Below are 72,089 nucleotides of genomic sequence, written 5' to 3'. Positions count from 1 at the left end.
TAGTAAGGAAATCCCCTTTCATTTGATCCCATGAATTTATAGTACCACCCCCCAATCCCATGACCCATCACAATTCTACTCCCTTTAAGGTAGAAGGAAACATATTTAATTTTTTGGGGTCAGTAGTACAATCATATACTCGACATAAGGCATCAAACTCAAACAAAAATGCATCGTTATTTTCAGAGGCCATCCCATGAAAGTTTGGAAGGTTTTGCAACGAGATAACCTTCATCGGTGCATTAGCTTGTGGATCGAGAATAGGATATTCTATGGTCGAGGTTTTTGTTCCTGTTACTACATTTTCCATTTGGTCAAATATATGTAAGTAACCTTCAGGGATCCCGTAGTCAGGAGGTGCTATCTGAAAAAGAGTAATATGTTGACGGGGTTTTCAACCTTAACCAGGTCTGACAACATTGCTCAGGTCAGGAACTTTAGTTTCTCATCTCACAATGGGTGTCACATGAGATTCATTCTCAGAAGGTTGAGGGTATGACTCGCTTGTCTCACCTCTCCCTTCCCTTAATTTACAAGAGTTCCCCTCACTCTTATCAAAAGGATTGATATGCCTAAAAGGTATGTCTTGAAAGCTCTACTCAGATCCTAAAACTTTATCATGAATCTCAGTGTTAGCTGTAGTATATGACCCAGCTACTCGAGGGGAAATAATAGTAGAAACCTTCCCATACACTGCTCGAGGACCTACTGACACTTGAGATTCTGATTTGCAAATGATTTCATCTATAAAGGTCGTTCTTCCAAGGAAAACTTGACATTCAATTTTGGTGATTTTTGAGGTGGATTTTTTATCTATCTCTATTTGTTTCCTAGTCCTAGGCTTCTTTCTAGGCATACACACTAATTAATGAGATCCTTTCGTTCCTTGAAATCCTCATCACTCGAAATCCTAATGGTTTCATATCTCACCAAGTCTACCATAAAAAAACCCACACAGAGCAGTATCTCCATGCCTCTTCTCACCACCATCCCAACCAAAATTTAGGCATTTTAAACACCCTTGCAACAAGAGTTTTTCAAATCTCTGATGAAGAACACCTAGGTAAAGAGAAATCCCATCTCATAAAAATATTTTTGAAAAATGGATATAGAAAACAGCAAGCAATCAAATCCCTAAATAAAGAAAACAAAGAATCTGGTCTCATAAATAAAAATAAAAAATTAGACAATTTCATCAGCAGAGTTAACCTCCCTTATATTCAGGGTACCACTGATAAAATCTCCCATATCCTAAGAAAACATAAAATCAGGACCACCTGCAAGCCTATTAACACAATCCATAACCGCCTCAATTCGGCCAAAGATCCCATTGACCCTAAAAGCCATAAAGGATTTTATCTAATTCCTTGTTCTTGTGGGATTCCATATGTTGGGGAAACTGGAAAATCCATCAACACTCGCATCCTAGAAAATTTTGTTGACATAAAACATAACCGGTTAAAAACTCAACCCTAGTAGAATATTCTAATAACACTAAACATCTCATATGCATTGAAAACACCTGCATTCTCGCTCAAGTTGACCACTATTTCCACAAAAAATTCAGAGAATCCATTGAAATTAATAAACATCCAAAAAACCTCAACAGAGATGAAGGTTGGGTCATAAGTAAAAATTGGATCCCTACATTAAAATCAAAATCCTGAAATCTTAATACCCCTTAATCTGTATTTCATTTTCTTACTTACCCTCTTGTTTTGTTTTATATATTTTTAGCTATTATTCCTAAGGCTTCTTAACCCTAATCCCTTAGTTATAAATACATCTCTTAAAAAAATAAAATTTATAATATAAAATTAAATACATTAATTATCCTTGAAATCTATAAAATGCATTAATTATCGTTGAAATTTATAAAATACATTATTTATATTACATCAAACTATTAATCATATTATTCATTTTATGAATTTCAACATATAAGTTTATTTATCCTAAGATTATTTAACCCTAATCCATCATTTAGAAATATAATTCTTTATAATATTAATTAATATTAATTAATAAAATAAAAAGAAAAATAATAATAATAATAATAATTATTCTTGAAATTTATAATAATACATTAATTATTTAATAATATATCATAGTATTAATCATATTATTCATTCATTTATGATTCTCAAAAAATAATTTTATTTAATACATTATTTTTAAATAATTACAGATCACATCATGAACATTCCCTTTGTCGGCCTTTCTCCATTGTGACCATTTTCCTAGTTGGCCTCTTTTTTTTTATCCCAATACCTTTTTCCGAATAATATCTAAGTAGGTCAGTTTTCCTCACACACTTTTATCGTGATGATGAACCTTAGTTGCAGGTTCAAAACACTTATTTTCAAGTCAATATGGATGGGATTTATCCAGAAAAGTCATTATAACAACCTAAACGTATCAGCCAAGGGTAGGCACTTGCACAAGATTTTTACTTAGGTGCATGTGTAGGTTATTACCCTCCGTCTTTAATACCCATCCCCCAGGGATACAACTAGCACTCTCTTTGAAAACCTCCCCGACAACGACGCCAAAATTTTGAGCCAATTAATTGTTCCCAAAGGGACCAACTAACTACTACACATTAATTTATCAACCTGAGGTTTCATTTTTCTATTTCAAGGTTATCAACACAATTTATGCAAGATAAATGTTGGTATGACTAGTTACTGTTATCCTATTGAAAATAAAAGTTGCAATATCAAAGAAATCAACTCAGAATGCAATTTCTAATTATAGCAAACCATTCAAAACATTAACTTCTAAATGATTCTAAGGAAACAACAAAAGAAAACCTACTGGACATCAAGTTGTTTCTTAGGGAACAACAACTATAAAATAGAAAAACAATACTACAGAATCATAATATCAAAAGTGATTAAGTAAGAAAGATAACAATTTATGATAATCTACAGGAAATGGTAAGAAATGGAAATGATTTTAACAGATTAACTACAACAAATCTATTATGCAACGATCTCGATAAATCTGATTCAAAACAGAGAATTTGATTTAATAAGTAAACAACGATAAATTATGAACAAGTTCTCAATGATAAATAGTTGAAACAGGAGAATCAAGCACTAATTTAATGATACAAGTGGAGACAGTGTTGCTTCCAAGATCGGGCCCAAATCACCAAAATCTAACTGCCTTATGAAAGTAATTAGCACAACAGATTAACCTTGAGTAATAAAAACTTCCAATCAATTACAAAGAACCAATTATACATAATGTCTTCGCAAGTCTGAGCTTATGTCAAAACAATATTATAACTTGAACAACCCCTTTCGAGGCTTAATACAAGCTTTATATTATGTCGATAAAAGATAAGGAAAATAAATCTATTTCTAATAACGAGTGATCCTAAGAATCTAAAGATTCTCAAGATGCTCATTTAAGCTACAAATATCTCAATACATCTGGAGGATCAGGTCAGAAGCTTTTCTTTAACTAATTTTCTCCAAATAGAGTATAAAAACTTGAGGCTATCTAATCTCCTAGGATCATTCCAGGAAGTAGCATCAAATGCCAATGCATCAACATATTCCTATCCAAAATAAGAATTCATTCATAAGTAAATAGCACTTTATTGGTCAAATTCATTCATGAAAATAATAAAATAATAAATGCATATAAAACATTACTAGAATCCATACTACATAATTTATTATGCCCTATTTACAAAAAAGTCTTAGAAAATAATATGAAAACTAAGAAGTAAGGCAAGGAATTTATGACAATTATGAGCCCCAACATAAGGTAGACCCATGGTAAAAAATACTCGATCGAGAAAGTATGTGAAGTAGTAGAGATTGTTCTTCGGGCAATCACAAATATCCCCATCTGAGAATTTTCTTGAGGTGGGGTTGAAGTCTCTTAGCCGATCCATCGTGGAGGATGAGAAGAAAACTTGTTGCGCTACAGAGGGATCAAACCCCAAAATTATATGAAATGTCGGGAAACCTTATCCTTTCATAGATCAAGCCATAACCATGGATACCTTCCATTGGCACAAATCGGTTTCCTTGTAACGTGATTGGCCATGAGAGTGTTGACGTGGCCGGAGGTGGAACCCGAAAGGAATACCCTGGAAGATTGTTACAAGAGGAAAAAGGGGCTAACCAGGATAGCGACAGTTGGGACACGTTGGTGGCCATGCAATCTCGGTTGTTATATTATTGGTTGGGGATGGACCTACTTTACAGACCATCCCGTTAGGTTTCCCCGAAGCACTCGCATAAGGGCAGGGAGAAGGGAGTGGGGTGAGGTGGCAGTGCCACTACGTGTCCCAATCAGGAGCAAGGGTCATGCAGGGTTGTATCCCACCAAACTTTCATGGTCTAAAGATATAACCCAGAGCCTTACTTCGAAACATTTCTATGGGCACGGGAAAAGAAAATTCATGTGAAAAGAAGCAAGATGATGTGGTACTATGATGCGCACCCAATAAGATTACTATTGGATAGAATGGTAGGCCCATAACCACATAGGCCCAGACGCCTAGCCTAGAAGAATGAGGAGAAGGTAAAAAGACAAAACATTGGGAAAAGCCTGGTAAGATGACGTAAAAGGGATATGTGGTCAGGCTTTCACCATTTTTGTGGTGTTATTGGATCGGGGACTGACCACTTGCTTAGTCAGCCCTACGAAGTTCACTCAAAAGTTTAAAGCAGGAGTCAAATGTAAAGCGTCGGGAGGTAAGCTAGTGGGATGATGTAAACCACTCCATGCAACAATACACGCCATCCTATTGGTGGAGAAGGGTCCCACCAGCCATTTTGGCTTGGCACCATGACCTCGGAAGAGATTAAGACGGTGGGAAATTTGCAAGTGTCAGGATGACGGCAAACAGGATGATTTGGGAGTTGTTGCGTAGGTAGCAGGGAGTTTGTTGTTGTGGACCAATGGGGAAGAGGCCATAGAACCCCACCATCCACGTAAGCCTAGTAAGTGAAACCTAACGAGAAGTAAAAGGGGTGCTTTCGAGAGTGCGCAGGAAGGGACCGAACAAGGTGACGTGGGTCAGTTGCGTGGCCATACATGCAAGCCTGAAAAAGCTCTCATTAGTGGAGGAAGGACCCACAACCAGCTCAACCCGATGTTGTGTTCCTGGCGGAATAAATTGTCACCATAAGATATGGGGTGTCAAGATAATTACAAGCACTGGGAGAGGCTGAACAATGTGACGTGTCCAATAGGACCCACCCGGAAGGAACTGATTTATGTGGAGAGTGGAATCCATTGGATTTTGTTGGGCATAACACATGTGTGTGTGTGTGTGGAACCATTGACTCTACTCAGAATATATATATATATATATATATATATATATATATATATATATGTATGTATGTATGTATGTATGTATGTATGTATGTATGTATGTATACCCCATTGCTCTAATGGTAACCTGAGGGGTTGGGTGACATTACAGACTTCGTGAATCAGTGGATAATTGTATGCATAGAGGTGAGAGTTGGGGAAAGGAGGAGCTCTACCTGAAATTATGGCATAATGGAAAAGGGTAACCAAGAGTCCAACAATAAAATAAAATATTTGGAAAAATGACTCACTCGTTAGACCTCAAGAGTAGCCAAGAGTAAAAAAACCCTTAGCCCCAAGAGGCCAAGCTATTAGAACCAACAAATTTAGAGAAAATTGAAATTTCAGTAGGGCAAGCCTTGAATTTACTTGAATGGAAAAGGGATTGATGCAAAGAATAAGATTGAGGTCATTCAATCCACACATCAGCTAAGAGAAAATTCCCAAATATTGGTGTAAAAACAGAAATGAAATCATAAGGATGCATAGTGAGGATAATCTAAAACAAACCTTGAGAGCCCTATTTTTACAGAGACATTGAATTAATCCCACTGAGAGTAATCATATTGATGAGAAATGGGATAAATGGAGAAGTGATAACTAGGAAGAGGAAAGTATAGAACACATTGCGTCATGGAGGAAGGTCACTATATGAATAAACATATGTCTTGTTGAAACCAAGGGAAGCTAATGATTCAAATGTGCAAGGAGTTAGAATATATAATGATCCAATTTTATGAGTGAAATATATGATTGAGGTTGGTTAAGGAACTTGGAACTCAAGGTTCCCAAAATATGTAGCAAGATTTCCTTGCTGAATGGAAGATGCTTCTTTTGCAAAAGAATCAACACATTCATTGTGTTTCCTAAGAATGTGAAAGAGCTATGTCCCCTCAATATTCATGATTTTTTGTTGAATCCTAGTATAGTTTATGGCTAGCTCTTGTGGATGAATGTTTGATTTGTGGTTTTTCATTGCTTTGATTATAAATTTTTGGGTCTCCTAAAACTACTAATTTCGTAATATGCCTTGTGCTAGCCAATCAAAACTCCGTAAACAGAGAAAAAAATTCCACCTGATTATTGATTATATATCCTAATCCTATAAAAAATAAAAAATATGTGTTCTACCTTAATTTATCAAAGTCCAACCTGTATTTTAATATTTCATTGTTAATAAGTAATAACTTCATATATTTTTTTAAAATTTATTTCATTGTTAATAAATATAATAACTTCATATATTTATAACAAATAAAAAAACTAGAAAATAAATTTTATGAATATATGTGCAATTTTATTATAATTTAACATTGTATTTCAATTTTAGCCATTAATAAATAAGTATTAAAAATATAATTGGTATAAATCAATCATTGCTTAAAAAATTTAGGGTTAATAAATAAAGTGTCATAAAAACTAAATTAAAATAAAATAAAAAACATATAAAAATGTTATAATTAATAGAGGTCTTAAAACTTTAATTGTTAATCAATAAAGTGACCTCAATGTTATAATTAACAGGTTTCTTAATCGTTAGTAGATAAAGTGGCCTCATATAGTTAGAAATTAATTATTATTTTTAGTTTTTGATCCAGTTATTTATGCTTGGTAAGTTGGTAATATGGTTAGAATGACACTTATTTTTTTACCACGAACTTATTTTTGGATTCTTTGAAGGTGTTGCAATCATTCCAAATTGGCCATGTGTTCCCTGACTTTGATCAGAGTTGGGAAAAAGAGGAGCTCTATGCCACATTATGGCACAATGGAAACATGGAACTAAGAGTAAAATATTTTGGAAAGCCACTCTAAAAATCCCTTGAACGTTGAAGGTCGAGCAAACCAAGGTTAAGATCAGACTGTGTGAAGGTTGAGTGATTGAAGACTAAAGTTCGAGTTTTAATATTATTTCAGTGGGATATTCTGTGACAAAGATGAACATATGAGGGCCATTTTCACGGCGTTGTATTTTTGTTTTTACCTTGTTCTTGGAGTAGGCCAAACCAATAACCCATGTTTGATCAAACTTATGAATGGTTGAATAGGTCAATTTTAGCCCGTCTAAACCACATCTGTGATAGATTTTGGAAGGCTGAGTACTGAGGAATGGTGTGAATAGATTTTAGTAGACATCTGTGATAGATTTTGGAATGCTGAGTATTGAGGAGGGTGTGAATAGGTTTTAGTATAGACTTGTTGTATGTAAGGAGGTTAAATTTGTGTGTTTAACATATTTATGTTTGACACTCGATTGTTAGAGTAGGCTAAGTCTGAAGGACTTGTTGGTAATCCCTAAACTGAATTTACGCTGAAAGAGTTGATGTGTAGCAGATCAAGTCTATGGAGCCTAGATAAGAAGCCAAGTCAAATTGCCAAACTAAATTGAACAATATAAAATTAAGGTATACAGGTCAAGTGGCTATGATAAGGTTTGAAGGTGCAAATCTGAGGGTTGCATGGTTAAATGACAACTCTCTGAAGAACCTGATGAAGAATATAATTCTTCGTTGAAATATCCAAGGAACAACTTGAAGGCATAGGTTGGTGCCTACAAATTGTTGAGTTGGTTCTCAACTAAGGGGATTGGAATCTCTTGTAGGTTGGTACCTTCAAAACCGTTGAGTTGGAGCTCAACTAGGGGACTTTTTACTCATATAGGTTGGTGCCTACGAAAGTTGTACGTTGGTTCTTATAGAGGATTAGTGTCCTCATGGGTAGATGATTGTAACATTATAAAATGTTGAAGTTGATAGTAAAGATTTCAAGTGGTTTTCTCCTAGTTTGGATTATCACTTTAAAGTCTTTGTGTTCATGTGTTCCAGTTCTGATTGAGAAGCTAAACCATGTGATGCATTAATGATTTAAAATTGTTAAAGGAAGAAATATTGATTCCCCTACTCTTAGTATTTCCAATAAAAACTGTTGTACTTGAGTATTGGATGGAAAATTCATATATTTTACAAAATTTAAGAGCTATAATATCACTACAAATAAAATATAATACAGTTAATATAAATTACATGTGAAACATTTATTAAAAATGACTCGGATAGAACCATTCAATAAATTCAAAAAAATTTGACATGATATTAATATAATAATGATCACATTTATTAAACTTAAATCATTATAGGTAAAGCCTATTAATGTTCATGACACACAGTTTTGTCATTACCATATAGAATTTGAACTATGACATTTCATTGATTTTCGCAAAACTTTTGGATATATTCACCTTCTCCTTTCACAATTTGTGCTTTCCTATTCATGAAATTCTATGTAAAAGAGAAGGTGATGAGTTATTTAACCATAAATAATGGAAAAAAAATACGATAAGTATGAAAATTGGGCTTTTTTTTTTGGTCCATTCTAACCGTGCATGTTATATAAGATTTGAATGATTTGTTTTATTGAAATGATCAAATTTTTAAAGCATGATACATTTTACTAAAATGATTTGTTTTATTGGATATTTATGGTCTAATTGAATATTTTGTTCTATATAAATGATATTTTATGTTATATGTTGAAATTTCAATGTCTATTTTATGATTTCTTATTTAATTAAATGATCTATTTCATTAGAAGTATCTCTAATTTATTTCATTAAAAGTATTTATAATTTATTAACATTAAGTATTTGTTAAGTTTTAAATTAATACTTATTGTAATATGTTTATTTGAGTACTTTATTTTGTTGAAATTATTTATATTTTAATATGATGTTTAATTGAAAGATTTATTTTATTGTAATGATTTATGTTTTAATTTAAATGATTTATTTTATTCAAATTGTTAGACACCAAATGTATAAAATATTATAAGAGACTAAAGTGTATACCATGTACATTAAATGTGAGCATGGAGTATAACTCCAAGATATATAAGAGAGATGAGTCACATGATAATTCTTTAAAGAATAGAAGAATGCCCTCCAAATATTCCAATAGATTCATACATCCAACTCACATATTCTCAATAATGGCTACATGATCCCTATATATGTGTGTGTGTGTGTTTGTGGCCTTTTTATTAGGCCAACTACTATTATGTATATACTTACCTCGTTAATTATATAGTTAACGACATATATGCCTTTCTTTATTTCATATCATATACATTTAACTCCATTTATGTCCCTCTTGGGATCATATCATAGTACCCTCCATCAAAAACATTTGCCCTAAAAAGTTTTGTAGTTAAAGGATTTACATGGGATGAAACAAAGTAATATGATTTTCCTTGATATCTTTCCTAATAAATGAGGGTGTCGATATGGTTTCACATCTGATGGTTTTCCTTCACTTTGGACACTCATTTCATCTATCTTGTTTTCAAATACAATGGCATCCTCTATCCTCTTTGCTTATTGTTTAATTACTCCTCCCTTGGAGATAATACCATCATATTTGACATGTACATCCTCTAGATGGAGTTCAACTTCAACTTCTAGTGACCTACTTGAATTTTCTCTTCTTTCTCCTTTTGAAATTGTAGTGTGACTCCATCTATCAAATTCTTATGTCCTTCTTAAATCCTCTATTGCATTTTTTATTTTATCTCCTTGATATTTAGGTATTCTTCAACCTTCTTGCAAATTTCCTTTTTAAGTTTCTCATAGTATCCTCTTCAATTTTTTTGGTAATATCTTTACCCCTATTGTTTGATTCAAACTCCTGTAAATGTATTTTCACCTTATTATCATTATTGAGAAGTTCTTGATTATGTTTTGCAACAAGTTCACACAATAGAAGAAAAGATATATCAACGCCTTCAAAATCAGCCTCTTCGACAGGGCAACCTCCTTTACATTACACAAATGAACAATTCTTGGATGATACAAATGACAAAACCCCCTTTCTATATATAGGAGTCTAACGGGTCATAATATAATCAAAGCCGACATAACAATAATAATATAAGGGCATAAAAATAACAATAGCAGGCTTCTATGGTGCACAATAATAACAATATGGGAACAATAGGGGCACAACCATAACAATAAGGATTACAATGACAATAGTAATGGGGGAAGCTAGTATTATAGGGACCTAACATGCCCCTATCCTTCAAAAAAGTGTTTTCCTCGATGCTTGAGTAGTTCTGGATGCTTCTGTATAAAATTCTCACCCTCCCATGTGGAATCTTCACTGGGTAAGTTCTTCCACCTGATGAGATACTCTGAAATTGATCGATTCCGTAGCTATCGAGTTCTTGTTTCTGTGACTGCTTTAGGTTCCAATATGATTTTTCCTTCCTCGTCAAGTTTTGGCAATATTGTTTGAACTTGAAGTTTGTCACCTATAACCTTCTTTAAGCATGAAACATGGAAAACTAGGTGCACTTAGGAAGCTGCAGGAAGCTCCAATTTGTATGCCATAGTATCAATCTTTTGCAACACCTTGTACGGACCATAATACTTTGGTGATAATTTATTATCCTTCTTATCTTGCTTGAGGGACATTTGTTTATATGGTTGTAGTCGTAGGAATACCCAGTCACCTACATCAAAAATTATTTCACTGTGATGTTGATCTGCCAATCGTTTCATTCTATTCTACACCAAAGTGAGGTTATCCTTTAAGAGTTGGAGAACCTGTTGTTGATGCTCGATGTGATATTCCACTGCTTGAACCTTAGAATTTTCTCTTAAATATGATGTTATTGACAGTGGATGATATCCATATATTGGCATAAATGAGGTCATTTGTGCTGCAGTATGGAAGGAAGTGTTATACCACCATTCAACCAGAGGTAACCATTTGACCCATTGTGTTTGTTTATCAAATACAAAGAAATGGAGATATCCTTCCAAACATTTGTTTACTATCTCATTTTTCCAATTATATTGAGGATGATAAGATGAGCAATGAGAAAACTGAGTACCAAGACAAGAAAATAATTTTGTCCAAAAATTTCCAGTGAAAATGGGATCTCTGTCACTTACAATAATCTTTGGGTTTCCATGTAGCTTTTGAATTGTTTCCATAAATGCAGTACAAATTGTACTTGATTTAAATGGATGTGATAATGCACAAAAGTGTGCATACTTGGTAAGTATGTCAACTACCACCATGATGACACTCTTTCCTTCAGACTTGGGTAAACTTATGATAAAATCCATTGAAACCTCCTCCCAATGTTGGCTTGGAATGGATAAAGGTTGTAATAGACTTGGGGTCTTAATTGTTTCAACTTTATTTTGTTGGCAAACCAAAAATTCCGCCACAAACTTTTGAATATCCAATTTAAGGCCATCCCAAAAAAAATCTTTCTTAACCCTGTGGTAAGTTTTTAAAAATCCCGAGTGCCCTCCTAAGGGAGAGGTGTGCAATTCCATAAGAATCTTTTGTTTGAGTTGGGAATTCTTACATAGATATAAGCGATCTTTGTACCATAACGAATCATTTTTCCAGCTAAATGTATCAGATGTACTGGGCTCTCGTTGTAACTTTTGAATAAGTTCCCACACTTCTTCATCATTCTTTCATTCATCCCTTGCTTCATTTATCCAATCTAGTTGGATAATAGAAATGGTGCAAAGCAATGCCTCCACATCCTCATCCTTTCTTGAGAGTGCATCTGCCACAACATTTTGCTTCCCTTTTTTGTAGATGTTTTCAAAGTCATAATCCAACATCTTTGTGACCCATTTTTGCTGCTCTTCTGAAGATAATATTTGTTCTAAAAAGTATTTAAGACTATCATGATCCTTTTTTAACTTGAAGTGTCTTCCCATTAGGTAGGGTTGCCATTTCTTAAGTGCATGTAGTATTGCCAACATTTCCTTCTCATAAATAGCTTTGTGTAAATACTTTCCTTTGATTGGACGACTTTCGAAAGCAATGGGTCTTTCTTCTTGCATTAAAACAGCACCAATTCCATTTCTTGAGGCATCACATTCCACAATAAAGGTTTTTGTGAAGTCTAGTGTAGCTAAGACGGTGCTTGGCACATTGCCTCTTTAAGATGTTCAAAGGATTTCATTGCTTCTGGAGTCCATGAAAATGCATCTTTCTTCAATAATGTTGTTAGAGGTGCTGCTATTCTCCCATAATTCGTAACAAACTTGCAATAATACCCTGTCAACCCGAGAAATCCTCGTAGATGCTTTATGGATGTGGGGATTTTCCATTCCTTAATGGCTTTAATTTTTCTAGGGTCTACCTTAACACCTTCATGAGATAAAATATGACCTAGTTATTCCACCTCTTGTACTCCAAAGAAACATTTGGAGAATTTTGCATATAATTGTTTCTCCTCCAATTGTTTGAGAACCCTATCAACATGTTGAACATGATCCCTCCAAGACTTGTTGTAGATTAGTATATCATCAAAAAATACTAACACAAATTTTCTAAGGAAGGGTTTGAAAATGGAATTCATCAAACCTTGAAATGTAGAAGGTGCATTGGTAAGGCCAAAAGGCATGACCAAAAATTCATAATGACCCTCATGAGTTTTAAATTCTATTTTCATAATGTCTTCAGTCTTCATTATGATTTAATGATATCCTAAACGAAGATCCAACTTGGTGAAGTAAATTGATACATGCAAATCATCCAATAATTCATCAATGACAGGAATGGGAAATTTATCTTTAATAGTGAGCTTGTTAAGCTCCCTATAATGCGGACACAGGCGCCATGACCCATCATTCTTGTGCACAAATACTACTAGAGCAGAGAAAGAACTTTGACTAGGTTGAATTATACCATCCTCTAGCATTTCTACAACCATACATTCAATTTCACTCTTTTGGGCATAGGGATATCTGTAAGGCCTGATGTTTGGAGGAATACTTCCTGGAATCAAATGAATAGCATGATCATGATCACGAATAGGTGGGATGCCTTTGGGAGTCTCAAATACCTTGGAATGATTGTCCAAGGCTTTTTGGAGATCTGGATAAATAGATGATTTCGATGTGGGAACCTCTAGCGAACCTAACTGTGAAATTACGCCTCGTTGTTCTTTACTTAGAAGTTTTGTCATTCGGTTAGAGTTGATTATCTTTCTCAGTTTCCCTGTGATACCCCTTAATTCAACTTCCTTTCCTTCTGAATAAAATTTCATGAAAACTTCTTGAAAATTAAAAGCTATTGTACCCAAGGATTATAGCCATTGGACTCCTAGTACAACATCAGCACCACCCATTGGAATGGAAAGCATTGGGTTATTCAATACATATTCTCCCATGGATAGCTTGATATTATGGCAATTTCTAGAGAAATTTATGGTTCCTCCACTTGCAACCATCACTTGAAACTCTGGTGCTGGATATAGGAAGCAATTCAATTCCTTGGCTACCTTACAATGAATTAAATTATGGGTTATGCCCGAATCAATCAACATTATTACCTTTTTCTTCTTGATATGTCCTTCTATCTTGATATTTTGAAGAGTGGTAATTCCGGCCAATGCATTACAAGATATGGTCGGATTCATTTCTTCTTTCTCTAGGGTTTGTTCTTAGTGTATATCCTCTTCTTTTGACGTTTCCTATTCCTTTTCTTCCTCCTCCTCACAATATATGTAAAATAATTTCTTCTCAGCACACTTATGACCTTTAACATATTTGCTATCACAACTGTAACAAAGCCCTTTTTCTTATTTTTCTTCCCTTGTAGGTTGTGGAAGGCTAGGAGAAACAACACTTCAATCTTTATAGTTGTGAGTGGTAGGCTTCCTTGTTGCCATAATTTTTCGTTCCATTTTTCTTGCCAACCTGAATGCCTTCTCCAATGAATCAGGTTCCCAAAGTCGAACCTCATGTTGGATGTTATCCTTTAAAGTCCCTATGAACACATTAATCATATGCTCCTCTGGAATATCTTTTACCCTTATATTCGATTTTTGGAAGTCCTCAATGTGCTCCATCATTGAACCCTTTTGTTTGAGATTTATCACTTGGCTAAAAAAAAGTGTTGCTTTTTGTATCCTCATAATGTGCTATCATTTCTTCCATAAAAATTTCCCAAGTGACAATTTGTTTATGAGAGCAAAGCCATCAATACCATACAAACTGATTTGGTTCCAAATATAAAGTTGATATGTGTACCTTTTGTGTGTTTTGTACATTATGGAGATCGAAATATTGTTCCATCTGTAGTATCCATGTTATAGGATCCCTGCCATCAAACTTCCTCATATTGATCTTTGGAACGTGGTGGGTCTTTGTTCCAATGTTAGAGTCTCTGAAATCATGATTAAAAATTCTTATGTTCTCATAATGAGTTTCCTCTACTACCTTTTCACCATTAAGAAGCCTTTCTTGTAACAACTTTTTCAAACCTTCCTTCAAAACTTCCACATATTTCTTCAAATCTTCAATTTTCTCATTCTTCCAATATGATTAACATTTCTTTTGTTCTCATTATGAGTTTCCTCTACTACCTTTTCACCATTAGGAAGCCTTTCTTGTAGAAACTTTGCCAAACCTTCCTTCCAACCTTCCATGTCTTTCTTCTAATCTTCAATGTTGTCTTTCATACCATCTATATTATCTTCCATGCCTTTCTTTAAACCATCCATCTTAGCTTCTGTTACTTTTCTTGAGAGTGAAATTTGTTGCACTTGGTCTTGTAATTTTGAGATATCATGTTGCATTTCTTCCTCTTCTTCATGAGTCAAGCTAGAGCTTTCAGGTTTCTTACTAGGTGTTTCCATTTTCTTTCTTCGGGGCATCAATTAATGATAATAATGCTTCACTATTCCCTTTGAATTCCTTCAAACTAATCTTTCAAACCAAACTTATGCAAAATTTAAAAAAAAAACTACACAGTTTTTTTTCATTTTGTAGGAGCTCGATATTGAATTTATTGTATCTATGTAATTTCAGATCTCCAAGGTTTGAAATTGTATCCTGCAGTATCCCTCCGAGTCCTATTTCTAACCTTGCAAGTTTGATCAATATTTGATTCTCCAAGGAAAAGTTATGCCAAATCTCCCATGATGACCTGATTATAGACTAGTTCAGTAGAGCGAACTTGTACGACATTTCACGTGTCACTGTTTTGACCTTAGGACTTGAAGCTGATACATAGAAAACTAAAGGCCATCCTCTTTCTGTAACTTCTTATGAAATTTCAATATGATGCTAAAAAAAAAATTATGACAATTTTCCCCAGGTCACCTGTTTGAGATATAATTTGGGATCCTGCAAAAACCCTAACTTCCTTGGATCATATCTCTGAATATATAGCGAGAAAATATCTTAAATTCGGACTCGAGGTTCAGAGAGATTTCGGCTCAAATAGTTTTTTTTTAACTTCTGAAACGTCGCTGAGAAAAAGTTATAGTGAAAATTCCACGATCACCTATTTGGAGCAGCGAAACCCTAGAATCCAAAGTTATGATACCAAATGTTATGCAACTAGTTCAAAAAATAGAAGAAAAGATAGATCAACACCTTCAAAATCAGCCTCTTTGAGGAGGAAACCTCCTTTACATTACACAAATGAACAATTCTTGGATGATACAAATGACAAAACCTCCTTTCTGTATATAGGAGTCTAACGGGTCACAATATAATCAAAGCCGACATAACAATAATAATATAAAGGCACAACAATAACAATAGTGGGCTCTATGGGGCACAATAATAATAATATGGGTACAATAGGGAACAACAATAACAATAAGAGCTATAATGACAATAGTAATGGGGGAATCACTAGTATTATAGGGACCTAACAAATTATGTTTTCAAGCCTTTTGATTTATTCTTTCTTTTACAATTCTTCCCTTGACTCATCATTTTTAAACTTTCCTTTGCCACTATTTTTTTGTTTTAATTTCTTAACCTCCTTAACAAGTGATGGATTAAGTAGTTGCAATTTACACAATTATTACCATTTTTCTTAATATTTTCTTTTAATTCATCCTTACATTTATGTAATTTTGAAAATTGTTCTATAATTTCATTGAATTCAACTTCAATTGTATGCATAATTTCTATTGTTGAGTTTCAATCCATTTTTTTGGAATAAATTTTCAAGCACTTCCCATCTGATGTTTCATCTATTATCAATACTTTCCCACTACTTCCAAGTATAATGATTATAATATTTTTCATTAAAAGGAGTGATATAATTTTATTTTATCATTTTCAACCATTCCACAAGGTTGATTTCATCTTTTTCTTCCTCTTCATAAAAGATAGATGTTGCAATTAATTAATTAAGGTCTAATCACAACCCTTAAAGTCCCAACCTAAATTTATAGAAATAATAGTCCAATATAATGGTTATCCTTTTTCTAATGTAATCTCATATTTTTTCTCTTTCCATTTCCTTTTGAGTCATCTCAATTAGACATCCCAATCAAAAGTTATGATAATTTTATGTTAACATACATTTCAAAACCATGATTTAGAGATTGTCTTACTGACCAACCTTTCTGTTGTTGTATCTCTAAGATTTTGATATATAGTTTTCTAATATGTCTTCTATGCAATGCCATAGGCTTGATCAAAATTTGATGTGCCAAGTGAAAGTTATGTAACTTCCCAAAACATGCTTATTTTTTCCCCTCTTTAGAGAGAAATCTTGTACAACATGCCATATGTCTACTCTTTGTGATATGATTTGAAAATTTGACCTGAAAAAACTTTGTTCTATTCTCTTTCCAATGAAATTAGTGCCACTAAAACTGTTTTTTTTAGAAACAAATATGATTATTCTATCTTGGAACACATGTTTGAGACTAATTCTACAACTAGTCAAAAACCCTATCTTTCATATCCTTTACCTTTAAGTGAATTTGAATCTCTGGCAATAAAATTGAATATTATTCACCTCAGAATTTATCTATATTTTATTACCTTGAGGGGTTGTTTTATAGATTAATTTTACTACTCATAAATAAAATAGAACAATGTTTATAAATGGATTTTGAGGCTAAAAAATGTGGTTGAGTTGGGAAATCAAAGGCATATGCCCCAAAAATATGGTTTAGAAATTTAGAATAGAAAAAACATTTGTATCATCCCTAATCCATAAAATTGGGATAATCCTTTTCTAGGGAAAATACTCCACCGTTAGGCCATGTTCCACGATCAAGACCGTACAAATAGAATTGAAGCCCCAAAAAATAATACTAGGGGAAATTTCAAGGTTTAGATGTTGAAACCATGGTTTAAGCTACAAGGGGTGTCTATCCTAATTACATTAATTAAAATATGCCACGAACCCTTGGTTCTGTTAGAGATCCTATCTTTATGGAAAGCATTATATTTCATGTCCTCAGTTAATCTAAGAAATTCCCAACCCTAGCCCCCCTTACCAATCCTTTAGAAGCCTATAGATATTTCATTTACATAGTTAGTAGTGTGGTGTAGGTCCCTATAGATGACTTTTAATCCCAATTATTGGTAAAGACCAAGGGTTAGGCCCCAAGAAACTATGGTTTAACCTAGATAAACCATTCATATTACCCTTTATCAATTAAAATGGGCATTTAATCCCTTCATATGACTTATGAGTTCTGAAAATATAGACTAGAGGAAAAATACAAAGGTTAGGCCTGAAAATCATGATTTACATTATGAGAATCATTTATATCTCCCTTGCTACGTAATATTGTATCCCTAACCATTTCATAGGTAGATTATTCTATCTTTAAGGCCTACTATGGTATTGAGTCTCAATAAAGGTTGTAATCTAAAGATTCTACTTTTTTTGCCCTTTCTGGGCATATTTTCCAATTTCGCTTGAATTCCAACAAAGATTTGTTGGAATCACAAGTTGGGTTATGAAATCTGCATAATTTAAGTGCTACATGGGTTTTTCAGGGCATTAGGTCCATTTACATGTTGAAATTGTATCTAGTGTTGGTCTTCATAATGCAATATAATTTTATCATTTATGTATTTATCATATTCATTATTATTATTATTATTTTATTTTGGTGAAATCATGTTCTTCATGCTCAAAGAGTCAAAATTGTTCTTTAGTCATGTCCCATTTGGACATTTGAAAGAAAAGAAAAGAAATTTTATTTTTGAGCCAAGCAATGAACACAAAGACCAAGTCATCCCTCCTTGGACAAGTCAACCCATTGGCACCTATTCAACCCTCCTGGATAGCTATATATAAGAGGCAAGTTTGACCTCTTGGATTAATTCATTCATTCATCACATCTTCTATCTATTTCTAGAACTAGAGAAGAAGAATAAGTCCAAATTCAGAGGAGAGAGAAGGAAGTAAATGGAGAGAGGAAGATTGAAGGTTTTCTGCCCTAATCTAGCTCATAGGTAGGAATTTTATGAGGAAATTTTTGTGCCATTACAGGGCCGAAATTCGACCTTTTTTGCAAGGCCAAAATCTAAAGTTTGACCATATTTGGAGAAGGTTAACCAGCATTGAATTTTACTATTGGAGGGGACTTTGCCCAAGGGTTTGACTTGGAATATTTATGGTTGTTTTTGTTCTTGGTCTTGGGTCTTGATTATCTCATTTTGATCTAATTTTATAAGAGAAGGATTGTTGGGATTTCCCCTTTGTGGGGTTTTGCCCTGTCTTGGAGCCTAATTTTTGGTGTTCTTTGTCTCTTTGTGATCTTTATGCTTTGAACATTTGTATAATTGATTGATAAAGAGAACATAAAAGTAATAATAAGATAGCTAATATTCACAAGTAATTATCAAGAAAGAGGAATCAAGCATTAAACTACATAGCACTTGGTTTCTCAACATGGGATTAAAGATAAGGTAAAGGAAGGAAGCTTGAATATCATAGTTTGTTGGCACTCCTGATTGAAGACATCTTTGCAACAATTATTTTTTCTCCCTCTTACAATGGAAAAGTGCATGAAGGAAGGTCTCAAGGCCCTAAGGAGTCTCTTTGAATCCATCAAAGGATACATCACCAAATTCATCTCTAAACTATCTAAAGAAATCAAGGATGGAAGCCTCTATTCCGCACTTACAGGTTCATTTGAAGATGCCAACACATGGGTAATTAATAGTGGAGCCTCAAGGCATATAACAAGTGAACGTGGACATCTCAATACCCTATCTAAAGGAAGATCTTCCCACAAAGTTGAACTTGGAGACAAAAATAGTTATTTGTTCAAAGGCATTGGATCTACCCCCATGGAGCTGGAATCTAGCAGGAACATTCATCTCAACAACATACTCCATGTTCTAGGTTTGAGAAATAACTTATTTTCTCTTTCTTGTTTAGAATATAAAGGAGATAGAATTTCTTTTATTGATGGCAAGTGGTTGTTTGGGCTAAGGGGTCTAGTATAGAAAACACTAGAACTATTGGTATTCATGAGTAGAGGTTTTATAGGCTTATAACTCCTCCTCCTCAAGCTTTAGTACATATGGATATCAACCCAAGTGAATTGTGGCATAGAATTTATGGCCATTTCCATTACAAGATATTTCCATCCTTAAGTCAAATGGTTACATGTATGCCCCAATTGAAGGAAGAACATGAAGGAGTGTGTAAAGGGCGTGCCCTTGGAAAAAATGTGAAGAATCCATTCCTTAGCAATGGCTCCAAATCCAAGGAAATATTGGACCTAATCCACTCTGATGTTTGTGGGCCCATGTTAGAAAAATCACTTAGCAGTCATCAATATTATGTAACATTTATTGATGATCATTCTAGAAACACTTGGATATATTTTTTTGAAATCTAAAGATGAAGTATTTGAAATTTTATAAGAGTTCAAAGTAGAAATTGAGAATATGAAAAAAAAAAAGATCAAGACCTTGAGATCAGATAATGGAGTTGAATATAAATCTAGAGAACTTGTGGCCTTTTGCAAATAAGCTAGGATTAAGAGGGATTTGATAGTCCCTTATAATACTCAATAGAATGGTGTAGCTAAAAGGAATAATTGGCTTATTGAAGAATGTGTAAGAGCCATGCTACATGACCAAGATATTCCCAAATTCTTATGGAGAGAAGCCTCTATGACAACAATCTACATTCAAAATAAAAGTCGTCACAAAATTATTGACAACATGACTTCAAAAGAAGCATTTATTGGAAAGAAGCCTAATGTTGATCACCTTAGAATTTTTGGATGTGTTGTCTACATTCACATTCCCAAGGACAAGAGGAATAAATTGGACCCTGCAAGTATGAAAAGAATATTCATTGTTTATAGCACCTTATCTAAAGGATATAAAATCTACATGAAGGAACAACGTCGTATTGAAGTAAGCAGAGATGTCACATTTGATGAATTTGTTGCATACAATAAGTCCAAAGATATCCCCATTAACTCCAATGAAGAAGAAGGACTTATCTTTCTCAATGAAGAGATTCCACAGAAAGTCAATTCTCCAGAACCTATAATTCATCGTCATGAAGAACCAGAAGGACCAAGTGAACCTTTACAACTTGTCATCATTCTAGAAACTCGTAAGAGACTTTCTTGGCTTAGAAAAAAACTACAAGAAGCTAAAGGTCATGTAGCTCCAAGAGGAACACTCAGAGAAAGTAAGAGACCCAAAATATATTCTAGTTATGTAGCATATATGACCACACTCATTAAAGTTGAACCTACTACTTACGAAAAGGAAACTGAACATAAAGTATGGAAGAATTCCATGTTAGAAGAATACCAATAAATAATGAAGAATGATGTTTGGTAAATCATTCCTATACTAGAGGATAAATCAATTGTGACTTCCAAGTGGGTGTACAAAATCAAGCATGCAGTTGATGGGAGTTTTGAAAAACACAAGGTAAGATTTGTGGCTAGAGGATTCTCTCAACAAAAAGGAATTGATTATGATGAAACCTTTGCTCCTATAGCCTGGTACACAACAATTAGAACTCTCATCTCTATTGCAATTTCTATGGGATGGAATATGCATCGAATGGACATAAGGACAACTTTTCTAAATGGCACAATTGATGAAGAAGTCTACATTGATAAACCTCAAGGATTTGAAGTGCATGGAAAAGAAACTCATGTTTATAGGTTAAAGAAGGATCTATATGGCTTAAAACAAGACCCTAGAGCATGGTATGATTGAATGGATGCTTATCTAATAAGACTTGGGTTCGACAAAATTATTGTAGATCTGAATATTTACATCAAGGCAGTAAAGAATGAGCCCATGATCATATTGCTATATGTGGATGACTTACTGATAATAGCTTTGGAGAAACTTATTCGTTAATACAATAAGGAACTAGAAATTGAATTTTACATGAAATATATTGGACTAATGCACTATTATTTAGGACTCAAATTTTGGCAGAAACTCGGTGAAATTTATCTTGGTCAAGTAAAACATGTGATCAAGATTCTACATAAATTTGGGATGATGGATAGTAAACCTATGACAACACCTATGATCACCAATTTGAAGAAGCTAAGGAGTTCATATTCAAGTTTTATTGACCCATCATCTTACCTACAGTTGATTGGTTCTCTGATGTCTCATAAACACCTATCCAGATATATGTTTTGTAGTAAATACTCTTAGCTAGTTTCAGATGGAGCCTAGACATGATCGTTGGATAGTAGCAAAACAATATTAAGATATCTTCATGGGACCATACATCATTCTTTGAGATATGTTGTAGGAAATGAGATTCAATTATTGGGTTACACTGATTTGGATTGGGCATGCAGTGTTGAAGATGGAAAAAGTACTACCGGTGGCCATTTTTGTTTGGGATCTGCTATGGTTTCATAGATGAGAATAAAACAAGACTTGGTTGTATTAAGTACTATTGAAGCTCAATTCATGGCATCCAGTGAAGTTAGTAGTGAAGCAGTTTGGCACCATAAATTATTTATTGATTTGTTTGAAGGACCTTTGGATTCAATCATAATATGTTGTGACAATCAAAGTTGCATAAAGTTATCAGAGAACCTAGTTTTTTATGTAAGATTGAAGCATGGTGCAGGATGGAGTTGTGAAGCTACAATATATATACACTAATGAATAGGTAGTAGATGTATTGATGAAGTCCCTTCCTAACAAGAAGCACGAGTATTTTCGAGACAATCTTGGACTTGTGGATATCTCCTCCCAGTTTAAGAGGGAGTGAGGATGGACATCATGTTATCCATTTGTCACATGTTATGGCAAAAACTAACAACTGTAAGCCTAGTGCATGAACACTGGTAGGGAGAATGGTGGATTGGATAAGCATCAAGGATGTACATTCTTGAGTCATGTATTGTGGTTGACTAGGATTAACATCCTAAGTTGGATAGATGGACTTGACAAAGAATGGTCTAGAGGACATACCTTTCCTTGGATTAGGAAATGGTCTTGTGAGGTCATACCTTAGGAACACCCAGGTGGGGTATATTCCTTGAGAGGCAATGGTGTCCAAATATATGCCTCCCAACATTATGCTATGATATAGTGGAGAGATGGAGTGTACTTGTCAAGGCCTTGGTAGTTTAACAATGCTATTTAAGATGTTGTAATCACTATTGATGCTTATCAATATGGTTCCTTTCTTATATAAATATTTCAACTTGAGAATATCATGTTGATTCATTATGAATACCTTCCTAATTAAGAGGGAGCATTGAAATTGTAACTATTGTTAGTATTCATAATGTAATATAATTTTATCATTTTATGTATTTATCATATTCATTATTATTATTATCTTATTTTGGTCAAAGCATGTTCTTCATTGTTAGGTCCCTATAATACTAGTGTATCCCCCTTATTTTTATTGTTAGTGTAGCCCCCTGTTGCTATTGTTGTGCCCTTACATTATTATTGTATGTAGGCTCTGATTATATTGTGAACCCTTACACTCCTATATATATCAAGGAGGTCTTATCATTTGTATCATCCAAGAATTGTTCATTTATGTGATGTAAAGGAGGTTTCTCCCTCGAATAAGATATTTTTCAAGTCGTTGATCTATCTTTGCTTCTATTTTGTGTGCTGGTTGCAAAACATTTGGTATCAAAGCTTTGGATTCTAGGGTTTCGCTGATGCAAACAAGTCATCTTGGTATTTTCGCTATAACTTTCTTTCTATGAAGGTTCAGAACCTCAAATTGAGATCACATGGATTAGAAATATTGATGAACTTCATGTAAAAATTTCATATCATTTTTCACGATATTTGTTTATATATGGTCCGAAGAAGTTAGGGTTTTTGCATTCTCCAGAATTCAGTCTCAAACAGGTGACCTTGGGAAAATCGTCATAACTTCCTCTACGAGCATCAGATTTGAATTTCATAAAAATTGAATGAAATCACATGGAATTTAGTTTTTCATGTATCATTTTCAAGGCCTAAGGTTGAAACCATGACACACGACATTCCTTACACGTTCGCTCTACTGAACTAGTCCATAATCAAGTCATCGTGGGAGATTAGGTATAACATTATCTTGAAGAATCCAATTTATTTTATTTTATTTTATTTTTATTTTTATTTTTTTATTTATTTTTTTCTGACTTATGGTGTTGGAAAGAAGAATCACAGGGATACCACAGGACATAATTTAAGACCTTGGAGATTTGAAATTATAGAGCTACAACAGTTTCAATATAGAGCTCTTAAAAAACAAGAAAAAGGTGTATATTTTTTTTAAATTTGGCATAACTTTTGTTTGAAAAATAAGTTTGAAGTGATTAAAAGGGAATAATGAAGCATAGATATCATTGTTTGATTACAAAATTCCTCGAAACAAAAAAAGAAACACACCTAGTAAGAAACCAAAAATCTCTTCTATGACACATGAAGAAGAGGAAGAAATGCAACATGATATATCAACATTACGGGACCAAGTGTAACAAATTTCACTCTCACAAAGAGCAACCAAAAATGAATTGGATGGTTTAAAAGAAAACATGGAATGTTTAAAGGATGGTTTAAAATCACACATGGGATTTTTTAATGTAGACATGGACGTGATGATTGTCAAGTTGGAAGGGTTGACAAAGTTGTTGCAAGAAAGGCTTCCTAGTGGTGACAAGATAATCCATGAAAATCATGATGAGGACGAAAGGAATATGAATTAATATTTTAGAGACTCCAATGTTGGTTTTAAAACCCACCACATTCCAAAGATTGATATAAGGAAGTTTGATGACAAGGATCCGGTAACATGGATACTACAGATGGATCAATATTTTGATCTACATGATGTGCAACACACACAAAAGGTATAGATTGAATATTTATATTTAGAAAGAAATCAATTTATATGGTATTGATGGATTATTTCTTGTAAACCACTTGTCACTTGGTCAATTTTTTGGAGGAAATGATAGCACATTATGAGGATACAAAGAGCAACACATTTTTTAGCCAATTGATAAATATCAAACAAAAGGTTTCAATGGTGGAGTACATTGAGGAATTCCAAAAGTTGAATATCAGGGTAACTAATATTTGAGAGGAGCATAGGGTTGATGTCGTCATGGGGACTTTAAAGTATAACATCCAACATGAGGTTCATCTTTGGGAAATTGATTCATTGGAAAAGGCATTTAGGGTGGCAAGAAAAGTTGAAAGCAAAATAATGGCAATAAGGAAGTCTACAACTCACAACTATAAAGATGGAAGTGTTGTTTTTCCTAGCCTTCCACAACCTACAAGGTTGACACCACAACAATTGGAGGAAAAAAGGTCAAAGGGACTTTGTTATAGTTGTGATAGAAAGTACACTAAAGGTCATAAGTGTGCTAAGAAGAAATTATTTTACATAGGTTGTGAAGAGGAGGAAAAAAATGAACTAGAAACATCAAAAGAGGAGGATATACACCAGGAACCAACCCCAGAGAAAGAAGAAATGAATATAACCATATCTTGTAATGCATTGGCAGGAATTAGCACTCCTCAAACTCTCTATATAGAAGGATATATCAAGAAGAAAAAGGTAATAATACCCATAATTTTATTCATTGTAAGATAGCAAAGGAATTGAATTTCTTCCTATATCTAGCACAAGAGTGTCAAGTGATGGTTGCAAATGGAGGAACTATAAACTGCTATGGAAAGTGCCATAATATCAAGCTAACCATGGGGGAATATGCATTGAATAGTCCAATTCTTTCCATTCCAATGGGTGGTGTTGATGTTGTACTAGGAATCCAATGGTTACAATCTTTGGGGAAATAACCTTTAATTTTCAAGAACGTTTCTTGAATTTTTTTGGGGAAGGAAAGGAAGTTGAATTAAGGGGTATCGCAGGGAAACTAGGAAATATAATTATTTTTAATGACATGAAAAAACTTATGAAGAAAGAACAATGGGGCATAATTGGACAATTATGCTCACTGGAGGTTCAAATATCAAAATCATATATTTCTCTAGATATCCAAAAGGCCTTGGACAATCATTCCAAGGTATTTGAGACTCCAAAAGGCCTCCCAGCTATTCGTGATCATGATCATGCTATTCATTTGATTTCAGGAATTGTTCCTCCAAATATCAGACCTTACAGATATCCATATGCCTAACAGAGTGAAATTGAATGTATGGTTGCAGAAATGCTAGAGGTCAGTATAATTCAACCTAGTCAAAGTTATTTCTCTGATCCTATAGTATCGGTGCACAATAAGGATTGATCATGGTGTATGTGTCCAAATTACAGGGAGCTCAACAAACTCACTATTAAATATAAATTTCCCATTCTTGTCATTGATGAATTGTTGGATGAATTACATGGAGCAATTTACTTCACCAAGTTGGATCTTCATTCAAGATATCATCAAATTAGAATGAATATTGAAGACATTCTGAAAACAACATTCAAAACTCATGAGGGTCATTATCAATTTTTGGTCATGCCTTTTGGCCTTACTAGTGTAACTTCCACATTTCAAGGTTTGATGAATTCCATTTTCAAATCCTTCCTTAGAAAATTTGTATTAATATTTTTTGATGATATACTAATCTACAACAAGTCTTGGAAGGATCATGTTCAACATGTTGACAGGGTGCTCAAACTATTGAAGGAGAAACAATTATATGCAAAAACCTCCAAATGTTTCTTTGGAGTACAAGAGGTGGAATATTTGGGTCATATTGTATCTCATGAGGGTGTTAAGGTAGACCCTAACAAAATTAAAGCCATTAAGGAATGGAAAATCCCCACAACCATAAAGCATCTTCGAGGATTTCTCAGGTTGACAGGGTATTATCGCAAGTTTGTTAAGAATTATGGGAGAATAGCAACACCTCTAACAACATTACTGAAGAAAGTTACATTTTCTTGGACTCTAGAAGGAACTAATGCCTTTGAACATCTTAAAGAGACAATGTGCCAAGAACCTATCTTAGCTACGCTAGACTTCACAAAAACCTTTATTGTGGAATTTGATGCCTCTGGAAATGGAATTGGTGATGCTTTCATGCAAGAAGTAAGACCCATTGCTTTTGGAAGTTGTCCAATCAATGGAAAGTCTTTACACAAACCTATTTACGAGAAGGAAATGTTGGCAATACTACATGCACTAAAGCAATGGCAACCTTACCTAATTGGAAGACACTTGAAGGTAAAAATAAATCATGATAGTATTAAATACTTTTTGGAATAGATATTATCTTCAGAAGAGAAAAAAAAATGGGTCACAAAGATGTTGGGTTATGACTTTGAAATCATCTACAAAAAAGGGAAGAAAAATGTTGTTGCAGATGCACTCTCAAGAAAGGATGAGGATGTGGAAGCATTGCTTTGTGCCATTTCTATTATCTAACCTGATTGGATAACTGAAGCAAGGGATGAATGGAAGAATGATGAAGAGGTGTGGACACTCATTCAAAAGTTGCAGCAAGATCCCAGTACATATGATACATTTAGCTGGAAAAATGATTCATTATGGTACAAAGATCACTTATATCTTTGTAAGAATTCCCAACTCAAGCAAAATATTCTTTTGGAATTGCACACCTCCCCCTTAGGAGGGCACTCAGGATTTTTAAAATCTTGCCACAAGACCAAGAAGGATGTTTTTTGGAATGGCCTTAAGTCTAATATTCAAAAGTTTGTGGTAGAATGTTTGGTTTTCCAAAAAAAAAAAAAAAGCTGATATAATTAAAACCCTAGGTCTGTTACAACCTTTAGACATTGCAAGTTAGCATTGGGAGGAGGTCTCAGTGGATTTTATCATAGGTTTACCCAAGTCTAAGGTAAAGAGTGTCATCATGGTGGTAGTTGATAGACTTACCAAGTATGCACACTTTTGTGAATTATCTCATCCTTTTAAAACCAATACAGTTGCTACTGCATTTATGGAAACAATTCGAAAGCTACATGGAAACCCAAAGATTATTATAACACAAAGATCCCATTTTCACTAGAATTTTTTAACTGAATTATTTTCTTGTCTTGGTACTCAATTAGTTCATAGCTCATCTTATCATCCTCAATTTGATGGGCAAACTGAGATAGTGAAAAAATGTTTGGAAAGATATATTTGTTTCTTTATATCTGATAAAAAAACACAATGGGTTAATTGGTTACCTGTAGCTAAATGGTGGTATAACACTTACTTCCATACTATAGCAAAAATGACCCCATTTATGGCACTTAATGGATATCATCCACCATGCATCACATCATCATTAAGAGAAACTTATAAGGCTCAAGTAATGGAATATCACATTGAGCATCAACAACAAGTTCTCCAACTCTTAAAGGATAACCTCAGTCTAGCGCAAAATTGAATGAAACAACAGGAAAAACAACATCATAGTGAAACAATTTTTGTTGTACGTGACTAGGTATTTTTACGGCTACAACCATACAAACAAATGTCCCTCAAGCAAGCTAAGAAGGATAATAAACTATCACCCAAGTACTATGGTCCTTACAAGGTGTTGCAAAACATTGGTGCGATGGCATACAAATTGGAGTTTCCTACATCTTCCCTAGTACACCCAATTTTCAATGTTTCATTCTTAAAGAAGGTTATCGGTGATAAGCCCCTAGTTCAAATATTGTTTCCAGAAATTGACGAAGAAGGAAAAATCATATTTGAGCTTGAATCAGTCACAGAAACAAGAACCCAACAACTATGAAATTGATTAATTTCAAAGAATCCATAACTACTCAAGCATTGAGGACAACATTTTTTTGAAGGAAATGGGCATATTAGGTCCCTATAATACTAGTGTATCCCCCTTATTGTTATTATTAGTGTAGCCCCCTATTGTTATTTTTGTGCCCATCTATCCCCATGTTGTTATTGTTGTGCCCCATAGAAGCCCACTATTGTTATTATTGTTCCCTTAAATTATTATGGTTATGGAGGCTCTGATTATATTGTGACCCCTTAGACTCCTATATATACCAAGGAGGTCTTACCATTTGTATCATCCAAGAATTATTCATTATGTGATATAAAAGATGTTTCCCCCTCGAACAGGCTATTTCTCAAGTTGGTTATCTATCTTTTCTTTCTATTGTGTGAGTTGGTTGCATAAAATCCATGCTCAAAAGAGTCAAAAAGAGAAGACAATTTATTATGAGTCAAAGAAATTCTTCTTGAGTCATGTCCCATTTGGACATTTGAAAGAAAAGAAATTAAATTTTATTTTTGAATCAAAGAGTCAAAACAAAGACCAAGTCGGCCAAGTGGCACTTATTCAACCCTCTTGGACAACTATATATAAGAGGTAAGTTCAAACTCTTGGATTCATTCAGTCACTCTTGACATCTTCTATCTATTTTTGCACCTAGACAAGAAGAAGAAGGTTAAATTCAAAGGAGAGAGAAGGAAGTCAAAGGAGAGAGGAAGATCGGAGGTTTTCTACCCTAATCTAGCTCACACATACGAATTTTTTAGGCAATGTATGTGGTATTGCAGGGCCAAAATTTGACCTCTATTGCAGGGGCGAAATATGAAGTTTAACCATATTTGGAGAAGGTTGACCAACGTTGAATTTGACTATTGGAGAGGACTTGGAGGAGGGTTTGACTTGGAATCTTTGTGGTTTTTTTGGTATTGGTATTGGGTCTTGGATATCTCATTTTGATCTAATCCTATAAGAGAAGGATTGTTGGGTTTTCCCCTTTGTGGGGTTTTTCCCTGGCTTGCAACCTAAGTTTGGGTGTTCTTTGTCTCTTTGTGATCTTTATTCTTTGAACATTTGTATAATTGCTTGATGAAGAGAACATAAAATTAATATGAAGATAGCTAATATTCACAAGTAATTGTCAAGAAAGAGGAATCAAGCATTAAACTACATGGCACTTGGTTTCTCAACATTACACATTCAAAGACACAGTTTAAAGAACAAAAGACCATGATTTAAATAAAGAAAAAAAAATCGAATTTCGATGAAAAAAGTAAAAACATAGAAGATTATGATACCCTTGTAAAGGTTTATTGATTCCAAAAATCATAAATTAAGGGGAAATACAAGGGTTAGGCCTAAATATCACAGTTAGGGTCTAATTGTTGATTTTCTAAGTGCAACAAAGACTAACACAATATTTTTGAAAAACAATAATTACTTCTTGTAATGTTGACCTTCTTTCAATTCTTCAATATATAATTAATCAATTATACTTCAGAAATTCAATCATATAATAACAACATAAAAATAGAGATCACAATGCACAAAGAGAACATAAGATTTACCCTGGGAAAACCCACGAAGGGGAAACACCCAATAAACTTTTCAATAGAGAAATTCTTTTGTTTAACAAGAGATGCACCTAGACCTTCTAGTCATCAACTAGGTCAAACATGGTCAAACCCTCCAAATCAAGCCTACCAATATGATCCAACACTTCGCTTTTTTGATTTGCCCCAAAATTTCAGCCCCTGCAATAGAAACTTCCCAAAAAATGTGAACTACAGAGAGAGATTCTATCTACATGTGCAAGCTTGAGAGAGAGATAAAGAGATGTAATTCATCCTTATTTTTAGCCTCCTTGTCCTTCGTGTTCCTCGCTACATTCCCAGAAATTGTCTTGCTTGAGAGAGTTTGAATTAGTGCCTTGAGGAGAAGGTTGATCTACCTTTATATAGTAAACTAGCTTGGTCGAATGGGTGTGACTCTTCTTGGGCCAACTTGACTTGGAGGAAGGTTGGCCTAACAAGATTGGAGCCAAAAACTTCAATTTTAAAAATTCAAATTTTCCTCTTTTAAAAGTCCAAATGGGACTTGACTCAAAATATAATTTTTATTTTGAATCTAACATTTAAAATATGCTTTACAATAATAAATATAAATACATCAAGGCATAATATACATTATGAAGATCGAACATACTTACAAATTTCAATACTCCATTTTAACTAGGGAGGTATTCATAATGATTGTCATAGATGTTCTCAAGTTGAAAATTTTCTCTAAGAAAAGGTTATATCAATTCATTATCAACAACATCATTATTAGCATTATCATCTACCATCATCATTTGCTAGTAACCATATCTTGGTTCGTACCTAACCCATGGCTTATCATCAGCATATCAAGACACACTCCCTCAGAGTGTCCAGTCCTCAAATCACAAGGCCTCTCACTAGGCCAAAATGTTGAGATACTAACTCAACCCTCTTAGGGAGTACTAGAAAGCACTCACTCAACCATCCTAGGGAGAACTCTGGTCCTTGATATTGAAAGACCTCACTCAACCCTTCACGTGGGAGTGATTGGGTCTTGATGTTGAAATACCTCACTCAACCCTTCCTTGGGGAGTGATCGAGTATTGATGCTAAAAGACCTCATACAACCCTTCCTTAGGGAGTGATCGGGTCTCTTTACTAAGAGGAACTAACACAACCCTATTTGGGGAGCACTATGGGCTCTTGGACCATTTTAAAGATAATTTCCATCCATGTTGTTGTTATATCAACACTCCCTCTCAACGAGGGGGGTAATCTCCACAAGCCCCAACTTGTCTATGAAGTACACAACATTCTCAATGGGAAACAAATTCATCAAAATATAAGTGTTTTTCTCATTAGTGGAGATGTACTCGAGCCTTATTTATGTCCTTATTACCATGTCACAGATGTAGTGGTACTTGATCTCAATATGCTTTGACCTGTAATGGAACACAAGATTCTCTTAAAGCTTCACATAGCTTTGATTATCATAGTATATCACATTCGGTTCCAACTCTTGGTTGAATGGTCCTGCAAACCACTTCCAAAGCCACACTGCTTCTGTACATGCTTCATTGGTTGTAATATATTCTACCTTTGTAGTACTGAGTCCAACAAATCTCTGCTTCTTTTCATCCAAGATATCATAGAGGAGCCAAAACTTAAGCATACCCCTGAAGTACGTTTCCTATCATCAACACTTCCTACCTACTCAACATCTATATATCCTAAAAGTTATGCATCCTTATTTGCAACATATCTCAAACCATAATTCATAGTACCACATAGATATCTCAAAATGTGTTTTGCTACAATCACATTGGTCATGTCTTGGTTCAACCTGGAACTAGCTCAATGTGTTTAATACAAAGCAAATGCATGGCTTGTTGTTAACCAAATACATCAATGATCCAATCAATTGTCGGTACATAGATGGATCTATCAATTTGAATTCAGAGCCTCTTAACTTCTTCAGGTTAGTCACCGTGGGAGAAGCCATGGATTTATAGTCCATCATGCCAAATATTTGAAGTATCTCAATAACTTACATTCCTTAACCAAGGAAGACTTCACTAGGTTTTTGTGATACTTCTAATCCGAAGTAATAATGCATCAAACCAATATCCTTCATGACAAATTAAGAGGCCAACTACTTCTTACATTAAAGGATGAGAGGCTTGGCACCTATGATAAACAAATCATCAACATATAGCAATAGGATCACAGGTGCATTCTTTACAACCTTAAAATAAAGGTTTGGATTAGAATAGCTTTCGGTAAATCCCAATCTTGTCAAATAGCTATCAATTTGGGCATACCAAGCTCTTGGACCTTGCTTGAATCCATACAAGGCCTTCTTTAACCTGCAAATATGAGATCCATTTCCATGCACCTCAAAATCTTGAGGCTGATCCATGTACACCTCTTTCTCAATCACACCATTGAGGAAAGTATTCTTCACATCCATTTGATGTAAGTTCCATCCCAATGAAGTAGCAAGAGAAATAACAGATCTAATGGAGGTGTACCTAGCAACTGGATCAAATGTCTCAATCTTCTCCCTCTTTTTGGAAGAACCATCTAGCCACAAATCATGCCTCGTATTTATCAATACTTCAATCTGCAACATTCTTGATCTTGTATATCCACTTGGAAGTCACCACTGATTTCCCTTTCGGCCTCAAGACTATCTCCCATACATAATTCTTCATGATGGATTGGTATTCTTCATTCATAGCCTCCTCCCATACTTGTTGGCTAGTTGCTTCTTCATAATTGGAAGGTTGCGTATCAATAAGTTTAGTTATAAGAGCTGAATAACCAGAAAACCTTTTAGGTTTCCTACTTTCTTTGGATGTACCATCTGGAGCTGCATGTCCTTGTCCTTCTTCTAATGTAGATCTAAGCCATGTTGGCATCTTTCTTATTTCTGGGAAGACAATTGGTTCTACTAGTTCACAAGGCCCTTTTAGCTCTTTAGGACATTCTGAAGGAGTTGAACATTCTTCCTTCGAAGCCTCATGATTTACTTATTGTAGTAGTCCATGGAAACTTCCTTAGAATTCCAATATGCTACCTTATCATCAAAGGTGACATCCCGACTGACTCCAATCCTTCGCTACTCTGAAATGTAGATTTTGTAGGCCTTTGAAAATTCATTGTAACCAACAAATATGCCTTTCTTTCCTGAAGGTTCTAGTTTTTTCCTTTAGGGACATGGATGTAAACAAGGTAGCCAAATATTCTCATATGTCCAACCTCCTTCTTTCAACTAGTGAATGTTTTTTTAGGAGTCATATCTTCCAGATGTCAATGAGGACTTCTATTCTGAATGTATACAATTGTCAATTATGCTTCTCACCATAAGAACATTGAAAAATCTTGATCATACATCATAATGTTGATAGATTCTTTGATAGACCAGTTCTTTATTTCTGCCACATCATTCTATTGTGGATTATAGGGAACAATCAACTCCCTCTTAATCCCAACTTTCTTATAGAAAACAACTTCTTTTGAGATGTACTCTCTTCCATTGTCATATCTCAAAACTTGATCTTCTTACCCGTCAATTTCTCCACTTCAGTTTTGAATTCTTGAAACTTGATGAAGACTTCATCCTTTGTCTTCATGAGATAGATCCATGTTTTATGAGAGAAGTCATTAATGAATGTCATATAGTATAACAAACCTCCAAGTGATCTCACATGCATGCGACCACATACATCATAATGAATCGAATCCAAAAAAAAATTATATTCATTGCCACTACTTGGAAATGGTTTCTTGATATTCTCTACAAGTGCACAACCTTTACATACATCTTCATGATCTATTTGCAAGCCAAGGGCACCTAAGATTATTTGACTCGATTCAGGAAATGCTCTATAATAAAGGTGACCATATCTCCTATGTCATAGTTCACTTGGATTTATTTCATCATGTACTAGGGCTTGAACTGGTTGTCCCATGATCCTATACAATATTCCTTCATAAATTTCGATGATTCTAGCACTATCTATACTAGATCCCTTGGGCCATACAAGTACTTTTCCATCCAAAAAATCTACTCTATCTCCTTTATATTCTAAACATATAAATATAGACTAGATTCTTTTTCAAACCTAGTACATATAGAACATTGTTGAGATGAACATTGTTACCAAATTCCAACTCAATGGATGCCTTTCCAAATCCTTTGGCTGCATAATTGTGGTTATCACCAAGCTCCACCCTTTCATATAGTATTCTTTCCATCATGCTAGTGAGATTTCCACAATCTTATGTCATATGTCTAGAAGCACCACTATCTACTAGCCACATATCATCATCATTTGCAATAAAACATGTTACAACAGAAAAGTAAAAGAAATATATGTCACCTTTAGGCTTCTTTGGATGTTCATCTTCAATGTCGGTTGAGAAGCATGTTGTTTTCCCTTTCTCTTTTTTTTATTAAGCATCTCAAGAAAATAGATTTTATAATGTCCAAATTTCTAACAACCATAACATTAAATTTTTGACATATCCTTCTTCCTTTGGGGAGGAGTTGATCTTCTTCTTGACTTCTTTTTTTGAAAGCCAAAATTGTTTCCTTTATTCTTCTTGAATTGAGTTGCAAGTGCTTGAGAAGCTTCTTCCTTTCTATCTCTTGATATACGCCTTGATTATTCTTGAGCACAAGAGGTCCAAAATTCTTCAAATGGAGGAGTTTCGTTCCCGCTACTTATACATGTTGCAAATGAATCCCATGATCTACGTATACCATTGAGTGTTGTAGTCACAAGTTCCCGTTCATAAAAAAATCTTCAATTTCTTGAGTTTCATCTCTTGTTTTTTAAATCCTTACAAAATATGAAGCCATGGTGTCATCATTCATCATCCTTACATGATGAATCTCATTCTTCAAGCTCATGGCTTGACCAACGCTCTTTATGGTAAATAGATTAGTTAGGGCAGCATACATCTTCTTGGAGATATCAAGCTTTACAATATAGTGGATTAGCTGATCTCTAATGGAATCCACAATAAGAATCATGGTAGTGATGCCACACTCTCTGAACTTTTCGTTTCCTCTAGTATTTGTTGGTTCTACAACCTTCCCTCTCACAATATCCAATACTTTGTTACTTGCAAGAATAAGATCAATTCTAGCCTTCCAAGCTCTGAAGTTTGGGGCTCCTTCTAACTTGTTTTTTGATTTCATAGAAGAATCCATGGATGAAAATGAACAAGAAGGACTTCAACCATAGTGATCTCATTGTAGGGTTTCTTCAAAGGTGATTTTAGTGTTCCTTCCTTCACCAAAGCTCTGATACCATGTTGATTTTCTAAGTGCAACAGAGACTAGCAAAATATTTTTGAAAAATGATAATTACTTCTAATAATGTTTATCTTCTTTTAATTCTTCAATATATCATTAAGAAATTATACTTCATAAATTCAACCTTATAGGGACAGTAGAATAATAGGGGTCACAATAAATAAAGAGAACACAATATTTACCCTGGGAAATCCCACTATGGGGAAAAACCAAACAACCCTTTCAATAAAGAAATCATTTTGTTCAACAAAAGACACACCTAGACCTTGTAGTCATCAACTAGGTCAAACCCTAATTCAACACTTCACTCTACTGATTTGCCCCAAAATTTTGGCCCTCCTACAACTGCCATAATCCAAAAATTTTAGCCCCTTATAATTGCCCAAAAATTTTGGCCCTTGCAACAAAAATTGTCCAGAAAAATGTGAACTGAAAAGAGAGAGTCTATCCACATGTGCAAGCTTGAGAGAGAGAAAGAGATGCAATTCATCCTTCTTTTCATCCTCCTTGTCCTTCTTGTTCTTCACTAGATGCCCGAAAATTACCTTGCTTGAGAGAGTGTGAATTGATGCCTTGAGGAGGAGGAGGAGCTTCCTTTATATAGTGAATTGGCTAGGTCGAATGGGTGTGAATCTACATGGGCCGACTTGACAAACTTGGAGCGAAAATTTTCAATTTTAAAAATTCAATTTTTCCTCTTTTAAAAGTCCAGATGGGACTTGACTCAAAATATATTTTTTCTTTTGACTCTAGCATTTAAAATATGCTTTAGAATAATCAATATAAATACATCAAGGACCAAATATACATCATGAAGACCAACCGTAGTTACAAAATTCAACACTAATAACCCGTATTATTCTAATACATAAATTAGGACCATATGTGTCATGGTATAGGGCCTTATAAACTATTTGTGAGATTAAAAAATATGGATTTGGGCTAAAATTCAATTTTATGCCTCCAAAGCATGGTACAAGGCATAAGAACCATTTCTATTTCCACTATACAATAAAAAATGCCTCATAATCCTTTGATAGGGTAAGAATTTTGTTAATATGCCCTATACCATAATGTAAGGTTTTATAGATCATATATGACCCTAGCAAAATACTAATTACATGAAAAATCCAATATTTAAGGTCGTAAACCATGGTTTAGACCAAAAGAACCATCCATATCATCTATAGTCTAAGCAATTGGGAACTTTAATAAAAAAATAAAATAAAAATAAAAAAGACACTCTATTTATAGGTTGCATGCGATTTTTCATGTCAGCATATATGGTTTTTTAATTCAAAAAAAATATGTATTACGAGAAATCCATGGTTTAGGTCCTAGATATGGTTAGTTGCATAAAAACCACTTACATCACAAATTAGGGTTAAATCCATGTTTACGTCATAAAATCATGGTTTAATCCACATGAACCATCCATGCGATGTGTAATCCCTATATAGGAAAATATTTATTAATTTGGGGATTGTATTATGGTCCAGAGCCCTTGTAAATGGTTTTTCGGCCCAAACAATGTGGATCAAGGAAAAAAAATGTTTAGGCTAAAAAATAATGGTTAGTTACACAATAACTATGATCTCTAATAATCATAATCCTTTCATTTGGTTTATGGAATAAGAAACATATGTATTATCCTACATGGCTTGCCATTGTGGGGCATGTTACCTCAAAATCTAATATCTTAGTGCACAACCTCACTAAGCACTCAATATTAAAGGTAACAAGAGGGTCAGCCACCACTATCACCTTAGTAATTATTCCCTTGATATTGAATGGATGAATATTATCCCCATAAGAGAGTCTTCCCCAGTGGATCTTGAAGATTAGATAACTCAAAACCTCCTAGGCTAAATATAAGGGTTCCATTAAATAAAACAACCAAGGTTAATGTTCAATGAAGAAAGGATTTGAGTGAGATAAGGTAAAAATATCAAATGACCTATGGCTAAATCTAGAGGTTTTGGAAAATCTTGGAGAAGCTCCAGTAGATCCCAAACATATTCTACCGTTAAACATATAATCACTATTATAAATTAGGGTTTTTGAGAAACACAAATTACAACATGCAAAATTTATAACAACAATAACAAAATAGCCTATAAATTATGAATAAACAGAAATAAAAATGGATATCAAATGAGTAAAAAAGGAAATATATTGCAGCAATTTTTCAATGGCTGAAAATGCATAAAACAACTACAAAAACCTAAACATTAGCCCTAAAAATGTCAATGAAAAATTCATAAAAAATTATATTTTTAATTTTCCAAATTAGAATATACAAATCCTAACTCTATGAATATGAAATCCAAGGTATTTTATGCCTTTAAATGTAGATGTTGTTGTAACCTAACCCTAATTTACCCTAAAAAAATAAAAAATAAACAATAAATTTTAGTGTTTAATTTTTTCTGTATAAGGATTGATGTGCACTAAATAGTCTAGTACGTTTTGTAACAACCATTTTGTTTGCCCCCTCATGTAAATGTTATTTTTTTTATCATTTTCAAGGTAAATAATTATAAAAAATTTAAAATGACTAGGTTGAGGAAGAACACAGATTCAGAGCTTGGGGGGAGAAGTAGCTTGGGAATTGCTTGGGGAAATTGCCAAAATCAGAACTTTGCATTTAATTTCCACCCATATCCCTATTGAATTAAAAGTAAGTTGTACATACATTAAAAATGGCATATGGGAGCCAAATCAAGAGGATGAGCCAACCCCGCTCTCATGGGATGTGATGGCTCTTTTCAACATCCAATAGGAAAGCATGTCAAAACAAAAAAATGTGTTACATTGGGAAGATACTAAAAATACAAGAAAACACAAGATAGAAGGAGATACACAATACGTTGGCCTACAAGTAGGCTTGATACAAATCATATGCTCTGGAAAAATGGAAGATACCCAGAAAAAAAAAAAGAGCACACACATGCAAGGAAGAGAAAGAGTTGGGCAAGTGAAGCCATAGTGGGTTCATAAATCCTGCTAGATTGCAAGTGGAAACACTGTGTGTCTTGGATTTTGATTGTTGTTGGAAGCCATGTTGCATGTATCATGGCTATGAATGGTGTTTAGAGTGTTGGGATGAATGAATAATTCATTCTAGAAGAGATCTGTGTTGCAAGTCTAGGCTTCTAATCGAGTCAAATGAACCTTGATAAATTTGTAAAGGAAATTGGAAATTTACAAGGGAAAAATCATTAACATAATCACTAATATTATCATTAATCATAAGAGTGATCACCTAATGATGGTGATTATTGTTAATACCTCATTGTGTCAAGTGCTAAGAGTACCATCCTTGGAGCTGGGGCAGAGATGATAGAAGGTGTGTTCCTTTTGATTGGGCACGAATTAACATGAGGCATAATGTCAAATTTGGCGTCGACAGATGAAGAAGGCTCCATCGTACCTTCCCTCTAGTGCCAAAATTCATTGTCAGATTTTAAGGAATTATGCACACTTGATAAAGAGTGCATACCAGATATATTTCTCTCAACAATGGTACTACAATTGACAAGTGCAGACCACCCCCCCGAGTCATTATCTATCGGAAGGAAAGGGGAGGCCTATAATTTATATAAGTTGTTGGGATAGAATGGTAGCCACATGGTGAAGATTGGGCAGAGAGGGAGATGTGTGGTGTTTAGTCGCATAAGCAACAAAATGCGGACCATCCCCTCATTAACTGCCATAAAGGTAGGGAGGGGAACACACTCAATATGGGTTTTCAATGTGATATGTCTAGGTCGTTTTGGCGGGAAAGTAGTGAGGGGTTTAACCCTAATCGACTTATAAATCGAATATAATGTAAGACGATGAAATAACACACTAAGGTTTAGACTTGTGGGTCCCATGATCTAGGTTATGTGGTAGCTGCTACATGGAGTTAGCCATGGCCATGTTGGCATCCATAGTGATGTGGAATCACCTAGCTGAGGCGAGGTTGTGATGTGGCTATAAACATTATGATATGCACTTTCTAATTCCTGGAATATGTGGCTGACATGAGTTATATATGTGTGAATAGCTAAATATCAACATTCTTCAAGTCAATATGCTTCGTGTTGGCATGGCAAGGTAGAAACTCAATTTTTTAATTGATATAACTAACATCTATGTGTGTGTGACAACACATAAGAAGACACAATTGAAGCAAGAAACAAAAGGATGGACAATGGTGAGGTACAACAAATCATGGACCATGTCCTTCATGAGTAAGAAGGGGAAATTTCCCTTCATAGGGAATAAACCTTCACAAACTTGAAATTTGATCTAAAGAGCTGCAAGGAAGAGAATGAAAGGCTCATCAGGAGGCACAAAGAATAGGAAAAATTGAACACAGTGTTATCACAACACTTGTCATACATTCAAAAGTTGTTGCAATATGCATAAAGCTCTGAAGATATAGAGGAATGTCATGCTGAAAAGCCCAAAGAGGAACATCATAAGGTTGGAGAGAAAATAAAGTCAGTTTCATGATGAAACTGTGGAGAGGCACATATGTATAAGGATTGTCATAGTAGACAACAAAAGAAGAAGAGTAGTTCATGTGAATTCCAAGCACATGAACCAATAACCTATAGTAAAGAAAGATATGAGGGAGCATCCCCTCAAACTCTTTGAAATATAGAGAAAATTCCTTCTTTAACTATTTAGAAGGGCACTAGAATTTTGTGGTTGTTAAAAACATTGGAAAGGCCCATTATGACTAAATTTTTTTGCATATGTTGGTGATGGATATACTGAGCATCAAAAATCAAGAGATTGGGTTTGTTGTGGTCTAATGAATGTTGGGAATGTTTTACATGCCTTTGTTGCTATGGTTAGATTCATATTTTGTTTTTTTGGATTATTGTATTTGAGTATGTCCATGCTACCTTGTGTTGCTATTAAGTATTGTTGTTGTGATATTTTTCATTGTTCTTTGTTTCTTCTTTCTTCTTGCCTTTTTTTTGGTATTGGTTGGTTTGTTGGGTGTGGAAAGGAAAGAAAACGAGCTATGGAGAAGAGCCAAATAAAACCCAACTGGAAGTGCAAGACCTTAATTAACCCTATGCACAAGAAAAATGGCAGTGGAAGGCCAAAGAAGATGACTGAATAGCTAGGTGGACTTGGCTAATTCCACTCAAATAAAGTAGACAACGATGTAACAACCATAAAAATGGAATAAGAAGGGAGTTCCCTTGACCAAAATTGTGCATGGATGATATATATATATATATATATATATATATGCTATTTTATGAACAAGAGAAAATGAAATGAAGGTATAAGAATGTTGTTTGGTCCAAAAGGTCATTAGTTGAGAACCATCATAGTAGGAAGATAAGTGATCAATCTTTAAAATTATGATCATGGTGTGAATGGTAGGAAAACAAAATTTGTGCTTACCATGTTTTAAAATGACATTGTGAATCTATTTGAGGGATTTCATGCCACATGGAACACCCATTGGCAAGTATGCAAGAATGACCTATTGCTAATAGTTAATATTTTTAATACATTATCCTCATGTTCCTAACATTGTTGCGAGCACAAATGAAAATAATAAATGTTGAGAACCTATGAATATCATATATGAAGGCATGTTGGAATTGGATGAAAATGAAAATGCCATTATGAAGTTTTCATTGAAAATGTGTAAATAATTGAGTTGATCAATTTACAACTAATGTATGAGGTTGAGATCATTTCAAGAACTCCCGAGTATTGCAACAACAAGAGTGTCATCAACCAACTGGACCCTTTTGAAAATGCTTTAGTTGAAAGTGATGGTAATGATAGCCAAGGAAATAAGGTAGTAGTAAACCACGGTAAAAAGGGGTAAAGGAAATGAATTAGGTAACAATTCCTTAGTTGAATTTGAATACTAGTTCAAATTAATGCATGCTTTGCATGATGCCAATAAATGGTATGGTGAAGGCAGGAGCCTTCAACAAAGAATATTGCAATACATTTTGTAATGCAAGCCAAGTGGAATGAATGCAAGGTGTATTTATCATTTCTAATTCATTGGTCTACTGGAATAAATGTATGATTGCATTTGGAAATGCATGGAGTAAATGTGATGCACATGTATAGTGCAATAATAGTATCATTTCAATTTATTTAAATCAAAGTGATATAATTTTTATGGGTGTAACAATTATGAAGTCACTTTAGGCTATTATGAATTATGCAATAATATATATATATATATATATATATATATAGATGAACACTAACAAGTGTTGGCTGACTGGAAGATTAAGTTGCAGGAAAAGTGTTAGAATGGTGTGAGATCAAAACCACCATGACATATTAACACCACCCATAAGGGAGCCTAACAACATGACTATAAGTCTCATGCTTATGATATTAGGATTCTGGATGAATCAAGGATTGGGAAATTAAATTTTTTTATTTGAAATTTTTTAGTGTATCTCATGGAAAGTTAAATTTTGTGACATAGGTGGCATAATGGAGTTGGGAGCTTAGGAATAAGATTGTCGAGAATGAATTGTAACCAATGGCATTTTGTTTATGTTATGGAACCAAGTCATAACTGGTACCTAGACTATGAGACTCCATGAGTAGTGCAGTGGAGCACGCTAGATGAGTATCTGGCCATAAGTCTCCATGAACATGTCCTTAGATCATGCCAGATGGCTACTAATTTGTAAAACTCTAATGACTACCCCATGTTGTAAATCCTTGGGATAGGTTGGCATCCTAGACTATAGGTTTCCTAGGCCTAGATAGGTGAGTAGTTGATGGGGGGCATATAGGAAAGGCTTGGGATAGATAGACTTCCCAACATGAGGGGTTACCTGGGCCTAGATAGGTGAGTAATTGGTGCCAAGAAGAAATATGCCCATGAGAAATGGGATGTCAGGTTGAGGAAGCCAGTTGGGAGATGTATGAAAGTACTGCATGGAGCAGTATGTCTGCAAGTGGGGACATGCTATGGATTCTTGTTGTGCTTAACAGGTGGAGACATGCTCTAAATTCCTAAGAGTTGGACTTAAAGACAGAGCTAGTTGTAGACTGCGTGGAGAATTTGACTCATTAGTGCTCAATAGGTGGAGACACACTCTAGATTCTTCTAATGCATAGCAATGGATTTCATGGATCTTGTTTGATAAATATGGGGCTAAATACTAGTGGAACTATGGAGTGTATACACCACTAAGGGCTTTCCAATTCTAACAAACTACTTAGTGATTGCAAGTGAAGGAAGCAAATAGTAACCAAAGATAAGTGTTAATTATAATTGAATAATTTATCTGTTAAGATTGTGATTTAATTTGGTTTAAGTTTTTATTTGGATTGAGTTATGTTTTAATAATGATTATATTGTGAAAATTTTATGAAAAAATTGCTGAGTAATCTCATGAGACTCATGTACCTATGATGTAGGTGAGCTACTGAAATTTCTAGTAATCATACATGAGGGTGATTTCAAATCATGCAGTATCAACTTAAATCATATTGTGAAACAACAAAATATGACGAAGTTGAAAGATTTTGAGAAATAGGCCATTGTGGTGACAGTGGAACCATGTGATATGCAATGACTTCCATGAGGCATGCCATGACTAACATGTGATGTTATTAAAGCAAGGTAGAGGGATGACTTGCCTGTGAAGGCCTTCTTGCATGAGTAATACTTTCTCAGGGACAAATTTCCTGAGGTACTAATGGCACATAGAAGGGGATGCCAAAAATTGGGAGGTGAGTGACTACACAGAAGAGGGAAAAGATCACCTAAGGGAATGATGAAGCAGAGAAGGGGATTCTGAAACTTAAAAAGTGAATTGGCTTTCATAGAGTCATGTGTATACTCATTGGGATTAGAAATGCATTGGGTGTGTCCCATGAAGCAATGACTTGAATTTGTTCCCTGAAGGAGCACTGGTTGTAGTGGATGGCATGACTAGACATTGGAGGTAGATCGCACTTCTAAATCAAGTGATCAAGTAGATCAAAGCGCAATGGAGGAACTTTTGACCAAATATAGCCACTTGGGAAATGGTTAATCGCATGAGGGTATCATACCCATTATTTTTTTTGGGAAAGAAAATATGAATGTAAATGTAAATTTAAAATATTTGTGTATATAAAGTTCGTTGAAAAAATAACACTAAGGACGGTGTTCCTCTAAGGGGGTGGGGTCTTTAACAACCCTTCTAGTTGCTACCTCATGTAAATTTTATTTCATTATTAGTTTCATCATAAATAATTATTAAATATATAAAATGACTGGGTTAATGAAGGACACAGATTCAAAGCTTGGGGAGAGAGGTTTCTTGGGTAAATATCCAAATGTAGAACTCTGCGTTTAATTTCCACCCATATCCATATTGAATTAACTAAAGTTGTACATACATTGAAAATGGCATATGGGTGCCTAAGCAAGAGGACAAGCTAGTCCCACTCTCATGGGACATGTTAGCCCTGGTCAACATGCAATAGGAAAGTATGTCAAAATGGAAATAGGCATTACAATGGGGGAGAAATTGATGAAGATGAGTAGAAGAAATAGGGAAGGAGATATGAAATATGTTGGACTGCAAGTAGGCTAGTTATAGAGTATACGCTTAGGAAAAATGATGGATACCTAGAAGAGAACATAGCACATGCATGTAGGGAAGGGAAAATTTGGTTGGGCAAGTGAAACCATAGTGAGTTTAGGAAATTCTGTTGGGATTGCAAATGGAAACATTATGGTTTTTGGATTCCTATGGTGTCATTTTGTAGTAGAGAAATTGTGTTTTAGACTCCTACTAGATTTAGCAAGTGGAACCACATTGTTCTTTGGATTTATTGGTGGTTTTATTGATTGGTTGGTGTACATTCCCCTTGATAACTTCAATCCTCGAGCTCTGAATCTAGGTCGAGGTGGTTAAGGGCAAGAAATTTTGCAGTGTAGTTTGCTTATGGTTGGACGAAGAGCTTAAATCCCTCCCTTGGTTACCAGTCACATAATTTAATCAAATAAGTGTTTATTCATGTATATATGTGTTCCATGGATGACCAATGAGTAACTTTGAAGTGTTTATGTAAGAATTCTTGATTTATTATTTAGTTTAGGGGTTAATCAACTAAACTGTGTATCTATGGTGTTTATGAGTTGTTGGAGCTATGTATTTTTAGTCTTATTAATTCACTTGTAGGTTTCTTGAAGAGTCTATAGCTGGTGGTCTTCAATCATATATCTTAGCCATCCTGTGTGTTTAGGATTTTGGGACAACTCCCTTTTATGACCATGTTTGTGGGATTATATCTTGAGTAATTTAGCGTATATTTTGTGAGAGTGGACTTGCACCATGTCCAAAAGAGTTGTTGATATTTTTGCATGTTTATGATGGTTACGGTTGTTGGTATCTCATGGCTAGATGAGACTCATGGAACTGTGTGTTGTTTTTATGTGCATCAATTGAAATTTTATTTACATGTTTATGTATGATGGTATAATGAACCAAGTTGAATTGTTATGGTGTGTGAAATTCCATGGCTTGGGTGTTATAACTGTTAAGGAGACCCTAATGTCTAAGAAATAATTAAACTCGCTACTAAAATGACATATATGGCATGATAAGAGATTGTATAGATCTATGTTGTATATGCCCAACATGATCGACCCCTTTAGTCATGGGAATTTGATTGGTTAAGACTGATGTTGTCTTGATGTTGCAATGTATGTTTAATATTGGATCTGGCATAACTATGTGAAATTTACACTACGAAATGATATGTCGTTTTTGAAATTGTATTTATTGAATCACATTAGTTGTGGCATGATATATTAGAGGGAATTTTGATATCCTTGATTCACATATCATGGTTATGAATGGTGTTTAGAGTGTTGGATTAAATGAAGAATTCATTCTAGAAGATATTTTTGTTGCAAGTCCAAACTTATAAATGGGTTGAATGAACCTTAATAAATTTATAAAGGAAATCAACAATTTACAAGGGTGGAGTCATTAAATTAATCATTGAGATTACCAATAATCCTTAGATTAATCACCTAACAATGGTGATTAGTGTTAATACTGTGCCACGCTAAGCGTTAAGAGTACCATCCTTGGAGCTAGCATGGAGATGAAAAAAATTCACAAAGTTTATGGGAATGTAGGATAGGAAAAATCCCCATTATCTGACGTGGATTATTCATGATATGTCACACTAGCTTTCCAGAAGTTATCTGTGAAATTCACTGCAGTGACAGAAGGCACAGGCTGGGAATATGCCCATCATCTACCACCAATTTTTTCGCCATGTGGCAGAGGTGTGGAATGATTTCTCTGAGTATGAGTGTGTTGATGATATTGACAAGGGATGAGACAAAATGTATTTCCTATCCATAAACGAGAAAAAATTAATCTGCACATAGGACTGAGACCATTAGGACCCATGTCATAGGCTGAGGTGGAAAATTAATTTCCACATAGGATTGAAACCGTTGGGACCCATGTCATAGGCTAAGGTGGAAAATACCACATAGTTTGGGTATGTGTATGAAGATGCCACGCGGAACTTTGGATGAAATGTGTATATGAATTGGAAAGAATGTTGATGTGGCACGCTATTAGCATGAGACATGGTAGGCAGACATGGCCTTTTTGAATGGCCAAGGGGGTCGATTTTGGTTGAAACATGGAACCCTCAGAGGATGCCACAAGGTGGAGTGATGTCACCTTGACATTAGTTTGGAATTAGCAGGGCATGCTCCTTGTAATTGGGCATGGAATGACAAAAGGCATGACTTGAAATTTGGCATTTAGAGATGGAGAATTCTCCATCACGACATTTGTCTAATGCTAATATTCATTTCGAGGTTTCGGGGAAATAGGTGCGCTTGACACAGAGCATGTAATGATGATATTTATGTCAGAAATTATGTTGTAATTGAGTGTGGACCCCTATCCCCCTTCATTATCTTTCGAAAGGTAGGGGGCCATAATTTATATAGGCCTTTAGTATAGAATGGTAGCCATGTGGTGAAAATTAGGCAGAGGAGGAGATGTGTGTTGTTTAGTCGCATAAGCGAAAAAGTGTAGATCCCCCCCCCTGCCCCACCCCCTCTCATTAATTGTGAGAAAGTGGGGGGACACACTTAATATGGGTCATCAATGTGATATGCCTATGTTACATCTGCAAGAAATTAGTGAGGGGTTTAACCCCAGTCGACTTATAAATAAAATATAATGTAAGACAAGGATGTTGGAAATACTGAGAGGGGGGGTGAATCAGTATTTCTTTTTCCCACTATTGTTTCACCAGTTAAAACATATATATTCAGAACACAAGATGAACAACAAGAATAAATGCTTTTCTTAATATAAACTGTGCAGTAAAATAGATACAATATATAGATGGTTACAATCAGTTACCAAGCTCCAACTTGGACTTTGGTGAGGCTCCAGCCTCCAGAGCACCAACTCTATTTCGCCAAGACACCAATCTTGGACTTAGGAGCACCAAATCCCAAGGACTTCAATCCTTCCTACTTCTGAGGCATCAGCCCCAAGGACTCCAATCCTACTTACTTTTGAGGCACCAGCCCCAAGGACTCCTATCCTTCTTTCTTTCGAGGCACCAGCCCCAAGAAATCCTATCCTTCTTGCTTCTGAGGCACCAGCCCCAAGGACTCCTATCCTTCTTGCTTTTGAGGCACCAGCCCCAAGGACTCCTATCTTTCTTGCTTCTGAGGCACCAGCCCCAAGGACTCCTATCCTTCTTGCTTTTGAGGCACCAGCCCCAAGGATTCCTATCCTTCTTGATTTTGAGGCACCAGCCCCAAGGACTCCAATCCTTCTTGCTTTTGAGGCACCAGCCCCAAGGACTCCAGTCCTATCCAGGCACTTTTGATAATAATACTCTCAAAACTCTTCTCTGCTGAGTTCTGTCTGGTTATAGTTTCTCTGTAGTCTCCAAGCTACAGCATCAATGACAACCAGTCTTCTCTTGAAGGAGTCTTTACAACTCTTCCTACCATTCACACAGAGTCTCCAATAGCTGACCTCTGATCATATCTCCACACTGCTTTAGTGAGTCCACTACAAGTGCACTAAAACTCTACATAAGAACCTGCTTTCAGTTCAAGCACATGTTCTAATGTAACAGTGAATATTTCAGCAAGACTGCTTCTCTGCTGGCAACTTCTACTTTTCGAATTCCTCCTGTCCTGTTGGTCCTTCGGCCCTCTTTTTGTTCTATTGGACCCTCTTTCTGTTCTGCTATTTTCTCCAACTTTTCAACAGTGTTCAACAACTGCAGCAGCGTTCACCAGCAACTTTATACAATGCTTAACCATCTCTGCTACTTCTGCAACCTCATGTTCTGGTTCTTCACAACACCAACAGCCCCCACAGTCCTCTGTTTTTACTGTTTTATACATTCCCATGCCTTTGTCCATTCGTTTCCGCTTACACCACCTCTTAAACTTCCTCAACGCTCACTGTCATTTCCTCTGTGCTCGCTTGCTTCTTCATCTTCCCAAATTTCAGTTTCCTCTGTCTATTCATGCTCACAGGACACGTTGATTCAATGGCGAGGACTGAGTCATACGCAGAGGACACATATTTAGAAAACTGTAACAGCGCTCCTGTTTTCTCATGATAGCAGGCATACATAGGGACCGCTTCATTTAACGGACAACCACATTCTATCGCAATCATAATCGCCATGATTCAGCCTCCTGAACTATCGGGACCATTCCTTAATGTATTTTTGCCTCAAAACCCAGCGCACGGCAAATATCAAATACACAGGGAATCAGAGAAGAAACACGAGTGAAGCACTAAGGGCGGACTTCAATTTTAATTCACCTGAATCTATAATGTATCGGGTCCACCTTGCAATCGCAATCGGCAGTCGCCAATGGCCAATGGCCAATGGACGCGATAAGACATTAAGCCACCTTTCAATGTTGCATCAAGTCCGGTCTTACAATCAAAATCGGCGCTTGGGTGTGGCAAGGCTTCATAACATATGCGATTGTGACTGATGTGATATGGTATTAAACTATGGTTTATATGCCCGTTGGGCCCACATATATATGTATTGCTATCGGCGATCACAAAGGGGCCTCTTAACATATTGTAGCGCCCGCTTCCGAAGTGCCGATGCGATAATGACTCTCGGCGATCGCAAGTCACACAGGGTCAAGACTCATCGTTAACATAGACCCCTCATAGCGATGCGATGTGCTGGACCCGATAGGATCCCAAATCTCCCGTGCATATATTTTCAAGTCCGCTTTCCACCTCCGATAGTGTTAAAGCATGCATACATGGGTTTTATAGGCCCGATAAAGTAACTGGATATATCTACATGAGTTCTGCCCCCGATGGCTCTCGATAACTCTGTCTGCTTCCTCTATGGCTCTGATGGCTGTGTTTGTTGCATCCCATGGCTCTGTTTGCTCCTCTGTTTGCTCTATCGCTATGTCCTCCACTCTTCCTCTATGCTCCTTTGATCGGTCTTCCTTTGGATTGTTTCTCTGATAGCTGTTAATGCATATATAGATGGATTTGCCTTCGATAGCTCCCGATTGCATAATTTGCTTCCTCTGATGCTCTGTCTACTCCTCTGTTGCTCCAACGGTTGTCTGCATCCTCTGTTTGCCATGTATGCTCCTCTTCTTTCGCATATATATATATATATATATATATATATATATATATATATATATATATATATATATATGGCTCCTCCTATAACTCCTCTTGCTCCAATGTGGCTCCTCTCGTTTCCATTTGCTCCTCTGGTGGTTCTGTCTGCTCCTCTCGTCTCCATATACTCCTCTGTCTTGGCAGTGTCTTTCAAAGACCTCCTTGCATATATGAACGCCTCTCTTGCTCTGATATCCTGTGATATGCTTTGATCTACCTCCTTAGGTAACTCCTCTTTGCTTATGGCTTGGCTATCCTGATGGCCTTGCTCCTGTCTCTTCATGAATCTGCTCTGCTTCCCCTTGGCTTCATGTCATCCTTTAGTATCCAGAATATTTTCATATTGACATCAATGACAACCTAGGTCAACAATCTCCCCCTTTGTTATTGATGGCAATATTCTTCTTCTCTCCCCCTTTGACATCAATGGCAAAGGAGTGCTCTGGGACTCCCCCTATCAAACTGCCTCTGTTCTTCATGTATGGTAGATCTTCACAGGTCTGTGACTCCCCCTGTCATAGTGCTCTTCTTATTTTTACTCAAGATAGAAGGATTGATGTTTTATCATCAATTTGCACATTATTCCCTCTTCATGTCTCTGAACTGCTTTATCATGGCTTCAACAATGCTTAAGGATGCTCTACTTTAATTCTTTCATTTAGATTGCAAATGGCCATACACCAAGTGTCCAAGTCCAAGCTTTTGTGCTTCAATCCAAATTGATGAGTTCCTTTGTGTCTCTGTGATTCCCCTTAAGTTACTGCCATCTAGTATTCAATCATCATTGCATTTGGACAAAAATGTGAGGGCTATATTTCTTAAGTGATCTATATCAGCTTAAGTTATGCTTGACTGCACAACATTCTCATTCCTATAAGCCATATTTTCCTTGTGTTCTTGTACATATCTCTGCAGATTCAGATATCCAATCTGTGACTGTCCTTTAAATTTATTCTGTTGATTTGCATCTTCATGCAATGCTTCAGTTTTGTTATATGCTACCAGTTTCTCTTACTTCAAACTCCATTCCAAATGTATCTGTTTGTTTGAAGACTCCCTCTATTAGTGTCCAGAATTTATCTGTTCTCACATTAAATCCCTGAGTTAAGACATAAACTTCTGTGATAACAACACCATGGTTGTTTGCCCTATTTTTTCTAGTATTAGATTCCATTCTCTGTTGTTCCAAATACTACTTATAGATTAAGTGGAAAGCATCTTTAACAACAGTCCAAAGAAGGGTTACAGGATCATGTTCTTCAATGGAGTACTCCTGAGAAATGATCTTCATCAAAGAATGATTGTTAATATAGCTCAACAAGGATTTCATAAGGACCCTTTCACTAATAGCTTCAGCAATAATGATCAAGAATCACAGGCTCCCCCTAACTGTATGCATCATCTCTTTTGGCAGAGTCTTCTCATAAAATGCTTAGATTGGCTGGAGAGCTCAAGGGACTTTCGGACTGTATTTCCTTCCTTCTCCATACTTGTGTAACTTTCTTCTTTTGCATGGTTCTAGCTTGTGTAAGAGCCCATGTTAAGTTACAATCACATGCCATATGACCAATGTTATGACACTTGAAGCATTCTACATTGTTCATGAATAAGAATTCATGATTTCTACCTGCAAAATTGTTTCTTGGAGGTTGTCGGAGACTATAACATCTATCTCTATGAGATGGTTGGGGACCATAACATCTATCTTTATGATATGCTTTACAGTCTTTTGCCATGTGACCAAAGTTTGAACAAGAATAACAATAACCAAAAAATGAACTTTGGTACCTGGGAGATGGAGGTTTCCTTGATGTACTTCTGAAGCCTTTCTGCCTTGAGATCCTTTGATGATAACCATTGCCTCTCGCCTCTTTGACATCATCTACATTTCTTTTTGGAGCTGGTTTTCTTCTTGGAGCAGGATTTCTTCTTGGAATAGGATTTCTTCTATTGTAGCCTTGATTTTTCTCCTTGCCTTTGTTGGAACTGGGAGCATCACCATTTCTTTCTAGCTTCTTCACATCTCTTTTGTTTAAAACATTTTCATTCTTGTTTTAGGGTTCACCTGCATACCCGAGACCTGATTTATCATATGGACATCTGTGATAGCTGAGCATGTCATCCAAGGCTTGAGAGCTATTCAAGATTTTGTTCATCCCTTCAACCTTTGTTCTGAGGAAGACAATCTCTTCTTCCAATCTTTCACACTCACTATTCTTCTTTGCAAGTTGTTCCTTAGTTTCTTCCTTGATACGAATAGCTTCATTTACTTCTATTTTAAGCGAGATGATATTTGACTTCATTTTGAAGATTTCTTCATTCTTTGCTTGACTGCTCTCCATTTCTTCCTTGATCCTTGTAGCTTTACATGTTTCAGCCTTGAGAAGCTTGATGTTAGATTTTAATTTGAAGATTTCTTCATCCTTTGCTTTCAATTGATTCTTAAGCTTGACAAGCTCTTCATTCCTTGTTTGATCTTGGTCACCAGCTAGTGCTATCTTCTTAAGTTCCTTATTTTCCTTTTTCAAATTGTTAATCTCTTCCATGGCAGTCATAAGTTGAGCAAGGAGTTCTTCCACAAAATCTTTTTCATTCTCTTCATCTTCTAGGTCTGCTTTAGCCTTGATGTCATCATTCTCATTTTCAGCTTCTATGATGGGTTCAGGATCTCCTTCTTGATTGATGGTCATGGTCAGTGCTCCTTTTGAGTGAAGGTCATGAAGTTTGTCCCATATATCCTTTGCTGATGAATATTTTCCTAGATTGTTCTTTACAGAATCAGGTAGCCCATTCAAGATTGCCTTCATTGCTTTTGCATTGTACTTCTTGGATTCTTCATCCATCCTACTATCAGCAATCACTGATTTCCAGATTTCAATGCCTTGAGTCTGTAAGAAATTCCTCATTCTTGCTTCCCATATATTAAAGTTCCCATTGAGCCTTGGAGCCTCCTCAAATTGATTGTCTTCTATTTTAGTAGTAGAGGGAGACACATCCTTAGGAGGATTGGAGACTTTCTTCCTTGACTTCGCCATTTGTGTTCTAAGGTTCAACCTTCAAGCTGTTAGGCTTTGAATGAAGGTACCTGCTCTGATACCAATTGTTGGAAATACTGAGAGGGGGGGTGAATCAGTATTTCTTTTTCCCACTATTGTTTCACCAGTTAAAACATATATATTCAGAACACAAGATGAACAACAAGAATAAATGCTTTTATTAATATAAACTGTGCAGTAAAATAGATACAATATATAGATGGTTACAATCAATTGCCAAGCTCCAACTTGGACTTTGGTGAGGCTCCAACCTCCAGAGCACCAACTCTATTTTGCCAAGACACCAATCTTGGACTTAGGAGCACCAACTCCCAAGGACTTCAATCCTTCCTACTTCTGAGGCATCAGCCCCAAGGACTCCAATCCTACTTACTTATGAGGCACCAGCCCCAAGGACTCCTATCCTTCTTGCCTTTGAGGCACCAGCCCCAAGGACTCCTATCCTTCTTACTTCTGAGGCACCAGTCCCAAGGACTCCTATCCTTCTTTCTTTTGAGGCACCAGCCCCAAGGACTCCTATCCTTCTTGCTTCTGAGGCACCAGCCCCAAGGACTCCTATCCTTCTTGCTTTTGAGGCACCAGCCCCAAGGACTCCTATCCTTCTTGCTTTTGAGGCACTAGCCCCAAGGACTCCAATCCTACTTGCTTTTGAGGCACCAGCCCCAAGGACTCCAATACTATCAAGACACTTTTGATAATAATACTCTCAAAACTCTTCTCTGCTGAGTTCTGTCTGGTTATAGTTTCTCTGTAGTCTCCAAGCTACAGCATCAATGACAACCAGTCTTCTCTTGAAGGAGTCTTTACAACTCTTCCTACCATTCACACAGAGTCTCCAATAGCTGACCTCTGATCATATCTCCACATTGCTTCAGTGATTCCACTACAACTGCACTAAAACTCTGCATAAGAACCTGATTTCAATTCAAGCACATGTTCTAATGTCACGGTGAATGTTTCAGTAAGACTGCTTCTCTGTCGGCAACTTCTACTTTTCAAATTCCTCCTGTCCTGTTGGTCCTTTGGCCCTCTTTTTGTTCTACTGGACCCTCTTTCTGTTCTGTTGTTTTCTCCAACTTTTCAACAGTGTTCAACAGCTGCAACAACCTTCACCAGTGTTCACCAGCAACTTTATACAATGCTTAATCATCTTTGCTACTTCTGCAACCTCATGTTCTAGTTCTTCGCAACACCAGCAGCCCCCACAGTCCTCTGTTTTTACTCTTTTGTACATTCCCATGCTTTCGTCCATTCGTTTCCGCTTACACCACCTCCTAGACTTCCTCAATGCTCGCTATCACTTCCTCTGTGCTCACTTGCTTCTTCAACTTCCCAGCTTTCGGTTTCCTCTATCTATTCGTTCTCACAGGACACGTTGATTCAATGGCGAGGACCGAGTCATACGCAAAGGACACATATTCAAAAAACTATAACAACGCTCCTATTTTCTCATGATAGCAGGCATACAGAGGGACCACTTCATTTAAAGGACAGCCACATTCTATTGCTGTCATAATCGCCATGATTCAGCCTCCTTAACTATTGGGACCGTTCCTTAATGTATTTTTGCCTCAAAAACCAACGCACGGCAAATATCAAATACACAGGGAATCAGAGAAGAAACACGAGCGAAGCGCTAAGGGCGGACTTCAATTTTAATTCACCTAAGTCTATAATGTATCGGGTCCGCCTTGTAATCACAATCGGTAGTCGCCAATGGCTGATGGCTGATGGACGCGATAAGACATTAAGCCACCTTTCAATGTTGCATCAAGTCCGGTCTTACAATCACAATCGGCGCTTGGGTGTGGCAAGGCTTCATAACATATGCGATTGTGACAGATGCGATATGGTATTAAACCATGGTTTATATGCCCGTCGGGTCCACATATATATGTATCGCTATTGGAGATCGCAAAGGGGTTGCTTAACATATTGCAGTGCCCGCTTCCGAAGTGCCGATGTGATAATCGCTATTGGCGATCGCAAGTTGCACTGGGTCAAGACTCATCATTAACATAGACCCCTCATAGCGATGCGATGTGCCGGACCCGATAGGATCCCAAATCTCCCGTGCATATATTTTCAAGTCCGCTTTCCACCTCCAATAGTGTTAAAGAATGCATACATGGGTTTTATAGGCACGATAACGTAACTGGATATATCTATATGAGTTATGCCCCTGATGGCTCCCGATAACTCTGTCTGCTTCCTCTGTGGCTCTGATGGTTGTGTTTGTTGCATCCCATGGCTCTGTTTGCTCCTCTGTTTGCTCTATCACTGTTTCCTCCGTTCTTCCTCTATGCTCCTTTGATTGGTCTTCCTTTAGATTGTTGCTCTGATAGCTGTTAATGCATATATAGATGGGTTTTGCCTCCGATAGCTCCTGATTGCATAATATGCTTCCTCTGATGCTCTATCTACTCCTCTATTGCTCTAATGGCTATCTACGTCCTCTGTTTGCCATGTATGCTCCTCTTCTTTGGCATATATACGACATATATATATATGGCTCCTCCTGTAGCTCCTCTTGCTCCAATGTGGCTCCTCTCATTTCCATCTGCTCCTCTGGTGGCTCTGTCTGCTCCTCTCATCTCCATCTGCTCCTCTAGCTTGGAAATGTCTTTCAAAGACCTCCTTGCATATATGAACGCCTCTCTTACTCTAATATCCTGTGATATGCTTTGATCTGCCTCCTTAGGTAACTCCTCTTTCCTTATGGCTTGGCTTTTCTGATGGCCTTGCTCCTGTCTCTTCATGAATCTACTCTGCTTCCCCTTGGCTTCATGTCATCCTTTAGTATCCATAATATTGCCATATTGGCATCAATGACAACCTAGGTCAACAAAGGAAATAGCATGCTAAGGATTGGACTTATGGGCCACAGACTAGGTGATGTGGTAGGAGACACATGGACTTATCCATGGCCATTTTTGCACCTAGAGTAGTGTGGAATCACCTGGGTGAGGTGGGGGTGCCACATGGATGTCACATGGTGGGTCCTTGCCTCTGTGTTAGCAATTAATTGTCAAAACTTCAAACGGGCATAACTTTTGATCTGGGAATCAAATGGTGTTATGTAAAGTTAATTATGCTAACTTAGGAAAATAAAAATAAAAATAAAAATTACCTCCATTTCCATAATGAGACCATGGAAGTTGGGTTAGTTAAAAGTAATACCTCCCATTAAGATTGGTTTAATCCAAGGATGTGGGAGGGAGTGTTACACCTTTCTCAATCCTTGGGAATATGGTGTCAAAGGGAAAGGTCCATGTTATATGACTTGATTGGCATGAGGTATGATATATAAATCCTCGCCATCAAAACCCTAGTGAATTTTAATCATTGGAGATCTAAGAGAAATGTAGTTATACTAAGGTTCCTTGATAGAAACTTGGTATAATTTTTTAAAAGGATATATTATATATTCATAACAAAATTGCACAAAATCACCATAGAATCACTTCAACAATCTAAGAGAAAATAACCTCCAATCACAATATCCTCCCCAAGACAATTCACTACATCAATGCTCAATTGTGTCCAAGAGAAAAGGAAATAGTGTGTACTCTCTCAAGTGAGTAATGAGTATGTGTGACTATGTTCCTCTCCTGTTGGAAAATGTCACTAGGTTCAATCTTCATAATTATATTGTACTTATGTCATTCTATATTTCATGTAAAAAACAAAAGAAGAAAAATAATTTTTGTTTTTCAAGCATGGGTTTCATGCTCAAGTCAAATTTTTATTTAGGTCAAGCATGTTCTTCATGCTTCTAGGGTTCTTTGAGTCAATATTTGTCATGAGTCAATCCATTTTATTGGAGTCAAGTCCCATTTGGACTTTTGAAAGATGCAAGAAAAATAATTTTATTTGAGACAAAATTGTGTATTATTTCCCCACAAGACCAATTCATCCCTTTCTAGACAAGTTGGCCCTCGAAGGGACCCATTCGAACTCCTAGATGTGTATATACATAGTGGAGTTCGACCTCATTTGAACAACATCAAGAAATTTTGATTTCTATGCCAAGAAGTGAGAGAAAATCAATGAAATACAAAAGAAGAAGAGTTGAAGTCAAAGGAGAGAGAGCGAGGGTCAAAAGAGGGATAAATTTGCCCTAATTTTTGTCACATGTACGAAATTACAATAGTTTCAGGGACCAAAAATTGCAGACCTAATTGTAGGGGCCGAAAATCTAAAGTTTGAGTAAGTTTGGATAGCTTTGACTAATGTTGACTTGAGTTGAATTTGACTTGTTGAAAAAGCTTGGAAGGAGGGTTGACTTGGGTCTTGTGGGAGGTCTTAGTCTTGGATTTTGGGTCTTTTATTTCTCACTTTGATTTGATTCTCTAAGAAGAGAATATTTGATTGGGTTTTCCCTATCTTGGAGCCTACATCTTGTGTTCATTGTATTTTTTTGATCTTCATGGTTTATGGCTTTGGTAATTATTTGATGAAAAGAACATTAGAAAGTAATAATAAGCCAACATATATTCACAAGAAATTATCAACTAAACATAAATCAACCCTAATTGTTTCCCTATTGATTTCTCAATATGGTATTAGAGCTAAGGTGAAGAGAAGGCAACTTGAAAATCACTCTTGTTGGCATAAGTAGAAGACATTCATCCAAGATACTTTGGATGATATAAGGAAGGGATTAACAAAAAAGACTCATCATTCATCCTGAATAAAGATTACTACATTATTTATCCATCTCTCTCTCTCTATCATTGAAGGTTTTTGGTTACTCGTCATCATTTCTCTCCTAGAAGCTCTTTAAAGATATATCTATAGAAGGTTTCAGTTAAATAATAATAAATATTTTTGAAGCATAATCTGCACCATTGGAAGCATCACCATTCATCTTTGAAGTAGTTTGAAGTCACTATTGCTCCTAGAAGTCATCATTCCAGGACATCTTTGAAGTCTCTTGGAAATATTGGGAGCATCAACATATTTGAAGACATCATCATAGAGCAGAACATTTTTTTGACAAGTAAGTACTATATTATTCTATATGTCTCAATCTTCAAATCAAATTACTTCATTTGGTAAGGAATGCACTAAGTTTGATGGGTCAACAAACTTTCAAGCATGGAAGAAGAGAATTGATTTGGTGCTCATATAAAATGAAGTCATGGAACATGTTCTAGGAAAAGTTATAGAACTGGAAAAGGATAATACCTGAGAATGGGCCAAGTAAAATAAAGGAGAAGTTAGAGCTCAAAGGATTTTTCCTGAATCCATTACGGATCATGCATCCCCTTTGTTGCAGATTTGGGCACATCTAAAATAATTTATGACAAGTTGGTAAAATTATATATAGTTAGTACGATAGGTTAGAAAAATATGTTTGAGGAATTGAATTTACAAACAAGGTTACCGAAAGATGAAGACTTGGCCTCATATCTTCTAAATATGTCACAATTGAAGGATCAATTACAAGGGCTTGGAGAAGTTATTTATGTTTCTTAATTAACTACTTGTGTACTCAATGCTTTACCTTCATAATGGAGTAGTTGTGGGCTTTGTGTATTATAGAAGAGATAAGATTGAAATCCAAAGATGACACCGTGTTACACAGTATTTTGTCACACTTCCCTGTGACATACCCTGAAGTGCCCGAAACATGACCATCATGGAGTGTACTCATTCAGATATGCAACTCAGATTCTCCCTAAAACAATGATTGGACAATGCCTTGAGCTTACCCTAAAGGAAATGGCTCTAAAACCCTAACTTTAGAATAATCGCTCTTATGATGCTGAAAACCGCGATGGTCGCTAGTTGCACTATACTAGTCCCGCGATGTCATCGCTCTATTTGCTTGAATACCCACGATGATCCCTAAAAGGAAATTTTCCCTAATGAGAAGTTTCGTAATCTAGAAGCTTCCAAAGCGACGAGCTGGAGGTTGTTTGGCGTGGATGATGTCGAGTTCTCTAAACTTGGCCTTTTGGTCTTATCCCTATGAGCTACCTCCTTGAGATGAGGGCCTACTCCTATCTTTGGAGAGATCATAACTCCCTTTCCCTTCCTATATATTCATATTTTCCCATTCCCAAATGGTTGGTCTTTGTTTATTTTCACCCTTATGCTAAGATTGTGCCTATATGCTATTCATTTGGCTTGGAGAAGGAGTGCTTGGAGAGTCTAGCTTGGACTTGGACATTCATTCAAGGAGAGCCTATTGAGACCAAGGCTTGGTTGTATGCTTCCTCCTTTATTCTCTTAATATACAACTCCTGGTTCATTTTCCATAAATGTGTATGATTATGTATTATTTATCTTAACACTCCTTGATCTGTTAAGTAGGTTACTTTTGATTATGTTATTTGTATTTGCATGCTTTGTTGTGTCTTGATCTCTTGTGCAGGTGTTTAAATGTTGTGAGAAATAGGAACGAGCCCGTGACGCATGTGATTCAAGTTCTTCAACAAAGGAAGACATGATAGCATCATAACGAGGTAGGCCATCTTCTTCGTCTCTTATTTCAATTGTAACTTAGGAAAGTGTCCAGTAGATATTCATGTAGGTTTCTAGTCCCACTCACTGGGCTAGAGGGATCGTCTTTGTCTGCAGAGATGATTACCTAGACAACAAAATGGTGACTCCACTAGGGAAGCTATAACCCTTTCCATTCAATCCTTCACCTTGAATTTTTGATGAGTTTGACCAACTGTCAGTTTTTTGGTTTGTTTGCTTCTCTGTAACTATTCTCAGTTGCTGGTAATTTCTTGAGGACTTTCAGTTTTGTCTGGTCTTGAAGATTTTTTATTTTTCCCCCGTTCTCCTCACCCATCATGGTTTTTGCCTTCAAAGTCGCGATGTCATCGTTGATTTGTCAATCAAAGTCATGATTATTACTCTTTCATTGCCCTTTTGCCTATAATAGGCACGATGATCCCAGAGCATAAGAGAAATTAGGGTTTTTCTTCTTGTTCTCAGTCTTTTTTCCCTCTGTCAGTGATTTTCCAGTGTGTCTATGGTGTGTTTGTCCTAATTATCATGCTTGATTGACTGCAATTGTCTCTTGATTTGGTTTATGTGTGTTTGAAGCTTGTTTTCTTTCTAGGGTTTCTAGGTCACCCTCCACTCATTGATTGGTCTGCTTCTCAGAGATCGATTACTCCTGTTCAAGAGTCTTCTACATCAGGACATCTTTTACAAGTTGCTTTTGGTTCTTTGGTGTGAAATTGTTTTCATTAGTGTCGAATCATATTGATGCTTTGAAGATCGTTTTACTTCCATTGTCAAGCATAGATCACAAATTGTTTGCTTTGGTTGAACTGAAAGAACATGCTTGTTATCATTCTTATGTTTCAGAAAGTGAAAGTGTTTGTCATTTAAGTATTTTCGAGACATTTTTTGCATTCAAAATCATAAAGTGAAAGAGATTTTCATGTTTAGTGAGTTGTTTGCATTTCCCTTTACTTTTTGCATTCATTTTCATTGATTGAATCAAAGTGAAAGGAAAATCATTATTGCATCTTAGTGAAAGGAAAGAGATTTTCATTTCTATAGGATTGCATGTTGGCATTGCATTTGTTAGTAGAATGAAAGATTAGATTTCATTTTTACATATTGCATTGGAAAGAATTGTGTTGATGCATTTTGAATTGTTTGATGCATTGCTTGGTTGTTTCTCTTCCTTTGTTAGCTTAGCCTTCATCGAATGAAAAGGTTTCATTTTCATCATTTAGTTGCATTCTAGGAATAGGTGACATCATTGAGCCATCAAAATTGAAACTTAATTCAAGATTAACTTAAAATTTACCTCAATTAACCTAAGGAGCATTTTTCACTTAACGCAAATATCTATAGATCTAGGCTAGATACGTGTTCTGGCGTCTTAAAACATAGCAGTTGTCGTTAACTTCTTGCAGTGTATCCCGGGGGTGAAATCCCATCCCAGTATGGAAGTATATAGAAGGTTCTCCAGTACTTTCGAGTATATCGGAGGCACTTCAGTATGAAAAGTATATAGGGACACTCTCATCAAATGGTTTTGCATTAGACAGTGCTAACACGGACTTGTGCTCCCCGTATCGTCGAGTATATATTGGGATACCCCATTAGGTTTATATTCTTTAGCCACAGGTAACCGAGTCAGTTGCCTTGTAAATGTGATACATCGAACACAACACTCGGGGAGATTGGTCATCGTAATTTAAGTCCTTGGCTTCAGCTAGGGTGTATATTGTGGTTCACGGATACTTGGTAAACCCTCTTGCCTAGTTTTTACCCATTTTGATTTATTTTTTGTTTCGTGTCAATAAAATTAACTGCCAACGATAACATGTCAAACCCATGCAGTTGCTTCTTGGCCCAATATTGAGTAAATCCTTGTAAATTTTAATTTTAATCAACCCTCAATGAATCATCTCTCCTTCTTCTGCTCTTGAGAGAAAGTCATCGTGGTTGAACCATTGAGTTCACCCCAAAGTTCCCCTTCGTTGTCTGATACTGAAGGGTCTTCACAAGGAGTTCATCCGGAACTTCCTCAGTCACTTGAAGCTCAAGGCTTTGAACTTGGGATTGTCCCAAGCATCCAACCCCTTGCTTCTCATCCACCACCTTCAGATTCCTTGTCACCTCAAGAATCTGATCCAGAAACCCCTAAGAGTCCACAGAGGTTTGTCTTATATCTACCAAATCCATTATTTGATCATGTTGTGATATCTCCTCAGCGTCCTTACAGTCCTTACGATCAACCTGGTGTTCCTTTGGAGTTATCTCCTCATACATCTTGGATTCCTCCTCGCCAGTTGTTTCCACCCATGGATTTAGAAGGTGAGATCCCAACCTCTCCTCAAGGTCATCCGGAAGTTTCCACTACTCACACTCCTCATGTTGATGAAGAGCAAGAGTATGACTTTCCTCCAAAAGGTTTTCCTTTTACGGGAAGAGTCCCATCTCACACACTTCCTGAAACTAGTGGGCCTATGCTTCCACATGGTTATACAACCTTAGCTCAGTTAGTTTCAAGAACTCCTAGTGCTTCATCTTTGTATCAAAATCCTATTTGGTCATCAAATTCCATGCCCACTACTGGTCCATTTATCCCAAACACGATCTCTCAAATTCCTATACAAATTGTTGTCATGTCAGTTCTATTAGCACCTAAATTTTCCTTAGGCTGAAGGAAGGCAAAATTCAGGGTAACCACAAACCACGCTCAGCCTGGTAGCTAGCCCTACCAGAACAGGAGAGGGCTCTCTCCGGGTCACACTCAGGAAAATAAACAATAGGGTATGAGATGACTCAAAAATGGATACTGATTTTAGGCTAGGTAAATAAATATGATGGAAATGTTTGAAGAATAACTGAGTTTTCTGGGATGTGTGGGGCCAAGGAACAACATGAGCAGAGAATTTAACTCAAAGACACAGGTTATTTCGTGAGGCAAGATAGGCGAAAAGTCTAGCAATTAGAGTTGAAAAAATGTGAGGTGGAGAGATTGTTTGAGAGTGTGAAAAGGGCATAAATACATGAATCCTTTTCAACAGAAGAAAACATAGAACATGAAAACTATCCTAAGGCAGAGCAGTGCACTGAATTCTACCTTTTTTACTTAGAAATATTTCACTGGAAATGAATGTGAATGAAAATATGAAACATAACGAAATACATATGAAACATAAAGAATATACATTTACTAAACTCACGCCACAGGAATCTCATGAACCAGAGCTGCAATCTTTCATTAATTCTCTGTCAAAATGTACAGTGAGTGACTGGGTTTTTCTCCCACAGTTCCCAGAAATAGACTATGCCATTGGGAAATAGAATGACCCACAATTGGGGAGTTTTTCAAATGATTACAAACTGGAAATGGAAAGCCAACCATTAGTTACAGGTGCAGTGTTACAGAAATGACAAATGGCTTGGGTGACTGCTCGCCTTCCTTTGCCACTTGGATAGGAGCCCACCTTAAGTGAAAATACTTTTTAAACATTTCCTTAGTTACAGAGAAAAATATAGTGTAAATGAGCGGGCCCACTTGGAGAAAGTCGCAAATCGAAATGTCGTGGAGCAGGAGTGATTTTGGCCTTTGGGTCCCTGTGCGCCGCGCCACTTTGGAGGCAATTTTGAGGTACCTGCTGGAGTCCAAATTGTGCCCAACTGTGCATTTTGGAAAGCCCTGCCTGTCTACTTTCCAACCCAAGTGGAATTTCTGAATTTGGTGCTCATTTTCCCCTCCAAAACTTCATTCTCCCAAGACTGCTTCCTGTAAAATAGGGGCAGAGAGGTCATTTTTTGAGTGTTTTTGACCTCCTGGGGACTCAAAACTTGCCCAAACTTCTTGTCCATGCACCATAAGTCATGATTTTTCATGTTGAATCCAAAAATGCAAACCATTTGTGATTTGGAGCTCCCAATCCTAAGCGCCGCGCCACTGGGAGAAAAAACCTGTGTTGTGACCAAAAATTTTCCATGTGACCAAAATTGCCCCAAATTTCTTGAAATTTGGGCTGGAGCTTCCTTATCAAGTGTTATGCTGGGCCAAAGAGGCTTCGGCCAATATCTGAAGTCGATCGAGCTCCCTTTGCCTCTTTTGCTTCTTGATTGCCTTCCTCAATTTCACTTTCAAATTCCTGATTCGGGCCTTGCACACTTTGTTTCGCGCCATGTAGTGGAAAGCCATGTGTCTCAGTAATGCATGGTCCTTGTCGGCCTTGTCCAACAACCTCTCCAAGTGCATGTTAACTCTCTCGAGATTGGCCTCCCGATCCTCATTGATCTCTTGCTCCATTGATGTGAGCTCAACTCTTCTCCTTTGTGAAGCTTGGCGATGCTCACGAATGTTTTGTAGCTCCATGATCGCTTGCTGATCCTCCAGCTGTTTGTTCCTCTGCTCCAGATATTTCATGTTCAATTTGGCTCTTTCCAAATCAAGGGACAAGGCTTGAATCTCTGCTTGCTGCTCCTGGATGATCTCTTTAAGCTGTGCACTTGTCGGTTTGGTATCTGTATCATCATCATGAAGGAGAACGAATTCGGTCTCTCGTTCACCTGATGGCTCACCTGAAGGCCCCTCATCCTGCAATGGCCCCTTGCCTTTGTCCTATTCCTGTGATGTTGATGGAGGAAGCGAGGCCCCTTCCACCCCTGGTGGAGATAACACTCGCTTTGCCGCTACAAACAAACGTCTGGTGCCTTTCTGATATGTGATGAAAACCGGCACACTAGCAGTCTCATGGCGCTTATACCGACGAGAAGTTTCACCCTCCTGCTTAACCTCTGATAATATCTGTGAAGTGCTGAAGAGGTCACAGGAGATGAAATCATCCCAAGTAATGCCCTGCAATCCCAGCTGATGAACCACCAAAATCTTAATAAGAGCAAAGTGATAAACACTGTTAAGTTGCTGCTGAGGGGTCTTAGGCTGCATGAAGGTGTTCATCCTCTCTATGTTCCTGCAAACGAAATATGGGATGTTCATCATCTGTACCCTGGTAAAGTTCATGATCAACCTGATGTGATAGGCATATAGACGAGAGAACCTCCCCTCACAGCTGAAGTACTTCATGATCAACTTCATGAGTGGAGCATATTCATCTTTCAAATATCGGAATGGAAAGACTCTTGTGAGTTGCCTCAAGCAACTGGCCTTAATGTAAGGCTCATAATGCTGCCGCTCAACCTTCTGTTTCTTGTGACATGGTTCTCCAACATTCAGTATGCCGGTTGCTAATGAGACAGTTGCGGGTGTCAGTGTGAAGGTGACCCCGGCCAAGATAGAGTGATCTCCATGTAGGTGAAGCACAAAAAGACGGGCCAACTCATGATGAACTCGAACATTAGCCACCCTTTGAAAAAACTCAAAAAATGATAGATGCTGGAAACATGACATAGCAAGAGGGCAGGCCTGCAATTCAGTGAGGGTGGTTGGCTCATCCCTAACATGTTTGCCACTTTTGTGATGTCTCTGGGGAGCCTGTTCTTCCGAGGATGAATCACTTTGCATTTCCATCTCATACTCCGATGAATGCTCAGATGACATGACTGTTGTATGTGTATTGTGCTTGGAATACCCTTTGATGACGGTATGAAACTAGGTGTTGTTGTGAGATCTGCCACCAAGGGGAACAATGCAAAAAGGGAGTGTTAGGAAGGGGAATAATATGATGGGAATAGGGGTTATGGGGGGAAATTTTGTTTAGGTATATGTAAGAGGGTTTGGGGATTTTATAGGGTATGGTTTTGGGGTTTACATTGACCAATGAGTGGAGGGATAGGGAATATGGGTTTAGTAATGTTTTAGGGTAGGGAAAATAGGGAAAAATGGGATAGGGGGGAAGGGAACAATGGGAAGGAGTGAAAAAATGAGAGGTGAAAGAGGAGCCTTGGCATCAATACCACAAGTTTGCAACCCTCGCAACAATGGCTTTGATGTTTTCTAGTGGTAGGTTTTAGGCGTTTTTATTGCAACTCTAAACGGCCATGAACCATCACTACATTCCATAAAATTTGATGAGCAAGCCAAGATATAGAGCCTACCTCTCAATTTGAAGGGTTTCAAAATGATTGGTTGCAAGTTTGGCACAAATTCGGGCCTCTATGGGTGTGTGCCGCGCAACAAACCTAGTGCGTCGCGCTCGGTATATGCCTCGTTCCCGTGTTAACTTTACACTGCGGGGTCACGCTCTGTGCACCGTGCTCCCTATGTGCGTCGCGCCCCTCTGTGTGTGCGCTGCGCTCCTGAAAACGACTCCAAACTCACTCCAAACGCGTGCTTGCACTCTCACACTCACTTTGCAATGTTTCTCTCTTCCTTTGTGTTCACAATGACTTTTTTTCTTGTGGAAACTTGTATATAAAGGCTTTGAAGTCATGGGTTTGATTTTTGCTTCTCCAAAACCCTTTTTGCTAATGTTTTGTTTTGACACTTTTCACTGATTTAATGCAACACTGAATTTCACTTTTCCCTTTGAATTTTTAGCTAAAATGATGAAATTTTTTGGCACTTTTGCAGGGGTCGCACAACATGGCATTTGGCCAAGGAAACCATGACTGCATCTGAAGAAATCAACTGGAGACTTTTTTGAAAATTATCACAAATGACACACTGTTTGATTTTTCTTCAAAACAGAGTTTTGAAGAACAGTCGTAATCTGTCAACATGACAATGAAAATATCTGAATCATAACTTTGTAAGGGCCTCCCTCTGGCCTGCATGGCTTTATTGGACATGTTTGAAGACCAATTTATCTGATCCCTAGACCTAATGACTGAAAATGACTCTCGTCCATTAAAAGATCGAACATTGACTATCATGGTCTTTAGTGAACCTTGACAAAAGACTTGAGCCAGCAGGTGCCAGACATGAGGGGAATGAATGGTAAGGCCCTTCCGTCAGGTTATGGCATGCCCCTAATGGAATGCAGCTGAGTGAATGGAGCGAGACACCTAAAAATGAAATGCAGAAAGAGTTTGATCTCTGACAGAGGACTGACAAGACTGACTCTAACAAGTTCCCATTCAACCAACGATTCCATCACAACCTGTATCATCGTTTCAACCTTCCATTTTGGTACAACCGACTGTTTCAGGTCATGCTTCAGTAAGTTACTCCAACCCTCTATCAAGTGGATAGAATGTACCACCGCTTGGGGGGGGGGGGAACCGAACATTCTGCTTGTGTGAGGTGGAACCCATGTGAGTGGATCACAACCTCACATGGTTGGAGTCCATAAACCTTTTTCTAGTGGTATTCCTAATCTCGTTGGTCCATCCAGGATGGTAAATATCCAGTATCAACAGCCTTACATAACTCATATTCCACTCCAACAAGCTTATGTCCCATATGGTTCACAAACCTTGCAAAATCCATCTTATATTCCACAAGCAGGACCCTATGTTCAGCCTGGTCAACTTGATATTCCCGATGCATATGGTAAATCCCATATGGAACCTATCAATACCCACAGGGTATGCCTCAAGGAACTGTCCAACAACCATTACAACAGTAAGGGAAACCTTTACAACAACAGGGGCAACCTTTGCAACAACAAGGGAAACCTTTGCAGCAGTATCAAGAGCCTTTGCAACAACAAACACAACTTTTTCAATAGCCTACTCAACCCTTGTATCCGCAAAGCCAACCTTTGCAGCAACAAGGTCAACCTTTGCAGTAGCAAGGTCAACCTCTACAACAGCAAGCTCAACTTGTATATCAACAAGTTCAACCCTTGTAGACATAAGGTCAAACCCTACAGCTGTAGCGCCAATCTCTTCATATCCATAGTCAACAGGTGAAGCAACTTTACAACCCATATGTGGCATATAATGCTTATCAACGGCCTATGGTAGGACAATATCAACCTTACCCTGGAAAAAATCCACCTTATGGTCAAGGTACCCCGCAATGGGGGAAAAATTAAATCCCCTATGGTCAAAATCCTCCGTTTTGGGGGCAAAATCCTTACCAGCAAGGTTGGTATCCGCAAGTTGGGCCTCCTCAAAGGCCTTACATGCCCTTTAATCCGAAATTGCCATTTTTAGCCACATTGGACCTTCTGGATGTCTCGAGGCTCACCAATGATCCCATTCTTCACTCCCCTTACTGGCCTCCAGTTCCTACTAAAATTATAAGTGATTGCTCTAACTTCGAAGGAAAACCCAAAGAGGACCCTCAAGCCCATGTGATGACATATCACTTATGGTGCTCCTCAAATTCTTATGTTGATGACTTTATTCGTCTTCGCCTCTTTCAGAGAACCTTAACAGGTGTTGTCGCAAATGGTATGTCGAGTTATCTCGAGGTACCTATGCCAACTTTAACTCTTTAGCTATGGATTTCCTCACCCACTTTCAATTGTCAGTTCGATATGAAACTAGTACTCATTTTCTAACATCTCTTAAGCAAGATACTACGACACATATTTCTGACCATATCCATGAATGGAGACACCAGCATCACCTCATCAAATTCAATATTCTTGATGAGTTTTTAATTGAATGGTTCAAAAAATCATTCGTAAACAAAATTGCTAAAGATATAGCAATGGGTGGTTGTGTTACCAAGGACCAAGCTATTTCTCGTGCCCAATATTTAGACTTAGTCTATTCCCAATCTGGCACATTGTATGAAATGTTTCCTGATGCTCCAAGACCATCTTTGGATCTAGCATCTTCAAAGTCTCCCAATGTACCACCTATTGATGGTATAATTGGATCAATGTCTCAGACTTCCACTAAGACTTCTTAGAAGCAAAAATATGTTTCTAGTACTGGTTCCAATCATCCTTCAAAAAATCCGTCAAATCCTGGTAAAACCTCTGAGGTCCATGCCATTCAGTCTACCACGGCAGATAAATCCTCGAAAGGTAAGAAAAAGGGTAAAGGTAAAGCCAAATCTAATACCCCGAAACAAGATTCTCCCAAGTCATGTGTTGATGATGCTTCCAAACGAAAGTTGAAATATCCTTACCTCATTTGTGAGGAAGACCATTATACAAAGGATTTTCCCAAACATGTTGAAGTTAATTGTTCATTGAAAGGGACTTTGATATTTTTAAAAGAGCCATTTCCGTCTCAGCAAACTCAGTTGGTAGGCAAATTGCAATCCTCTACCTCTTATGGTTCTCAAGTTTTCATGATGCAAGGTTCCTCGCCTATCTCTATCGCTACTTGATCGAAAGACTATGAAACCCTTCAAAAGCAGATGGTGGACAAAGAAGTCACTGAGATACCTTCTACTTCCACTCTACCCAGTTCTGGTCTGCTCCATATTGAGTGAATTAACAATGAATCTATGATTTGACCACCTCCCATGGGTGTACTTCGAAAATCATCCTATAATCTGAATGCTAGAGCTACAGAGCATTATAATATAGTCGAAGATCTAGCTCAAGCTCCTTCGGTGATGTCTTCTTTGGAAGTTCTCCAAACATGTCCAATGTAGCGGAATCATTGTTGTCTACTATAGGATCCATTGATCCTACTGATTCGAGTTTAATTACTTTCAATCTTGAAAACCATGTTCCTTGTCTTCCTCATCAGATTGCTTTTCTAATTCAAGTTATTATAAAGGGAAAGACGATCCATCAAACTGTCATTGATGAAGGTGCTTCCACCTGCATCATGTATATTTCATGTTGGAAGGCCATTGGATCTCCTCCCCTTAACCAGTCCCCGAACACTTTGGAGGCCTTTGATGGCAGAGGCTCCCGTTCATATGGTATTCTCACAAATTTTCCTATCACGTTGGAAGGAAAGACTGTTGAGCTAGAAGTGGAAGTTGTAGATGCAAGTCTCAATTACAACCTTCTTCTCGGGTGAAGTTGGACCCATGCTATGTTTTGTGTGGTTTCTTCTTTGTTCTAGGTGCTTTATTTTCCTCATGAAGGAAAAATTGTCACCGTTGACCAATTGTATTTTTTCTCTTCTGGTACATCGAACGAAAATGTCCCATATGTGGGAAATACCAAAGTTCCATATGAGAGTGTGGGGGCAGGTCTTTTTAAAGATTTTACTTTAATGGGTACTTTTTCTCTCCCACCTCCAAATATCACTTCAATCAATGTGATCTCTGTTTCTACATATCCTTGGATTATCCCTTCACCAAATCAGAGTGATTTGTTTGGTGATTCTATGTCGTTACGTTTGTTAGTAAAATCTTATCAAGAAATTGTTTCGGCTTCAACAGCTGCTTCAGAAAGTCATGTTGTTTTCATTATGAACCTGGATAATTATGCGCAATATCCTTGGCTTGGTTCTTGGGATTCCCTGTATCCTTTGAACGAAACATTCCCCACCAACGAGAGTATTGTTCAGGTTATGTCTCTTGACAAAACTCCTTGGAATGATATTCATCATCGTTCTTTGTTTCTTCGAGGCCTAAGTGAGATTCCTTTGTGTCTTGAAGCTTTCATCTCTCATAACCCAGTGCATCCACTTCAAACGCCTGTTTTGGTGTATGAAGTCTTGTTTGAAGGTAATATGGGGAATATTACTTCCACCATACCTCTCGACATTTCCATTAAACCTAGAATTGTTGAGAAGATCCATATTGGGGTTGCCTGTTCTCCCAATGAGATCAAGGTTTACACCGAACTTTTCAAAGAATTTCGTGATGTATTTGCATGGTCATATGAATAAATGTCTGGTATTGATACAACTATTGTGGTGCATGAAATACCCATGTATCCTAGTATGAAGCCTGTCCATCAATGGCTTCATCCAGTGCATCACAAGAAGGCTGCTACTATTATGGCATAAGTTGAAAAGATTTTAAAAGCTGGTTTCATCTATCCCATCCCATTGACAGATTGGGTTTCTAACATTGTACCTGTTACTAAAAAGCAGGGCATGATCTGAGTTTTTGTTTATTATCGCGGCATCAATTGTGCATGCCCGAAAGATAACTATCCCACTCAGTTTATCGATCAGATCATCGATGAGTGTGCTAGGAGTGAGATTTTCTCTTTTATGGGTGGCTTTTCTGGATACAACCATATCAACATCTCACCCACTGATCAACACAAGACAACCTTTTTCTGTCCATGGAGAAATGTTTCCTATAAGAAGCTTCCTTTTGATTTCAAAGAGAAATTTCCTATGTGTTTCATGATATTTGGCACATTGTTCAACCTTATCTAAATGACTTACCAGCCCATTCTACTAAGTGTCATGACCATCTGGATCACCTAAGATCTATATTTTTGCGATGTCGACACTATAACATCCGTCTTAATCTGCATAAGTGCGCTTTTTGCGTAGAATCTAATCAGAATAGATCCTTTAAAAGTTGAGGCTATTGTAAACTTACCCCCTCCTAACTTACTTCTTCAATTGCAAAGTTTGCAAGGAAAGGCTAATTTTCTTCGTCATTTCATTCTTAACTACATTGAACTCTCCAAGGGTTTTATTCACTTGCTTAAAAAGGGGATCCCATTCATTTGGGATGAAATTTCCCAACAATCCTTCTATGCCTTGAAGAACATTCTCATTAGTGCTACTTTACTGCATCCCCCTGATTATCAACACGATTATTTCTTCTACTTGATCGCAACTGAAAGTACCATTGCTATGGTTTTGGTTCAGGATGATGACGATGGTAATGAACATTTGGTTTATTATTTAAGCCGAAATCTCGTTGACACTAAAACTTGATATGCTCATGTCAATAAACTTTCCTTGGTAGTAGTCTATGATGTTCAAAGATTTCGTCATTATATTCTTCTACGGAAGACCACGATGATTTCTGATTGCAACCCCATGACTTATATTTTGACTCATCAATTACTTGGGGGAAATACTCTAAATGGATTGTTATTCTGTAGGAGTTTGATTTGGAGTTTACTACTACCAACTCGAAAAAATCACTTGTTTTTTCTAAATTGATTTGCACCCTTCCTTCCGCAAGCACTTCAACTGATTTTACTGAGCAGATTCCTTATGAAACTTTGTTTCTCATTAGCACTCTTGACCCGTGGTATGGAGATATTATTTTTTATCTTCAAACCCAAACTTTCTAATCTAAGTTGTCTCGATCCGACCGACACCGCATTCGACATCAGTGTCAATCCTATAAGATTTTGGGTGATACATTATACCAAGTTGGTGTTGACTCTATTCTTCTCAGATGTCTAACACTTGAAGAGGATGAACGATTTTTGAATGACTACCACTCTGGGGCATGTGGTGGTAACATGGCAGGCTACGCAACTGCTCAGAAAATCCTCCGCGCCAGTTATTTCTGGCCTTCCATTTTTAAGGATTGTATTATGGTTATTCAGAAGTGCCATGAATGCCATATTTTTAACCACAAGCAGCGCACCCCGCCAGCACCCTTACACCCAGTCATTACCATTGGCCCATTTTCTAAATGAGGAATATATTTCATGACATGTAACCCTTGCTCGGTCGGGGGACATGGCTATATTATCATCACCGTCGACTACTTCACTAAATGGACCGAGACGATGCCACATGTAATGCTGACTATATCACTGCTACTCAGTTCCTCTTCAACCATGTCATAGCCTGTTTCAGAATCCATCAATCCATTGTAACTGACCATGGATCACATTTTTGTCAGTACATGACGGTAGAGTTGACTGCTCAGTTGGGTCTTTGCCATGATAGCTCAACTCCTTACTATCCATAGGCTAATGGCCAAGTTGAAGCAATTAATAAATTTCTGATTACTATGCTTCAACGAACCATTGGGAAGCACAAAAAGGATTGGCACCTTATTCTATTCTCGGCTCTTTGGGCTTACCGAACTTCGGCTAAGATAGCCACTGGATTTACTCCATTCCAGTTGGTTTATGGTTTAGAGGCAACACTCCCGATTGAGTGTGAAATCCCTTCGTTGAAATTAGTTATCGAACTTCTTCCTAATACCTCACCTGAAGAGGAGTGGTTACTCTACCTTGAGAGGCTTGATGAGACCTGTCACATTGTTGCGATGGTAATTGAAGCCCAAAAGAAACGTTTAAAATCTCATTTTGATCAAACCGTTTCTCCACACACTTTTTCTGAAGGTGACCTGGTCCTCCTTTATGATCAGGCTAATGATATATTGGGAGCTGGAAAGTTCGAACCTATGTGTCATGGACCATATATTTTGAAATGTGACTTGCAAAAAGGTGCCTATGAGCTAGTTGATTACGAAGGAAATGCATTATCATAGCACCGTAACAGGTTGTATTTGAAAAAATATTATGCATGAAATTCGTGTAATTACTTTTTGTACATTAGTGTGTGAATTCCTTGGTGTGTGTTTTTTTATTTTTGGTGTGCTTGTTTTCTTTGCAGACATGTGTTTTCTTCTTACCTTATGTTCCACTCAGTTTTCATATGTTGTCAAATCATTATGTCGGTTTTGTTGATGGTGCTTGTCGTAGCACATGGAATTTGTCTTCCGCATCTTGGGCACTCTTCGCCCCTAATGGCGAGTTGGTTGATTTGCAAGGTATTTTCCTAGGATGAACAACTAACAATATTGTTGAATACAGTGCAGTTATTGAACTATTGTTAGAAGTAGTTGCTCTTGGCATTAGAAATTTAGTTGTTAAGTTAGATTCACAACTTGTTGTGTTAAAATTGAATAATCATTACTCAGTAAGAAATCCACATATTTTGTATATGTATCTACGTGTTCGATTACTGGAAAGAAATTTTGATTTTATC

Source organism: Pinus tabuliformis, chromosome 7 (genome assembly GCF_031772625.1).
Source record: "Pinus tabuliformis cultivar Carrire ecotype Pingquan chromosome 7, CPIR1, whole genome shotgun sequence".
Lineage (NCBI taxonomy): Eukaryota > Viridiplantae > Streptophyta > Pinopsida > Pinales > Pinaceae > Pinus > Pinus tabuliformis.
The sequence above is the reverse complement of the archived record's forward strand: the minus strand, read 5'-3'. Positions refer to the sequence as shown.